Source organism: Podarcis pityusensis (assembly GCF_964106645.2).
Source record: "Podarcis pityusensis genome assembly, chromosome: 12".
Classification (NCBI taxonomy): domain Eukaryota; kingdom Metazoa; phylum Chordata; class Lepidosauria; order Squamata; family Lacertidae; genus Podarcis; species Podarcis pityusensis.
In genome coordinates this window covers 45793629-45864697 of record NC_138037.1, presented here as the reverse complement: position 1 = coordinate 45864697, position 71069 = coordinate 45793629, and the positions used below count along the sequence as shown (strand labels likewise).

The 71069-nt window shown below is 45.2% G+C and overlaps 3 protein-coding genes across 7 annotated transcripts in view; all 3 read left to right on the top strand.

Annotated features, from left to right (window-relative positions):
* The first annotated feature begins 12020 nt into the window (after nt 1–12020).
* On the top strand, nt 12021–39515 carry ENTPD3 (ectonucleoside triphosphate diphosphohydrolase 3). 4 transcript variants are annotated; one of them, XM_080974864.1, is made up of 11 exons: nt 12023–12378; nt 14680–14735; nt 19228–19355; nt 21327–21444; nt 25870–26020; nt 28502–28661; nt 32458–32688; nt 33592–33864; nt 34419–34529; nt 35838–35975; nt 39256–39515. In XM_080974864.1, the coding sequence occupies exons 2-11, from the start codon at nt 14696–14698 to the stop codon at nt 39487–39489; spliced, it is 1584 nt and encodes a 527-aa protein (XP_080830990.1). In that variant the 5' UTR covers nt 12023–12378; nt 14680–14695; the 3' UTR covers nt 39490–39515. The 4 variants fall into 4 exon arrangements, with proteins under 4 accessions (XP_080830992.1, XP_080830990.1, XP_080830993.1 ...); XM_080974867.1 differs by lacking the exon at nt 12023–12378 and adding an exon at nt 12607–12931; XM_080974866.1 differs by lacking the exon at nt 34419–34529 and having other exon boundaries at nt 12021–12378.
* Nucleotides 39516–42849: 3334 nt separating this feature from the next.
* On the top strand, nt 42850–49683 carry RPL14 (ribosomal protein L14). The gene is made up of 6 exons (XM_080975118.1): nt 42850–43002; nt 44398–44499; nt 45944–46038; nt 47317–47416; nt 48690–48743; nt 49572–49683. Exons 1-6 carry the CDS (start codon nt 43000–43002, stop codon nt 49647–49649), a joined length of 432 nt encoding a protein of 143 aa, XP_080831244.1. The 5' UTR covers nt 42850–42999; the 3' UTR covers nt 49650–49683.
* Nucleotides 49684–63303: 13620 nt separating this feature from the next.
* The window catches only part of GASK1A (golgi associated kinase 1A), a 26128-nt gene continuing 18362 nt past the window's right edge, over nt 63304–71069 (top strand). Inside the window, exon 1 of one of the 2 annotated variants that reach the window (XM_080974797.1) lies at nt 63304–63958. In XM_080974797.1, the coding sequence (XP_080830923.1) occupies nt 63956–63958 (3 nt within the window). In that variant the 5' untranslated portion in view covers nt 63304–63955. The remainder of the gene's footprint in view (nt 63959–71069) is intronic. The other variant, XM_080974796.1, reaches the window with a different exon arrangement.

Genomic DNA, 71069 nt, shown 5'->3' with positions numbered 1-71069 from the left:
AAAATGTTTAAAGTAACTTTTTCAAAAAAAAACAGAAGCCTTTCTTTTAGGATTTTTAGGTGCCAAAATCCCGAGGGAGCAGAAAGGACTATTTATGTATGCAACTATGGCTGCATGGATGCTATTAGCCCAGAGACAGAAAGAAGACGAAGTCCCTACCAGAGAGGAATGGCAGACCAAGTTGACGGACTATGCCGAAAAGGCAAAAATGACTGAAAGGTTCAGAAATCAGGAAGATCAAAACTTTAATAAGGAATGGGGGAAATTTATAATTTATCTTAGAAACCATTGTAAACAGTGAAAATTGTTAGCGGGATTGGAATAACACTTGTAGTGTAACAATGAACTTTGGACAATATGGAGATATAGAAATTTGGATTATTATAAAAGATGCAGAAGGAAAGGATTAACAATAAGACCTACACAGGAGAGGAAGGAAGTCCAGGAGATTCTTTGGAATCTCGCTTTTATATATTATGTTGCTATGTGAATGTAAATTTTAATCTGGAACATCAAATAAAAAAATTATTTTTTAAAAAATGTTGCCAGATAACTCGTGTTATCAGACTTTTGGAGCTTTTGGTTCAAGGGGAGGCGGTTATTGGGTCATTCTTGTTTTTATTTCTATTCTTTATTTTATAACATTTTATTAATTGTCCAACAATAACAATAACAAAACAAACAACAATAAAGATAAAGATAAAAACAAAAACAAAACAAAAAACCCTATTCCCTTCCTTGGTTCCATTGTATATCAATGTACTACATGTCCATTATAAAGTTTTAACCATTTGAATTACTTATTGTCCATCCATAATAAAATTACAAGTATTCTTAAAACCCTGCCAATGTATTAACCTTTTTTACATTGCTTCTGTAGATATGCAATAAAGTCCTTCCATTCTTCCTTAAATTCATTGTCGTCTCTTCCTCTTAATTTGATTGTCAATTTTGCCATCTCAGCATATTCCATTAATTTAACTTGCCAATCTTCTTTAGTTGGGACACTTTCTTCTTTCCAATGTTGTGCTAATAATGTTTGTGCAGCCGTGGTTATGTACATAAACAAGTTCTTTTGTGATCTTGGTAAATCCATTCCTGTAATACCTAACAGGAAAGCTTCTGGTTTTTTTTATAGGTTATTTTAAACATTTCATTATAAATAATTTCCCAATACTTCTTAACAATTTTGCAATCCCACCACATATGAAAAAATGTACCTTCTATTGTTTGTTTTTATTTCTATTCTAATTATGTACTTTTGCACATAGCTATATACACAAAAAAGTTGTGACCGTCCAAAAAAAGCTAAAGTTGTCAGCAGAGAACATTCTTCTGAACTACGGTATATACCCATTGTATGGAAATTAACAATGGGACAATGAAAATGGATTCTACATGCTCTTGTGGTAGCCAAGGGATTTATATTGATGAACTGGAAGAAAACAAAATATATGACCCCCTTCAATAAATGGATCAACAATAACACTTGCAACTTGTGAACGGACTGCTTACTCATTTATCCAGACTTTGGATAAATATGACAATATTTGGAATGAGTTTATACAAAATGTAGCAGGTTATTAATATTTGCATGTGTGTTAGGATAATAATACCAGATTTATAAAACAATGTATGGGCTAGGGTATTTTTCATATATTGTATATACTTATACAGTGGTGCCTCGCTTTTCGAACGTTTCCACTGATGAACATTTCGGTTTTCGAACGCCGCGGACCCGGAAATAAATGCTTTGGTTTTCAAACGCGCCTTGGAAGTCAAACATGAAACGCGGCTTCCATATTGAGCTTTCCGTATTGAGGCTTCCGTACTGAGATTTTGGTTTTCGAACATTTCGGAACTCGAACGGTCTTCCGGAACAGATTACGTTCGGAAACTGAGGTACCACTGTATATTGTTGAGGTGTTTTTTTCGTACACATTTTTGTGCCTTTTTATTTTTCTTTCCTTCTCTTTTTCTTTTCATCACTTTATTTCTTCATAATTGAACTTTCTCCCCCAATAAAATATTAATACAAATAAATAAATAAATAAGCATTTTGTGATTTTATATTGTGATACGCCCTGTGACCTGCGGGTATAGGGTGGTAAACAAATTTAAACAACAGCAACATACCTACATAAAATAACCTGATCTCCCAGCCCAAACAACTATGCCTGCTTATTACAGGCAGTGTAAAGGGTCGCCCAAGTGGTGCCCAGGAGCTCATATGTGCCCAGAGAGACCTTCCCTGGCATTTTCAGGGTCTCTTCCTACTCCACCTGGAACCAATCGAACCAGTGGTAGCCATCAGAACAGGTTGTGATGTCCACTTGTTTGTTAGTGATAGTGGGACTCACGATAGTTCCTCCTGCCTGCAGATGTAGCTGTGGACCCAATAAGGTCAGAAACATCCTATTATGTGATCATTTATATCCCTGTTGCCTTACGTTTTATATTAGAGTAAGTTATGTATAAGCAGGAGTCCCAAACTGAGCATAGAGATGAAGTCAAAAAGATGCAAAGAATAAATTAATAGAAATAATAAATGTGTGATCTTCCATTTGAGAAGCATGTGATCAGTTCCTTTGTGCCTCCGTTGCAGAAGCTTGTGATCAATTCAGGGAGAATTTCACCCGGGATGATAAAAGACAATGATAAAGGAAGGAAGGAAGGAAGGAAGGATGAAAGGAAGGATGAAAGGAAGAGAAGAGAAGAGAAGGGAGGGAGGGAGGGGGAGAGAGAGAGAAAGCGAAGGAAGGAAGGAAGAGAAGAGAGAGAGAAAGCAAAGGAAGGAAAGGGAGAGAGAGAGAGAGAGAGAGAGAGAGAGAGAGAGAGAGAGAGAGAGAAACGAAGGAAGGAAGGGGGGGGGGGAGTGAAGGGGAACCAACCATGGTGGTGGTGAGGGGGAAGAGATTATTTGGGAAAGACAGAAGGAGGGAATTTCATACATAATGACACCCTGTATGTATTCTATGACGATAATTGATAAAATCACCACAATTCAGTTTTTGGCAGGGTTAGTGAGCAGATGGGCCTCCCATTATAAAGCACCCTCTCTCTCTCTCTCTCTCTCTCTCTCTCTCTCTCTCTCTCTCTCTCTGCCTTCCCAGCTAATTATATAGATTTCTGTCAAACTGTGACATTCTTTCGTTGGCAATCCCAGGGTTTCGGCCATTATTTCCCCAAAGCCCTCTTGCTTGTGGGAGAGAGGAAAACAGGCTGCTATCGAAACCCATACAATGTCTCCGATTTGTCTAGCTGTTCATCCGGAAAAAATAACAGAGAAGTTCACATTCACTTCCTCGCCCCATCACCCCCCTCTGCTAAAATCTCCAGAGGATTAAGATAGCATGGCGATGAGTGGGACTTGAAATAAACAGAGGAACAGAAGGAGCGTGCCGGTTCACGTGTCTCAAATTTTAGTGCCCGCAGATTACAAACAATATTGACCAACTAGATTCTATACGTTGTGTCTAAGGCAGAGGTCAGCAATTTTTTTTCAGCAGGGGGCCGGTGCACTGTCCCTCAGACCTTGTGGGGGCCGGACTATATTTTTTTTTTGGGGGGGGGAGATGAACGAATTCCTATGCCCCACAAATAACCCAGAGATGCATTTTAAATAAAAGGACACATTCTACTCATGAAAAAACATGCTGATTCCTGGACCGTCCATGGGCCAGATTGAGAAGGCGATTGGGCTGGATCCCGCCCCCAGGTCTTAGTTTGCTACCCATGGTCTAAGGCACTGTGTGTGCCCAGTTGGACAGCAACTTTTTTTTTTTTTTTTGCTAGATCCTGATCCAGTAGAAATTCAGGAGGTGAAGCCATTCTGATTTTATCCCACCTCCAAGCTGGGGAGAAGGGGAACTGCTAAATTTTTGCCTGCTGTGAGGTTGTTATGGACCTTTCTAGATAGAAATAAGTGGCAGTCTTCATAGGATTGATGGCCCATAGCTCAGAAGCAGAGCACCAGGTTTCCCCATTTCACATGTTGTTTCATAATTTGCTTAGTGGCGTCTGTCAGACCCTCCAAGTGTCCCTATTTTCCAGGGACAATTCTGGATTTACAGGAGCCATTCTGGTTTTAGATTTGATCCTGGAATGTCCCGCTTTTCCTTAGGATGTCCTTGTTTTTAGAGAAATGTTGGAGCATATGGAGTTATGTGACCCTCGAGCCAAGGAGTAACTATGCAACCTTTAGAGGACATCTGGAGACAGCCCTGTGTATTGTAGGATTTTTTAAAAAAAAGTTTAATGTTTTATTATGCTTTTATACATGTTGGAAGCTGCCCTGAGTGGCTGAGGCAACCCAGTCAGGACGAGGTATAATAATAATAATAATAATAATAATAATAATAATAATGTAAAAGATAAAGGTAAAGGACCCCTGGATGGTTAAGTCCATTCAAAGGTGACTATGGGGTTGCGGCGCTCATCTCGCTTTCAGGCTGAGGGATCTGGCATTTGTCCACAGACAGCTTCCGGGTCATGTGACTGGCATGACTAAACCACTTCTGGCACAACGGGATGGAAACCAGAGTGCACGGAAATGCCATTTACCTTCCCACCACAGCGGTACCTATTTATCTACTTGCACTGGTGTGCTTTCAAACTGCTAAGTTGGCTGAAGCTGGGACAGAGCATCCCCATCGTGGGAATTCGATTTTATACGCATGGGGGAGCAGGGTTTGGGGTGGGCAACATAGTTCCCGCCTGCTTTGCTTTGCTCTCTCGCTCGTGAAAAGAAAACGCCTTCCAAAGGAGGCCTTTCCTTCTCCCTTTTGGCAGCGAAAGTGAAGCTCACGGGGCAACTGACGTCACCTGCAATTGCACCTGCAAGTTCAACATGGATCAAGTGAATCAAGATGATGGATGGCTTCTTCCTCGCGTCGACTGGAGAAGAATGGCGGGTGGAATAACTGGGGTGGCAAGTGTGCAGGAAGGAGCGGCTAATTGCAGGAAATTGCTGATTGAAGGCTTATTCATCTCAGGAATTTACTGGCAGAAAATGACTGCAGTGTTCCTTTCACATCCTGACGCCCCATGGCTTCTTTTTGCGATCACCCTATGCCTGCCTCCTCAGGGTTGACTCCAGGTTTGAGGGGGCCCCTGTCTTGGGGGCCCCATGGGTTTACCTGCAGTGGAGGCTGCCCCACGGGGAGACAGGGACAGTGCCCCACCAATCGCAGCCTGCCCTTCACCTCACCTCACCTCACCTCACCTCACCTCACCTCACCTCACCTGCCAGTCCTCTTCCTGACAAGGAACCGGTCCAGAAGGTGTAGGCCATGGGTAGGCAAAGTAAGGCCTGGGGGCCGGATCTGGCCCAATCGCCTTCTAAATCCAGCCCACGGACGGTCCAGGAATCAGCATGTTTTTACATGAGTAGAATGTGCCCTTTTAAAGCCCTAAACAGCCTTGATCCATTATATCTGAAGGAGTGCCCCACCCCCATCGTTCTACCCGGACACTGAGGTTCAGCACCGAGGGCCTTCTGGCGGTTCCCTCACTGTGAGAAGCCAAGTTACAGGGAACCAGGCAGAGGGCCTTCTTGGTAGTGGCACCCACCCTGTGGAACGCCCTCCCACCATATGTCAAAGAGAACAACAACTACCAGAGTTTTAGAAGACATCTGAAGGCAGCCCTGTTTAGGGAAGCTTTTAATGTTTGATGTATTACAGTATTTTAATATTTTTTGGGAAGCCGCCCAGAGTGGCTGGGGAAGCCCAGCCAGATGGGCGGGGTATAAATAACAACAACAACAACAACAATTTTATTTAAAATGCATCTGTGGGTTATTTGTGGGGCATAGGAATCCGTTTATTCCCTCCCCCCAAAAAATATAGTCCAGCCCCCACAAGATCTGAGGGACAGTGAACCGGCCCCCTGCTGACCCCTGGTGTAGGCCCTGTTTGACAGCTTGCCAGGCTTGGTTGCCCAGCGGTGAGGAGGATGGGATTAAGATGCCCTTGCCCCATAGGTACTCGCTTGACCAATTGGTGGAATCGGCACTTTTACAGACACCACAGGCTACCCACCATGCAGCTGTTAAAATAATAATAATTAAGAAATCAAATCATTTAGCGTGGAGTCGCCGAGACTTTGGAACGCCCTGCCTCTTGATATTAAGCAGGCGTCTTCGCTGTGTTCTTTCCAGCGTCTGCTGAAGGCATTCCCATTTAGACAAACCTACCTAGAAAGTTTTTAGAAAGAAAGTTTGTTTGTAGAAAGAGACAGTGAGGAGTGGTGGTTCGAGTGACGGACTAGTACCTGGGTGGCTCAGGAGTTCAGATCCTCAATTATCGGGTGTCTTTGGGCCAGTCTCTGCCTTTCAGCCTAACCTACCTACCTCACAGAGCTGTTATGGGGATTAAATGAGGAGGGGGCAAACCATGTATGTCACTATTATTATTATTATTATTATTATTATTATTATTATTTTATACTACCCTTCATCCAACGATCACAGGGCAGTTTTCAGAATGAGAAAGGTCAGTTTATAGTTTATGTACAGAAATGGCCGAATAACAATTAAAAAATAACAGTATCAACAACTCACAAATGAGAAAACATACTGGAATTAAGGCAAAACATCACACAGACTAGAGCTGTTAAACTGTTGCTTAAAGCATACTGGGCAGAAAGGTTCAAAAAATGAGAATAGCTTTCAGTTGCATGAGATTTAATTTGTTTTAGAATCATAGAATTGTAGAGTTGGGAGGGACCCACCAGGGTCATCTAGTCCAACCCCCGTGCAATGCAGGAATCTCAATTGAAGCATCCATGGCAGATGGCTTTAGTCCGGTGTATTCTGGTTGTAAAAAAAAATTAGTGATCGTTTTATGGTTTTATCTTTTTCATAAACAGCTTTGAGTTTCCCCACCGCAGTTAAGCGGTATATAAATTGTATGAAATGAATAAAATAAGACTAGGCTCAGTTGGCTCTGTCTGCCATTGGCTCTGGCTCCCCCTAGTGGTGGGCTCCCTGGATTCTCCCCTACCAGGCCCATACAGTGGTATCTCGGGTTACATACGCTTGAGGTTACATACACTTCAGGTTTCAGACTGCGTTAACCCAGAAATAGTGTTTCAGGTTAAGAACTTTGCTTCAGGATGAGAACAGAAATCGTGCTCCGGCGGTGCGGCAGCAGCAGGAGGCCCCATTAGCTAAAGTGGTGCTTCAGGTTAAGAACAGTTTCAGGTTAAGAATGGACCTCCAGAACGAATTAAGTACTTAACCTGAGGTACCACTGAACCAGCCGTTACTGGTAAACTGACAGTGTCAGCCATTGTCACAGCTGCAGTTCTTCTCCTTCTCACAAAACAACCCTTTTGCAGTGCCACAAATCCAACTCAGTGGTGTAACTTTGGAAAGTGTCAATCACTTCTCCTACCTGGGCAGTTATCTTTCCACAAGGGCTGACATCAATGCCGAAATCCAGCATCGCTTGAGCTCCACAAGTGCAGCTTTCTCCCAATTGAAGTGCAGAGTGTTTGAGGACCGGGACATTCACAGGGGAAACAAAATGCTTGTTTACAAAACTATTGTACTACCAACTTTACTGTATGTGTTATGTAGTAACCTTGGATCCTAGAACAATAGGCGAGTAGGATCCTAGAATCCAACAACTGATTGGCTTGCAGGAAAAGACCAATCAGGCTCCAGGAGGAAGTTAATCAGCCTATTAGGCTGGTAGGATCGTAGAATGCAACAACTGATTGTCCTGCAGGAAAAGACCAATCAGGCTCCAGGAGGGAAGCAGAATCAGCCAATCAGACAGGACTCATTGTGTAAATAATGTATATAAAAGCCTGAGGTTGGGGGGCCAATTCAATCACTGTTTTAAAAGCTGCAATAAAGAGCATGAAATCACTACAGGACTCCGAGTATATTTCAGTATGCTTGTGAAACGTGGACCACTTATAAACACCATCTCCAACTCCTCGAAAGATTCCATCAATGGTGTCTCTGAAAATTTTTACACATCACTTGGGAAGACAGGTGAACTAATGCCAGTGTACTGGAAGAAGCAAAGATAATCAGTGTCAAAGCAGTGATTCTTCAACATCAACTTTGTTGGACTGGTCATGTTCGGATGCCTGATTATCGTCTTCCAAAGCAACTACTCTATTCCCAACTTAAAAATGGAAAGCGCAATGCCGGTGGTCAACAAAAGAGGTTTAAAGACTCTCGCAAGGCAAATCTTTTTAAAAAATGTGGTATACACACCAACAATTGGGAAACACTGGCCTGCGAGCGCCCCAATTGGAGAACAGCCTCTTTACCAAAGGTGTAATGGGTTTTGAAGACGTTCGAACTCAGGACGCAAGAAACATGCTAAGAGGAAGGCACACTTGGGAAACCCTCACCGTGATCAACTCTATGTCCCCACTGCGGAAGGATGTGTGGATCCAAAATTGGCCTCCACAGTCACTTAAGGACTCACTGTTAAAACCATGTTCATGGAAGACAATCTTACTTGGCTACGAGCGATTGCCAAAGAGAAGACATAAGGAGAAACATACTTGGCAGTTTTAAATAATGTTCTGCTGAATCTTTTGGAGATGAGTGAGCATGCGATCCTAGACACATTTACCTGGGAGCAAGCCTCATTGAACCCAGCAGCCCTTATATCCCAGAACACATGCATCAAATTGTGCTCACTGTTAAGACCATGTTCATGGAAGACAATCTTACTCGGCTACGAATGATCGCCAAAAAAGAAGAAAGCTAGTGTCATCGCTGCAATAAGCACTGGGCTGCCTGAAACTGATAAAGTTAAATTTATCAGCTTGCTTCAGGGCATTCTGGGAAATTAAAAAATACCAGCTCCAAGCTGCTATGATTAAGGAGTCCAGGACAGGTGTTGGGACTGTGGTGGGGCCTTGGCACCCCCACATTTGCCCAAGGATGCTGTGTGTTAACGCTAGGCTTCTTTGTGTCCATTATTCTCTTGGCAACGGACAACAACACGATCAGCCACCAGCGATGCCAGAGAAGTAGGCGACTTCGTTCAATCTGTGTTCTTGAATCCTGATGAATCTTCCTCCCACATCCTTGCGCTGATAGTGAGCGGGAGGGGGTTCCTCTGTCGTTCCTTTCTCTCGTCCACACGGCAGCAGCTAGTAAAGTAGGAAGTGGAGAAACCACAAGCAAGCATTGCTTAGCAACCGTTCTGCCCTTCCTGGATCACTTCTGGAAAATCCAGAAATAACAGGGAAGCCTGATGATGTGCGGCATTCGTTTCACCCTTCTCATTTCCAGGGAAAGGTTTCTGATGGGAGAGGAAGAGAACAGAGAGAATCTGTTTTAGCTGGCCCTTTTGTTGCCTTTGTTAGTTTGGACAATATGGTTATACTCAATATTTTATCTATCAATCAATCATAGGAGCCAATAAAATATTTGAGGGGGCTGGCCTTTGATCCAGCTCAACTCTTATTTTGTGATATGAGAGGATGTAAAAGTTGAAGAAGAAGAGTTTGGATTTAATATCCCACTTTATCACTACCCGAAGGAGTCTCAAATCGGCTAACATTCTCCTTTCCCTTCCTCCTCCACAACAAACACTCTGTTAGGTGAGTGAGGCTGAGAGACTTCAGAGAAGTGTGACTAGCCCAAGGTCACCCAGCAGCTGCATGTGGAGGAGCGGAGACATGAACCCAGTTCCCCAGATTAGGAGTCTATCGCTCTTAAACACTACAACCGGTGATTCTCTCTTGCTAGGATTTGGCATGCAGGACATTAGTAGTTGCCCATTGCAATATTGCACTAGAATGCCGTCAAATGCCACAAATTCCTTTTGTTGTTGTTGTTTTAAGCAGGTGCAGGATTGCAGCCTAAACTGACTCTGCATCCCACATCTGCTAGGCTTTGAGGTCCATGTATTCAAAACAAGCAACCTCCTTGCACACTTGGATTCCAGAAGTGCCACATTTTCCACCCTCTAATCTTCCCTTCGTGCTTGGACTCCCTCGTACCCCTGGGTGTAGAAAATACCATGTGTGGACAGAGGCAAAGGCAGGAGGACATGTCTCACCAAGAGCCCAATCCTTGCCATATTTACCCAGTAAGGCCCACTGAGTGGAATGGGCCTTACAGAGGTGGCTCTTTTGGTAGACCATGAGACTCTTAATCTCAGGGCTGTGGGTTCAAGTCCTACGCTAAGCAAAATATTCCTGCCTTACAAGTAGTTGGACAGGATGACTTTCATGGTCTCTTCCAACTCTACAATCCCATGATCTAGGGAAATGTGAGCGTTTTGCCTGCACTGAATGCCGAGCCGAGAGGGCTCACCAGGGGGCGCTACAACGATGACTTAGAGCAGGGGTCAGCAAACTTTTTCAGCAGGGGGCCGGTCCACTGTCCCTCAGACCTTGTGGGGGGCCGGACTATATTTTGGGGGGAAATATGAACGAATTCCTATGCCCCACAAATAACCCAGAGATGCATTTTAAATAAAAGGGCATATTCTACTCATGTAAAAACACGCTGATTCCCAGACTGTCCACAGGCTGGATTGAGAAGGTGATTGGGCCAGATCCAGCCCCCAGGCCTCAGTTTGCCTACCCATGACTTAGAGTCATAGGAGCCAATTGCTGGAGGCTGAGGTCCCTTTGGGGCCCCCTGCAGCATTTGAGCGGGCTGCCCCCCAGTTGATGGGCATTGTCATTCAAATGGTTTGTGTGTGCCGTGTCTTCTTACTGATTACGCAGTAATACCCCTGATTTTATTCCAGCTGCCACCCCTGATGCCTAGGATAGCACTGCAGCCTTAACTTCTGCTAGCTCCCCATCCCTTATTCAGAGCAGGTCTGTGTGCAACGAGGTGATTTCCAGTCCTCCAAGCAAGAAGAAGAAGGAGAAGAAAAACCCGGTGACTCATTTCCTGAAAACCTCAGAGGCCAGCAGAGGAGATGGACTTCTTTTCTCAGGGGCAGACCCAGACTGGGGGACAAAGACGACCCATCATTATCATTATCATTATCGTTATCATTATCATTATCATTATCATTATCATTATCATTGTCATCATCTTATTTTTTTGTTTTGACAATAATAATAAATAAAAAATATATAAATGTGCACCCCACCGCCAAGATCATTCCATTATAACTATCCAACCTCCCGGAATTCCAACACCTCTTGCAATGTTTTGACCTCTTTCCATTTTAACAGTACAAATTCTACCAATACCTTCCATGTCTCCTCAAAACCATTCCTCCCGCATGTTCCTCGTCTTACCTCAATAGGGCACATCAATTTATCATTAATAGCTATAACCCATCCCTCCATTTGATGTTCCCCTTGTCCCTTCCACTTCCTAGCTATGATAACAAGTTGCGCTGTGGGTTAAACCACAGAGCCTAGGGCTTGCCGATCAGAAGGTTGGCGGTTTGAATCCCTGCGACGGGGTGAGCTCCCGTTGCTCGGTCCCTGCTCCTGCCAACCCAGCAGTTCGAAAGCACATCAAAGTGCAAGTAGATAAATAGGTACCACTCCCGCGGGAAGGTAAACGGCGTTTCCGTGCGCTGTTCTGGTTCACCAGAAGCGGCTTAGTCATGCTGGCCACATGACCCGGAAGCTGTACGCCGGCTCCCTTGGCCAATAAAGCGAGATGAGCGCTGCAACCCCAGAGTCGGCCATGACTGGACCTAATGGTCAGGGGTCCCTTTACCTTTACCTAAGAGAACCTGCACAAGTGACGCTGACACAAAACCCCGCACATACACTCAGTAGAAGGATAGAAGCATTGCCACCCCACCCCACCCCACTCGCCATTCCCCCTCCCCCTCTTTTCTTCCTAACCTAACTCTGTATGTTACACTAATACCTCACAACAAATGAAACTGATCTGTAGAAAACGCAGCTTGAAAAAAAAGAGACCATGCATGTATTTTTGTAAACGAAGAAATCTTTAATATTTTTTTTTTTTAAATCTCCAAAAAACAAACCAACCACTATTTGGAAGCTTGCGGAAGGGGGTTGCAAATAAGCGCTCGCCTGGCAGCGGGCGGGTGGCCTGGTGGCCGGCTGGTGCCCTTCCTCCCAGTTCTGCCTGCCCTCTTGCCATTCCCGGCGGAGAGGCGGAGCCCGCGGGAGCTTCCCGGAGCTTTCCTCCTCGGACGCCGCGGGAGGGAGGAAGAACCTGCCGGGCTGCAGCGGCGTCACCCTCCTCTGTCTCCTCCTCCATCTCCATCCATTCTGGCCCCATCAACGCCGCTGCCGTGGGGCATCGCTGCCCGGCTGACAGGGCGATGAGGCGTCCCGGTCCCCCACCCAGGCGGCTGCTGTCCTACCCCCCGCGCGGGATATAAGGAGAAGGATCCACTCGGAGGAAGCTGCTTTTCCCCATCTTGGCTGCTGCCGCAGTGGAAGGTAAAAGGCATCGGGGCGCAAGGGATCGTGCGCTCGCGCGTTTGGGTTTCCCTTCGGGTTAGAATGGCAAGGGTTCTTCCCCGCGCGTAATCGTTACGCAGCTGGAGAAAGGAGAGCGCAGCAACCCGGCTGCAAGGTTGCATCTCCCTTCCGATGGCTTGCAGGCGATTTGCAAAGAGCTGCACTCTGAGGATCGCGGGCGGGGGGGGGGGGTGTTGCTTTTTGACCTGTGGACAGAAGATCTGGCTGGGGAGATTCTGCTGGGTGGGATGTGTTGGTGTGCCTGTGTTCCTGGGTGTGCGAACACAGAGGGTCCTGGAGTTTGGAGCTCCACAGCGGGCTGCCCCAACTTGGCGCCCCCCAGATGTTTGGAACCGATGGGGCCGATGGTGGATGTTGGGGTTCAAAGCTTCCGGGGTGGGGGTGGGGGCACCAGGCTGGCTGAGGCTTGACCTAGGGAAAGCCTTCGTGTATGGATGGTTGAGTGCCGCTTGCCCAAGGACATGGAGACAGAGGCTAGCAATCGACCGGACCACGCAGCGAATGCGCCTTAGGAAGGTGGAGCGTTGGCAATATTTTAAACGTGTGTTCGGAGCTGAGATTGGTTTGGTGCTTTTCCCTGAATGCAAAGTCGCGGTCTTTGGTTTTTTCAGCTTGGACAGACCTTTCTTTAGAAAGCATGGTGCTTAGAGATGGTAATGAGCAACAACTAGATATGTTTTTAAAAATAGAGATTTCCTTTCCTTTCCTTTTTCTGTGCGTGTTGGGGGTTGGTACTGAGCCATGTACAGTGGTACCTCGGGTTAAGTACTTAATTCGTTCCGGAGGTTTGTTCTTAACCTGAAACTGTTCTTAACCTGAAGCACCACTTTAGCTAATGGGGCCTCCCGCTGCCGCTGCGCTGCCGGAGCACGATTTCTGTTCTCATCCTGAAGCAAAGTTCTTAACCCGAGGTACTATTTCTGGGTTAGCGGAGTCTGTAACCGGAAGTGTATGTAACCTGAAGCGTATGTAACCCGAGGTACCACTGTATATGGAATCTTGCAGGCCTTGCTTCCCAAAAGGTCTGATGCAGGCATAGGTAAACTCGGCCCTCCAGATGTTTTGGGACTACAGCTTTCATCATCCCTGACCGCTGGTCCTGTTAGCTAGGGATGATGGGAGTTGTAGTCCCAAAACATCTGAGGGCCGAGTTTGCCTATGCCTGGTCTAATGCCTCACGGAAGATGCCTATGTACTGTGGCTGCTGCCTGAGGCTACATTTAAGCAATTTCATGTCTATGGCTTTGGCTTTTGAGAGTGTGCACTTTCTCTTCCTCCCTCCCTCTCTCATGCACACACCCCTCCTATGTCTCTCTCTCTCTCTCTCTCTCTCTCTCACACACACACACACACACACAGAGGCAGTCCCCACATCATGCACTTTCTCTCTTTCACATCCACAGAGATATTTCCGGCAGGCAGGCACGCTGCCTGTCCCGTGCTGTTTCAGGCTCACGTCCTCTCATCTGAAAAGATTCCCATAATATGTGCAGTTGGAAAGCTTTGTCCTTCTCTATAATAAACACACACCAACTTACACACGCAGGAACACACAAACAATGTATCTCTATATTTTGTTGGAAGCCACCCAGAGTGGCTGGGGAAGCCCAGCCAGATGAGCGGGGTATAAATAATAAATTGTTATCATAATATTATTCTGCCTCATACAGGTGTGCAACTTCTGCTTGGTGTTATTTCCTTCCTTCCTTCCTTCCTTCCTTCCTTCCTTCCTTCTCTCTCTCTTTCACTCAGCCAATTCAGTGCCCTCCAGAAGTTTGGAATCAGCCCCAGACCCAGGCCAACGGTTGGGGACGATGAAGAACTATAGTTCAAAATGCCTCACCTTAGCTATCCCTTTCCTAAGCCCATTCCCATAGGGCTACTGTTTTCCTACCTGCTTCCCTGCCTCTGTTTGAGAAATTAAGAAGTCCTTTTCTGTGTGAGGGAGCTGCTGCTTTTTTTGTGTACCTGAAATCCATACACTGTAGGGCATGCACAGACCAGGCCCCTGTCATTTTCTGGCAGAGAATCCCACCTATTTTGATGTTGCCATGCTGTGATTTCGCCAACCCCTCAGATCAATAGCTGTCCCCCTTCTCCTCTGTGCCTGCAAAGCACTTTCTCACCTTCTCAGTCTCTGGGAAGAAATAACTCCTTTTGCAGTCATGGGCCTGCAATAATTCCCCCCCCCCCCAGCTCCTTACTTGTTTTTCATAAACCCAACCTCACGCTGAATATTCTGTTTCTCTTGCTGTGTAGCTTGAACAAAAAAGAGATGTTTACTGCGCTGTCCCGACAATCCTGTGAACATACAGGTCAGTACTTGTGGCCGGTTGCCGTGGCAACATGCCAAGATGGGTTGGTTGCCATGTATATAAGACTTTATAGCCATAGGTATGTTAGGAAATGATTGTTCATTTCCTAGTGTACCTATAGCTATCATGTATGTTCAGGGCAGTGCTGCAGTTAAGGTGATTTTAGACTTTGGACTTAATTAATGGTCATGTGGGTTGAGGTGGGCTTTAGACAGCACAGCGTTATGACTTTGATTTTTGCAAAATGTCATGAAAACCAGCTCCTGCCGCATTGGGAGCCCATCTATCTGCGTGGAGCCCTCGACTGCTGTTCCAAAGTCCTCTCCTGGCCGGCTGCACACACATTCTGGTGTGATGGAGAGAGTTAGCTGCTGAGCAGACTTCATGTTTTCATCTTCAGTAAGTTATTGGAAACAAATAGTCCTGTGTGGTCTGTTAACTTGAATTAGGGCGTGGGAATTGAATGTATTTATTTTATCCCTTGCTCCAGAACGATACTGTTCTAAAAGCGAAACACAAAAGCTGTTTGGGATTTCTTTCTGGGTTTTTTTAAAATGTAGCTGTTGGCTTTTCCTCTACCTTCTGTGAAATAAGACTGATGGCTGAAAACATTAGCGAGCTGGATTCTGCCGCCTCCCCTACATCCCTCCAATCTGCTAGGGATACCCTCTTAATTCTTTCACCTGTGTGAGGACAATGACAGAAAGGTCCTCCTGTTTGCAGGTTTCATCCCCTAGGGACTCGCTTTAATTTGTGCTAGAGCCGTCTTGAAATTAATTCCAAAAAGTTAAGGTAAAGGTAAAGGGACCCCTGACCATTAGGTCCAGTCGTGACCGACTCTCGGGTTGCGAGCTCATCTCGCTCTATAGGCCGAGGGAGCCGGCGTTTGTCTGCAGACAACTTCCGGGTCATGTGGCCAGCATGACTAAGCTGCTTCTGGCGAACCAGAGCAGCGCACGGAAACGCCGTTTACCTTCCCGCCGGAGTGGTACCTATTTATCTACTTGCACTTTGACATGCTTTCGAACTGCTAGGTTGGCAGGAGCTGGGACCGAGCAACGGGAGCTCACCCCGTCACGGGGATTTGAACCGCCAACCTTCTGATCGGCAAGTCCTAGGCTCTGTAGTTTAACCCACAGCACCACCTGCACCCAAAAAGTTACCAGCCCACATTTTTTTCTTTTTACTTGTTGTTTAGTTATTTGAGACAACCAACAGCCAAAAAGAACCAACTCTCTTCCAGTTTACAAATGTGTCCTTCCTAGTCCCCTAGGTGGCATAGCAAGGGGTTATGTACATGTCTACATGTATTGGGGAAGACTTTCTTGTTCGCAAGACATCCTTCTCTGGGCTCACTTTTGGTGACTAGGACTGAGGTGTTGTGTTGACGTAAGGCCTTCTCAGTTTAAGACAGCCCCTTCTTTTTTTATTGTTTTACATCTAAGGGTCCTGTTGATGTTGCTTCCAAAATATTATCTTCCACCCTGCACTCTCAGGATAGATGGAGTTATTTGCGGGTGGCGCTGTGGTCTAAACCACTGAGCCTCTTGGGCTTGCCGATTGGAAGGTCAGCGGTTCGAATCCCCGTGATGGGGTGAGCTCCCGTTGCTCAGTCCTAGCTCCTGCCAACCTAGCAGTTTGAAAGCACGCCTGTGCAAGTAGATAAGTAGGTACCGCTGCGTTGGGAAGGTAAACGGTGTTTCCGTGCGCTCTGGTTTCCGTCACGGTGTTCTGTTGCGCCAGAAGCGGTTTAGTCATGCCGGCCACGTGACCCAGAAAGCTGTCTGTGGACGAACACCGGCTCCCTTGGCCTGAAAGCGAGGTGAGCAACCCCATAGTTGCCTTTGACTGGACTTAACCGTCCAGGGGTCCTTTACCTTTTACCTAGATGAAGTTATTCATCTAAATCGAGCCAAATTCTGCTCACATCCCTACAACCATGCCTAAATATTGGACTGCATTCACTCCAGGCGTAACGTCAACGACTTCTTGAAGCCGTCAAGCCTTTGCACATCTGCCTGAGAGAAAGCCCCAATGAATTCAATGGGGCTTACTTGTGAGCACATGTATACACGATTGGGTAAAGCGGTGATGGGGAACCGGTAGCCTTTTCAGATGTTTTGGACCCCAATACCCATCATTCCTCAGCAGCGGCCATCTTGCCTGGGGCTAATGGGAATCCAAAACGTCTAGAGGACAACCAAAACCACAGTTTAGCCCACCTGGAGTTAAAGGTTGCTCTCTTTCCCTTTAGGCATTGGCAGACAATGGCCTTGTTTGGTTTAAATTGAGGCTTCAACACTGCCCTGTGTTTCACTCCTGCCTTACGAACCTCCTGACAGCCAATTACTATGCAATAAAACATTCAGCTGACACAAGGTCATGAGGTGTGTATCTGCCAGATGATTTGCTGGATGGGTCTGGTTTTCTGTAAAATACTGGTATGCAACTACTGGCAGATGCTGAATTCAATGACAAATGTTTCAAGGACAGTTCATTTGCATGACAAACTCTCCCAAGGCTGCCTTAGATTCCTGGATGCTTGCCCTCTCTTCTTCTCTGGTAGCACTGAGAACATTTTGACATTGAGAGTCCATTCCTACTTTTCTTGTTGCTATATTTAGCATTTCCTAGAGTAACCAACTAGTAGGGACGTGGGTGGCGCTGTGGGTTAAACCACGGAACCTAGGACTTGCCAATCAGAAGGTCAGCGGTTCGAATCCCTACGACGGGGTGAGCTCCCGTTGCTCGGTCCCTGCTCCTGCCAACCTAGCAGTTCGAAAGCACGTCAAAGTGCAAGTAGATAAATAGGTACCACTCCGGCGGAAAGGTAAACTGCGTTTTCGTGCGCTGCTCTGGTTCGCCAGAAGCGGCTTAGTCATGCTGGCCACATGACCCGGAAGCTGTACGCCGGCTCCCTCGGCCAATAAAGAGAGATGAGTGCCGCAACCCCAGAGTCAGTCACGACTGGACCTAATGGTCAGGGGTCCCTTTACCTTCACCTAGACTAACCAAAGCAGGGAGATCTAAAACCAGCTTAAACAATAATTGTCAGTTCTAGGGAAGAAGATGCTTAAGAAGTGCACATTTGCCTGTTTACGTGCAATAGTTTTAAGAAAAAACGCCCTTTAAAATGTACACCTTTTGAAGATAACTAGGCAACCGAAAAAAAGGCATGATTAATCCTTCCTTTGCTAGCTAAAGGAACATTGTCAGCCGTGCACCTCCTGTGCTTTAAGAGATCAATTTATGCAACAAGCCTTTAAGGTAAGGAAGTGTTGCTAATTCTGTTTCCACTGGGTTGTGATGAGATGATGAATCATCCCTAAGCAAAGAAGGGAATTGGAAATGGTAACGTCCTACATCTCAGTTATCAGTATCCTCCCCGTTCCTCCTCCCTGGTCTTTAAGCACAAAATCCTGTTGGGTTTCCTAATAAGTGTAAGTCCTGAATAAGTGTAGGAGTTAGGCAAGCCGGTCTTGGCTACGCCTGCGCAATATTTCTGGTTTTCACAATAGAGAGTAGTTAAGAATAGGCTAAGAATTATTTCTAGTATGCCTCTGAATACCAGAGGCTGGAAACAAGGCTCTTTGTATGTTCCATAATGCCTATGAATCGGCTTCTACTGTACCTGTTGAATTTCTGTCTGTTACGCAGTTGTGAAAAGCACAAGAGCTCTGTTTGGAGGTGGGGGGTAGGAGGGTCATTCTACCAAGACCAGTCAATGAAAATACATCTACAGTGGTACCTTGGTTCTCAAACGCCTCGGTTCCCAAACGCCCAAAACACGGAAGTAAGTGTTCCGGTTTTTGAAAGTTTTTCGGAAGCTGAACGTCCAATGCAGTTGTCAGCTATTGTTTCCGGAGTTCCTGCACCAATCAGAAGCTGCGCCTTGGTTTTCGAACATTTCGGAAGTCAAACGGACTTCCAGAATGGTTTAAGTTTGGCACTTTTGTTTTTGCTATTTATTTTGCGTTTTTGTTTTTGTGGCTTTTTCGGTTAATTTGTTTTTGTGACTGTGTGGGTGATAATTTTTATCATCTACAATACTGTCTTATTTATTTTATAGTAGAGTACATTGATTATTGCTTTCATTTTATGAATCAATGGTCTGGTTAGAGAGTAAAATTCATGTTAAATTGATGTTTTAGGGGTTGTTTTTAAAAGTCTGGAACGGATTAATCTGTTTTGCATTACTTTCTATGGGAAAGTGTGCCTTGGTTTTGGGAACACTTTGGTTTTGGAATGGACTTAAGTTTGAGAATCAAGGTACCACTGTACTTTTCTAGCTCATTCCAAACATCAAAGGCTTCTAATGGGTTTTCATACGTTTATCCTATATATATATTCTGGGTTCACTCAGATGAACAGAGTTCCTCATTCTGAGCAAATGTAGAACCTGGAATTCTTAGGTTACAGTGCAGTGAAAAATAATAACGTTAACCCTGACAAATTCATGATGTCAGTCCCCCCCACCCTTCTTATTTTTTAGGTTCCCGAGTACTGTACAAAATGTCAACCATAGTCACTTTTGTCTTTCTGCTTTTAAGCATAGCAATTATTGTTGCTATTACTCTGGTCCAAGTGAATCGGAAAGAGGTCCTTTTGCCAGGGCTGAAGGTACGTTGAATGAATATGCTGCAGTATCCATTGCTTAGTTTGTGTGCTGGGGCTCAGCTGCTGAACCGGTGATGTAATGATAGTCAAGAGGGCTTCTGAGCATGTGGAAAGAGTTTTCCAGCACCAGAAAGTAAGCACATCTCGACTGCAAGCGCCTGCAATTAGAAAAAGGGTGCCTTGCAGGTCTTCCTTCCTCTCTTTCTAGAAGCTAATCACTGTTAACATAGAAAAACCTCTTCAGGTAGAATCTGTATGATAATAAGTGAAATAAACTAAGATCCAGGACAAAGACATCTTGGAACATCAAACCTCAAGTTCCTTTGGACATGTATATTCAAATAAGTGCTCCTCTGCTTTCCCTCACCCAAAGTTTGTTCCACAAAAGAGACATACCGTATTTTTCGCTCTATAACACGCACCAGACCATAACACGCACGTAGTTTTTAGAGGAGGAAAACAAGAAAAAAAATATTCTAAACGAAATAGTGGATATATGATTTTTGTGGTTCGTGCTGTGGCCACAGACATGTGATCTGACAGTGATCTGAGTTTGGAGTAGCCCAATGCAAAAATCCTGAGGATCCATGTGGATCCATGCTTTGTAACCACGGAGGAGGGAAGGAAGGGGAACCATGGATCTTCTGCTCATGACTGCAGCAGATCCCCCCCGCCACCCACAGGCATTCGCTCCATAACACGCACAGACATTTCCCCTTACTTTCTAGGAGGAAAAAAGTGAGTGTTATGGTGCAAAAAATACGGTACTCAGCCCCCAGACCTGGTGTTGTCTCTTTGCCGCCCCTTTGCTTCAGGTGGGCTATCTAAATGGGAGTCGGATGTGGCTTCAGAATGGACCCAAGAGCCAGCCAATCATGGCTTTAAATGAGGAAGTGGGAGGGACGGGATGAGGGTGGGGTATAGAGTCACTCAGGACTGGTTGGGAAAGAGGCTGGGTTCTTTTTCTGTAAAGACTGAAACAAAAAAGGACTGTAAGAAACTTTTCCAAGTCTTTATACCAGGCATAGACAAAATTGGCCCTCCAGGTGTTTTGGAACTACAGTTCCCATCATCCCTGACCACTGGTCCTATTAGCTAGGGATGATGGGAGTTGTAGTCCCAAAACATCTGGAGGGCTGAGTTTGCCTATGCCTGCTTTATACTTTCCTGGGCAACCAGCCGGGAGCCGCTGACAGCACCCCGCTGCCCCAATTAAAGGAAAGGACTGCTCAACAAAAAGCTTGCGATCCCCTGTATTAAAACCCAGAGCATAACATGCCAACCAACAAGAGCTCCCTTTGCCAGCACAGCGGGATTTAAGGGCAGTAATTACATAAGAGGGTGAGATCCTTATTAAGAAGATCTCTGGACAGTTACATGCCCAAAGGCTGAAGGCTTCCCACTTGAAAGCTCCTCTTGAAGAAACATATCTTGGCTGCGTCTGTTTTCCTCGAGGCAGGATTGGGACCCGATGGGTGTAGCTGCCTGCTTGCCCTACCAGTTAGGACATGCCCACAGTATTATCCTTCCATCTCTCAACTGCGAGTGGGAAGAAACAGGTAGGAGAAGCAAGCTCAGGAGAATGGGAATGGCCAGGGAGAGGGGTTGGAGGCAGGAGAGACTGTTGCCGCCCCATGGCATCTGCCGCCTGAGGTGGCTTCATCACTCTGTCCAATGGTAGAGCCGGCCCATAGGGAAACAGCTGTTCAAAGAAAAGAAGAAGAAGAAAGAAAGAAAGAAAGAAAGAAAGAAAGAAAGAAAGAAAGAGAGAGAAAAAGGAAGAAAAAGGAAGGAAGGAAGGAAGGAAGGAAGGAAGGAAGGAAGGAAGGAATCACCCTAGCTTAATACAAAAAGTATCTCTTAGGGACTTGGGCTACTTTTCTAACGCTTGTATTTTCTTTGATTGTTTCCAACAAGAAACCATGCTCGTCTTCTAATCTATAACTTTCTCTCTCCCCCCCTCCCACCACCAAGTATGGAATAGTGCTCGATGCAGGATCATCTCGGACGACTGTCTATGTATATGAATGGCCGGCAGAGAAAGAAAACAACACGGGAGTCGTGAGCCAGACCTTCAAGTGCAATGTGAAAGGTGAGGAGGGAATGTGGATTTTGGGGTGGTACCACTTTAGCTAATGGGGTCTCCCGCTGCCGCCGCATGATTTCTGTTCTCATCCTGAAGCAAAGTTCTTAACCCAAGGTAGTATTTCTGGGTTAGCGGAGTCTGTAGCCTGAAGCGTCTGTAACCCGAGGTACCACTGTACAATGGCAGGCAAAGCAATTGAAGCAGCCTTCTTGTATTGGGGCGGGCCACTCGGTGGGGAGGTATTGGCTGGGCGAATGACTCAGGGACAGGTTTTGCCGTTCCAAATGGGCGTGGGAAGCTAGTGCGTCATGCAGCAGGGTGGAAATCGTGCACGACTTGCCATTTGCGTGCCTGTGGCATTTCAAAATGTGACAGATTAGCAAGCGGGGATGGCAGTGGCAGCGGCAGATCGAAATCATCTGCATTCTCTGCTGCCCCGGTCTAATGGAAACTGCAGTGGCAGCTTGTTCCTGTGGGTGCGAATGCTTGTGTATATGCACACCTAAGAAAATTAGGCTCATAATAATAATAATAATAATAATAATAATAATAATAATAATTTATTTATACCCCGCCCAGCTGGCTGAGTTTCCCCAGCCACTCTGGGCGGCTTCCAATCAAGTGTTAAAAACAATACAGCATTAAATATTAAAAACTTCCCTAAACAGGGCTGCCTTCAGATGTCTTTTAAAGAGAAGATAGCTACTTATTTCCTTCACATCTGAAGGGAGGGCGTTCCACCGGGTGGCCGCCACTACTGAGAAGGCCCTCTGCCTGGTTCCCCGTAGCTTTGCTTCTCGCAATGAGAGAACCGCCAGAAGGCCCTCGGCGCTGGACCTCAGTGTCCCGGCTGAACAATGGGGGTGGAGACGCTCCTTCAGGTATACAGGACTTAGGTTGTTTAGGGCTTTAAAGGTCAGCACCAACACTTTGAATTGTGCTCGGAAACGTACTGGGAGCCAATGCAGATCTCTCAGGACCGGTGTTTTGTGGTCCCAGAGGCCGCCCCCAGTCACCAGTCTAGCTGCCGCATTCTGGATTAGAACAACGATGTTAGAACAACGATGATGGTCATTGCATATAAAGGCATGTGGCTGGAAACCGCAGGAGGGGACAGTTCTCTCGTGCTTGAATCCCTTTTTCCAGGTTTTCCCCGGGTATCTGTTTGGCTTCTGCAAACAGAATCCTGGTCTAGATGGGCCATTGGCTTGATACAGCAGCCTCTCCTTACGTTCATTTTTTAATCCACTATAACTCCAAGGAGTGCCAGGGTTCTTTGTTCCCTTTCTTTGTTCGCTAATTCTCACAATGCCCCTGTGAGGTCAGTTAACCTGAGGAAGGTTGACTCTCAAGGTCGCCTTGTTCAACATGAACCACTAACTCGCTGTATCTCATGACTAACCCTTTCATTGTGGTTTCCTACAAGATAGTGCCTACCTAGGCTTTAAATTTTGCTTAAACCGTGGGATTTTCTCTGCATGGATCATGGTTTCCCTCTCCTTCTTCTCTTGTGAGGCACAGACTCTTTTAATCAAAGGTTAAAAGATAAAGGTAAAGGGACCCCTGACCGTTAGGTCCAGTCGTGGCCGACTCTGGGGTTGCAGCGCTCATCTTGCTTTATTGGCCAAGGGAGCCAGCGTACAGCTTCCGGGTCATGTGGCCAGCATGACTAAGCCGCTTCTGGCGAACCAGAGCAGCGCACGGAAACGCCGTTTACCTTCCCGCTGGAGTGGTACCTATTTATCTACTTGCACTTTGACGTGCTTTTGAACTGCTAGGTTGGCAGGATCAGGGACCGAGCGACGGGAGCTCACCCCGTCGTGGGGATTCGAACCGCCGACCTTCTGATCGGCAAGCCCTAGGCTCTGTGGTTTAACCCACAGCGCCACCCATGTCCCTTAAAGGTTGCTGTTCAGCAAAGTGAGATTTCCAATTGATGGGTACAAACTCCTGAGCAAATCCTTTCATGCATGCAATTAGGTCGTGTCATTTCAGAAACAGCATTTGAAGTTCTTTCCAAGCTTCTTGTACTACAGGGATGGAAATATATATATTTCCATCCCTGTAGTTCCATTCTATTTGAAGCCTGCAAATAGAATCCCATCTGCAAATTATGGGCTTTGTGGGATTGGTTTGGTTTTTTTAAAAAAAAACTAATTAAAGGCAGGATCATTTTGGCTCTGCTGTAATCTGAAGCAAAATTCTTCTTTTTAAAATTTATTTATTTAGTTTTTCAAATTACAGTTTTACAATTACATATCCAACATACAACATAGATCCCACAGAATCTCCTGGACTTCCCTCCTCCCCTTTGTGGGTCCTATTGTTAGTCATTTCTTCCTGCATCTTTTATAATAATCCAAATCTTTTACAGCTCCATATTCACCATTAAACTACAAGTGCTATTCCAATCCTACTAAGAATTTTAACTGTTTACAGTGGTTTTTAAGATAAATTATATATTTTCCCCATTCTTTATTAAAATTTTGGTCTTCCGGAATTCTGATTCTTCTGGTCATTTTTGCCATTTCGGCATAATCCATCAATTTAAATCTGAAGCAAAATTCTCACCCTGGTTGCTTATGTGCTTATGTGTTTTTAACTTTTAAGGGCCACCCGTCTGGATTTATCCCAGGCCAAAATGGATACAGTAGTACCTCCGATTACATACGCTTCAGGTTACATACACTTCAGGTTACAGACTCTGCTAACCCAGAAATAGTGCTTCAGGTTAAGAACTTTGCTTCAGGATGAGAACAGAGATCGTGCTCCGGCGGCGTGGCAGCAGCAGGAGGCCCCATTAGCTAAAGTGGTGCTTTAGGTTAAGAACAGTTTCAGGTTAAGATCGGACCTCTGGAACGAATTACCGTATTTTTCGTTCTATAGGGCGCACCGGCCCATAGGACGCACCTCGTTTTTTGGGGGGGGAAATGAATAAAAAAAATTATTCCCCCCCCCGCCGCGGCTGCCACCCCAAGCCTTGTGCACACCTGCAAGAAGCACGGGGCACCCTCCGGAGGGCTCCGCGTGCTTCGGGCTGCAGGCTACTGCCCCAAGCCTCGCGCGCTCGGCGGGACCTCCTGCCGGGCGCGCAAGGCTTGCAGACACTCGCCCGAAGCACGGGGCACCCTCCGGAGGGCTCCCCGTGCTTCGGGCGACAGGCTGCCCCCCCAAGCCTCGCGCGCTCGGCGGGACCTCCTGCCGGGCGCGCAAGGCTTGCGGACACTCGCCGGGGCTGCAGGCTGCTGCCTGCAAGCCTTCTGAGCCCGCGGGAACTCCCACCGGGCTTGCAAGGCTTGCGGATAGCTTCCTGAAGCCTGGAGAGCGAGAGGGGTCGGTGTGCACCGATGCCTCTCGCTCTCCAGGCTTCAGCGAAAGCCTGCATTCGCCCCATAGGACGCACACACATTTCCCCTTCATTTTTGGAGGGGAAAAAGTGCGTCCTATGGAGCGAAAAATACGGTAAGTACTTAACCCAAGGTACCACTGTACTAGGTTTCAGTTTCATCAGCCAGAGCTGTTATACTGCTGTAAACCACGCATGCGGGTGGAGGGAAAGTAGCTTTTATTTTAGGTTTTTATTTTAGGAATGTAATGTGCCACTTGTAGGGTAATAATAATAATAATAATACACCTCACTAAGTGGTTTATATAGGAATGAATTAAAGCAATTAAAATTTGAAACAGAAATGATTAGATGCTAGAATCCATTGAAAACAGCTTCTTCATTCAAGCCAGGAAGTGAACTCTCCAGACAACGGAACAGGTCGCCTTTTCTTATCTCTCAGGCTGTGATCTCCTGGGTGACGCGGGTGCCATTAGGCAGCTAAATGTGCATGCGTACTCCCTCCATTCCCCTCCTTCCTGCCTCTGTGTGGTCCGGGCCCCTGGCAACCCATTCTATGCCACTGGGAGGAACAGGGATAAGCTTTACAATCCAATTTGTAACTTACTTTACAATTTATAACTTCCCGCTATCCCTTTTATTTCTTCATCTGATTTTATGCTTCTAGGCAGGGTCTCTAAAACTAATAAACAATAATGGTGACAGGGGACATCCCTGTCTCGTTCCTTTCATTATTTTACATTTTCCTGTTATTACATTATTTACTATCAGCATTGCCTGTTGGTCAGAATAAATTGCATCAATTTCTCTAAGAAATGACTCTCCGAAGTTCATAATCTCAATAGTTTTTTTCATGAAAGTCCATTAAACGTTGTCAAAGGCCTTCTCTGCACCTAGAATTCTATGGTTCTATAGTTACTGTAATGTTCAAGTTTTCCTACACATTATTTACTTGCTAACTTTATTTATTTGCTTTCCAAATAAAGAAGCAAAAGTGCTCAGAATGACACTAGCTTAAAGATAGAGCGGTTTAGTAAAAGTCTTGGTGAGTAACAAAACTGAATCCATTAACCCCCTTCTCCTAGGTCCTGGGATATCCAGCTATGCGAGCAACCCTCAAGAAATTGCTAAGCCCATTAATGATTGCATGAATAAAGTAAAGGAGAAAATTCCATTGCACTTACATACGACCACACCTGTCTACCTGGGAGCCACAGCTGGCATGAGACTTCTGAGGTATGGTTGGAAACCACAGCAGACGCTGATGTGTTGTGTGTATCGTTTTGTCCATTGTTAAGTGGATAAAGCCGGGGGAAATTATTCATGCCAAAGTCTTCTCATCCTCGCCTTAAAACCTATCAGTCTATGGGGATTAATAGATATGAGCATGTTAAGACAACGCCCATAAACCAAAGAGGGATTTGGATTTTCCCAGGGGGTATTGCTGGTGAGTAGAATCTTCCCTCAGATTCAACTTGTTGTGACTATTGACTGCCTTGTAGAAGACAGTTGATCCCAGATCGGAGTGTTCCTGAATATTTTGTAATAACTGTGTAATCTTGGGGGGAGGGGGCAAACAAGGACTTTGTGCCATGGGCTGCCACAACCAGGGAGGAGGGAGAGAGTGGGGGCTTGGCCCATGTTGCATACCTGACAACAGCCTGCACTTGTTGTTGTGCGTGTGCCAGTGGTTGTATAAAATCCTTTGTGCGTGCACAGATTTTTCTTTTAAGTGTTGACAAATAGTATAGATAACGGCCAATGTAAGTAAGTAAATTTTTATTTATAACCCGCCCTCCCCGGCCAAGACTGGGCTCAGGGTGGCTAACATCAATACATTAAAACACAATCAAACAATTGATTAAAATACAGCTTAAAAATTAGAATCAGGATAAAATTAAATGATTGCCCACAAATTTCAACATAGGGGTGAGGAACCTCAAGTATTCATCAGGACCAGCTATCCATGTTGGTCCCACATGAGCCGATTAAAGGGCCAAAGAGGTAACTTACAGGGTCCCATAGAAAGGGGTCAAACTGGGCCCGGACCAAAGCCCAGGCGGAACAACTCCGTCTTGCAGGCCCTGCAGAAAGATGTCAAGTCCCCCAGGGCCCTGGTCTCCTGCGGTAGAGTTTTCCACCAAGCTGGGGCCAAAGCCGAAAAGTCCTTGGCCCTGATTCAGGCCAGTTTAACTTCCTTGAGGCCCGGGACCTCCAAGATATTATTATTTGTGGACCGTAAGGTCCTTCGCGGGGCATACCAGGAGAGGTAGTCCCATACGTACGAGGGTCCTAGGCTGTATAGGGCTTTAAAGGTTAAAACCAGCACCTTAAACCTGACCCTGTACTCCACCGGGAGCCAGTGCAGTTGGTAAAGCACTGGGTGAATGTGGTCCCGCGGCAAGGGCACATAGATTATACTAAAAACACACCAGTGATTAATCCGTATAAATAAGATGCACAGCATATTTTTTTCCCTGGTGTGGTTTTGCTTGGCACCCATTCCCTGAAGCATTTTGACACAATTCAGGCTATGCTGATGTTCGTTACTTAGACCAGGGTTTCCAAAAGCTGTTTTCGGACTACAACTCCCATCATCCCTAGCTAGCAAGAGATGATGGGAACTGTAGTCCCAAAACGGCTGGGGGCCCGAGTTCAGGAGACCATGACTGAGACAAGCAGAATGGTAGAATCTGCAACCTGGAGATTGAGGGGGGGACAACCTCAGAGATGGAAGCTCTGCCCCTCATGACATACAGACCTCTCGGTGGTCTCGGTGGTGGGGTTAATAATAATAATAATAATAATAATAATAATAGAAAAGAAAACAAACCATGATCTTTGGCTAGCATCACATATAAACCAGGATTCATAAACCAGAACTTAGATGCTCCCAACAAACCCCAATCTATAGCCATGGTTAGTTTTTCGGCATACTGATTGTGGGACTTCTTTTTTGGGGGGGTCAAATCAACTGATGATGTGTTGTTCAGCTAAACCAGAATTCATGGTTTGTTTTCTCTCTGCGTGAGTGGCAAGGGGACTCACAGCCCAGATATGCACATTCATGGTAAGTCATTAACTACCGCTATGGGTCAAACCACAGAGCCTAGGACTTGCCGATCAGAAGGCTGGCGGTTCGAATCCCCACAACGGGGTCAGCTCCCGTTGCTCGGTCCCTGCTCCTGCCCACCTAGCAGTTGGAAAGCACGTCAAAGTGCAAGTAGATAAATACGTACTGCTCCGGCGGGAAGGTAAATGGCGTTTCTGTGCACTGCTCTGGTTCACCAGAAGCGGCTTAGTCCTGCTGGCCACATGACCCGGAAGCTGTACGCTGGCTCCCTTGGCCTACAGAGCGAGGTGAGTGCCGCAACCCCAGAGTCGGTCACGACTGGACCTAACAGTCAGGGGTCCCTTTACCTTTACTGTAATGTGCAAACCAGAGCATTGACTATTGATGTGTGGACCAGCCGGCACAAAGTGATCACTACAAGTAGAACATTCATACCCCCTGCTATCATTTTGGACCTGGTATTTTCCCATGAAAGCAGCCCACACATTTCCCTGGACCATCCAGTGTTGAATAATTAAGTGATGTACATGCATGTATGAATCAACCCTTGACTTGCCAAGTCTAGTCACTAGTTTTGGCAGACGACGAAGGGCAAACGTCTCCTTTCGGCCACTCAGCGTTTTGTATTCTTGTGACTTGCTTAGGTTGCAAAATGAATCAGCGGCCCATGAAGTCCTTCGGAGCATTCAAAAGTACTTCGCAGCCCTGCCCTTTGAATTTAGGGGCACTCAAATCATAACCGGGCAAGAGGAAGGGGTGTACGGATGGATAACAGCCAACTATTTAATGGGCAATTTCTTGGAGGTGCGTGGAAAAATCTGCATGTTTTATTGCATACTATTCTTTGATGAGTTGCTAGTGTTTGAACGGATGTACGCTGAGATTAGCATAACCCCCAGGCAAGGGAAGATTGTGGCACGATGTATGCATATATAAATATACAACCACCTAAAACTGTGGTTGTAGTACTAAGATTATCTTTATAGCAAAGGTTCCTGCCTTGAATTAGTCTTCTGTTTTACCTAGCAAACTGGTCTCTCCTGTTAAAGGCATAAAACATCATATAAGGGGATGACATTGAGTCGTGTTCTTAAAACAACAACACCCATTTAAAGTTTAATAATAATAATAATAATAATAATAATAATAATTTTATTATTTGTACCTTGCCCACCTGACTCGGTTGCCCCAGCCACTCTGGGCAGCTTCCAACAAATATAGACAGAAATACTGTTTTGGGGAAACAGGGGATGGGCAGGTCTAGGGACTCCCTGGTCCTGAACGGGGTAACTGTGCCCCTGAAGGACCAGGTGCGCAGCCTGGGAGTCATTTTGGACTTACAGCTGGCCATTGAGGCACAGGTCAATTCTGTGTCCAGGGCAGCTGTCTATAAATTCCATCTGGCACGCTGGCTGAGACCCTACCTGCCCGCAGACTGTCAGGAAGTTTTAAACATTTGACGTTTCATTATTTTTTCTATTTTGCTGGAAGCCGCCCAGCGTGACTGGGGAAACCCAGCCAGATGAGTGGGGTATAAATAATAATAATAATAATAATAATAATAATAATAATAGCATAAGACAACATAAAACACTAAAAACTTCCCTATACAGAGCTGTCTTCAGATGTCTTCAGAAAGTTGTAAAGTTGTTTATCTGTTTGGCGTCTGATGGGAGGATGTTCCACACAGAGGGTGCCACTGCCAAGAAGGCCCTCTACCTGGTTTCCTGTAACTTTGTTTATTGCAGTAAGGGAACCACCAGAAGGCCCTCAGAGCTGGACCTCAGTGGGGGTGGAGACGTTCCTTCAGGTATACAGGGCCGAGACCGTTTAGGGCAGGGGTCAGCTAGGTTTACCTCACCTCGGCTGGTTCACTCCCATGGAAATCGCTCCGTGGGCTGGCTCGTGTCTGTGCAGGCACGAATTTCGGCATCTGTGTCTGCTCAGACATGATTTCTGGTGCTGCGGAAGCGAGTCCCCGCTCTGCGCTGTGCCAGTGCAGTGTGCGGGGACTCGCCGAGTGGGTGGCTCGGTTCGGGGGCTGCTCGTGGGCCGTTTAAATGACCCCTGCGGGCCACTTGTGGCTCATGGGCTGCAGGTTGCTGACCCCTGGTTTAGGGCTTTAAAGGTCAGCGCCAACACCTTGAATTGTGCTCGGAAACAAACTGGGGGCCAGTGTAGGTCTTTCAGGACCAGTGTTATACGGCCGCTGTGGCCACTCCCAGTCACCAGTCTCTAGCTGCCGCGTTCTGGATTAGTTGCAGTTTCTGAGTCACCTTCAAAGGTAGCTTGCCCAGGGCAAAGGAAACCCCTCTAAATTTCACAGAAGTTTTAAATTGTAGGCAATCCTCACTCCAGAATAAGCCAAGCACATTACAACAGTCGTCACCACTCTAAGACACCCTGATCACACTTGCAGATGCAACTTTGTGGTTTACATTCCATACTCGATGTCCTCCTAAGCCATGCCCTTCCCAGGTTTCCCCAGTTCTTCCAGTGGAACAATCTTCCTTTTATCCTTTGGTGCTAAAACACCAAACCGGGAACAGAGGAAACGATGGCACAGTAGCCCTGTCCCTATGTACGGCAGGCCCTTTGCTTTCACAGCTGTTTGACAAAATCCCACAGGGAACTCTTTCCCTGTGCACAGAATAAGGAGCTCTGTTGACAGGAGTGGTGATAGCAGCTGGCCGAGTTGCCACGGTACTAGTGCCCTGACAGAGGCTACTGATGATGTCCGCTGATTTGAGGGGTGGCATTATTTTTCTGGCCTGGCACTGAGTAGTGCCAGACAGCCATAGCTAGCCAACTTTCCCGCAATGCACCTGATGTAGTGTTGCTCTGGGCATTGTGGGAAATCAAAAGGACAGCTAGACCTAGCCACCCGGGGCTGCTCAGAGCGGTGCCACTGCTGCCATGGAAGCCTGGGCAACTATTTTATCTTGAACAATTGCAAACGCAGTTAATGACGAGTCCACTTGTGATATAGTAGTGGTTCAGTGCTCATAATCCAACGTTTTGTCGATAAAGAGCTTAGTCATCGAGCTTTGTAGTAAATAATACACAAGAGGAGACAGTATGCCCACGACTTAAAGCAGGGGTATACAGTGGTACCTCGGGTTAAGAACTTAATTAATTCCAGAGGTCTGTTCTTAACCTGAAGCTGTTCTTAACCTGAAGCACCACTTTAGCTAATGGGGCCTCCTGCTGCCGTTGCGCCGCTGGAGCACGATTTCTGTTCTCATCCTGAAGCAAAGTTCTTAACCCAAGGTATTATTTCTGGGTTAGCGGAGTCTGTAACCTGAAGTGTATGTAACCCGAGGTACCACTGTATTTGGCTCCATCTGCATGTTTCCATCAGGAGGAGCAGAGAAAGAGGACGATGTCAGAGGTAAAAAGGAAAAGGTAAAGGACCCCTGGACGGTTAAGTCCAGTCAAAGGTGACTATGGGGTTGCAGCGCTAATCTCACTTTCAGGCCGAGGAAGCTGGTATTTGTCCGATCGGCGCAGCGACGGTCTGCCGGGGTGATGATCGATATGGGGGTAGTCCCCCCAGAGGGGGCTGATTGTTGCTGCGGCAATCCACCGGGGGATTCTATCGGTGTGGCGGTGATCCGCCCTGGGAGGATTTTGTCACCCCCCCGGATGACACCTGGGGCACACCACCCCCACCTGTCCCCTTCCTACGCCCCTGGCAATGGGAGCTCACCCTGTTGCGTGGATTCAAACCGCTGACCTTCTGATCGGCAAGTCCAAGAGACTCGGTGGTTTAGACCACAGTGCCACTCGCGTCCCAATGTCAGAGGATTCTTTAGCGATAAAACTTCTGATTACTGGAACGACATCCAAGCACTGAACCACTGGTATATCACAAGTGGACTCTTTATTTACTGTGTTTCCAATTGCTCAAGATAAAACCTATTTTGGAAAGAGAAGAAATGAGCACTGAGCCACTGATATATCATAAGTGAACTCATCATTTACTGTGTTTGCAATTGTTTAAGATAAAACCTATTTGGGAAAGAAACTGCTTTTGCCATTTCTATGGACGTTTATTGTTTGCTTTCATCACCAGTTTCCTTGGTGATATTATCTCCTGTTGACTGCAGTAGTCATTGTACCACCACCCCGTTCATTGTTTTATGGCCAGGTAAGCCTGCCAGGGCCCACAGACTGTGGGGAACACTTTGCCCAATGCCCCCTCAAACCTGGAACTGGCCCGTCCTGTTGGTTTCAGCATTGTGCTGCTGACTGTGCACAGGCTGAACATCTTTGCCTACGCATTTGGCTCGCGATACAGGCCTGGTTGGCATATTTTCCAAAGTGCAACTGGTGGCGCCCCAACCGCCCTGATCAAATGTACGTAGGGTGAACTACACTATTCCAAACTCTTGTTGTGACAGCGTCTTGCTACTTCTGTGGCTTTATTCTTTGGAAGAACACTCTGATTTATACAGCTTCCACAGGCGATCTGGGGAGCGCTTTTCGCATTGATCTCAGCGCAGTTTTGTGACACCCTGTAAGCTCAGAAGGGAAAGTTTAGATGAGAGCAGAGCCCCATGGTGGCCCGGGATGTCAAATCTACCTTCTTCCTTTCCAGAGAAACCTTTGGAGGGCCTGGGTCCATCCCCACGGAGCAGAGACCACAGGTGCCCTCGATTTAGGAGGGGCCTCCACCCAAATATCGTTCATCCCCGATGAGACCGGTGACACGACCAACAGCACGCTGCCAGTGCAGCTGTACGGCTATGAATACAGTGTGTACACGCATAGCTTCCAGTGTTACGGGAGAGATGAAGCAGAGAAAAAACTGCTGGCATCGATACTACAGGTATGGCTGAGGGAATGCTCTTCTGCTAGGATGGTCTACTTCTTGAATGCAGAGAAGGGTACAGAGTTCAGTAGTGGAGCAAACAGTTTGTGTTAAGTTGTGGGTGAACATATCAGACGACACAGCGATTCTTCAAACAGCTCTTCTTTATTCAGAGGCCAGAACAGAACTGAACTGAAGGGCTCAGTCAGCCTGCTTATATAGAGCTCCAGTACAACGTTACTGTAGCAACTTTCTAAAACTATCCAATCACTGAACGTCACTTTCGATCCTTCATTTGCATAACTATCTACAGTATCCCCCTGCTAAAACTATCCAATCACTGAACGTCACTTTCGATCCTTCATTTGCATAACTATCTACAGTATCCCCCTGCTGGCCCAGGGTGAGAACTTCAGTACATAACAGTTTGCATGGCTTGTTTGCCATTTTCTCATAACAAAAAGCCTGGAGCAGTGGAGATTCAATCAGCAGTCTTCTTTCAAAAAGTAAAAAGCGGGACGTGCCCAAAAGTCATTTTAGGAATGGTTGAACTTTTTTAAGACAACACAAAAAAAAGAAAAAAGAAAAAAAGGCGATTGACAATCTAAGTTATGTCAATCCGAGTTACTAGCCACAGGGGAAGATGGAGAGACAAGTAAACAGAGGAAGTCAAAAGCTGATGTAACAAAAACCCAGTGGTTTTTATTAAGCCAAAGCAACTTCAGAAAGGTGGAATTCAGAGAAGCATTGGGGGAGGTTTTTCTACTGCAAAGCTGCCTCCCTTTATGGATGCATGTTGGTCAGGGAAAAATGCAAAACATACAGCCTATTTTAGTGACGTTCCCTGTAACAATGACTCCTGTCGAAATTATCCCTCCTGTTTAAAACCTCCTTGTTTGTTTGTTGTTTGTCAACTGCCAGAATTCAGGTGATAAATCCAGGATCAATAATCCATGCTATCCTCGGAATTATAAAACTGTTGTAACCACGAAATACTTGTACGGCAGCCTCTGCACGGCATTTCTAAGGCCAGAGAACGACAACCCAGACCAGCTTGTAAATGTCACTGGAAGTGGAGATCCAGCTCTCTGCAGGGAAGCCGTATCCAAGTTATTTGATTTCGCAAGTTGCAGGGGGAAGGAAGACTGTTCGTTTAATGGCGTCTATCAGCCAAAGGTTAAAGGGAACTTTGTGGTACGTTTAATTTGCCTGGTGCTTATTGTGCTGTTCGTCTGTGTATGTGTGCAAGTATGTGTAGTTGTGTAGTCAGCATTTCTTTACAACTGGAAACTATTCAAGAAATTACAGGATATCGCTTATCTGAATTCCCCCAAATAATCATGTTATGTATGATTAAGAGATAAGTTGAAAAAGAGATAAGTTGAAAAGTTGATTGCTATTATTGGATGAACAGGGGAGGGAACTTAGATAATAATGATTCCCCAGATAAGAGCGAAATAAGGAGTTTTCAAGAAAATAAATGTTCATTGGAAAAGGGGTCTTATTAAGAAATTTCTGGAATAACATGCAGGATAATAGCCCGATTTGTTGTTTCCCATGTTCTGCTCTAAAGGAAATTTGGTGAACTATTGTTTAGAATCATGTTTCTAGACATACACGTTTGTGTGTTTACAGTTTTTATCTCATTTCGTTTCTGTCCTGCTTTTGTTTTTGTAAAATAGTAAATAAATAATAATAAAAAATAAAACCACAGTTGAGGTCTAACTCTTACCTGCCTTAATCCATAGGCCTTTTCTGGATTTTACTACACAGTCAATGCTCTGAATTTAACTGGAGAATTTTCACTGGCTGATTTTAATTCAAGCATGTGGACATTATGTTCACAGAATTGGAATCAGGTCTGTATCAATCTTCTGAACTCGTAGAAGGGAACTGTTGACAAAAGTTTGCTATACCTGTGCAAAACTAAACACTCTCATTCATCGAAATGCTTAAGGGGAAAAAATGACAGGACAAAATTTATTTAGGCTGCATTCCAAAGCACACTTTCCTGTGAATAATTTCCTCTATTTAACATGAGACTTCCAAGTAAATATGTCTTGCTTTTCATAAAATTTAGATTCAGACTCTGAAACTTGACAACAGAAGCATGTTCCTAATGCTGGGAATTATCTAGCCAAATTATCTAGATGCAAGTGTTTAACTGTTGCTGGATCATGCTTTTTATTTTTATTGTTAGAATGGTAAAACAAAAATCTAATATTCCTGCGTTGGAGGGGGTTGGACTAGTGTCCCTTCCAATTCTAGGATTCTATTATTCTCATACTCAGTTCTATACAAATAACGAAAACCAAAATACTGTTCTCTAGCAGATGTCTTAACAGGTATCCTCTAGAAATATACCGTATTTTTCGCTCTATAGGATGCACCCGACCATAGGACCCGACCATTGTTTTAGAGGGGGAGAACAAGAAGGAAAAAAAATCTCCTCCTCTCTGCTCAGCGCCCCTTCAGCGAAGCGGCAGGAGAAACGGAGCCCCTTCCACTTCTCCTCCCGCTTAGCTGAAGGGGCGCTGCGCAGCTCTCCCTCTCTGCTGAAGCCGGGAGAGTCTTGCACTCCCGGCTTCAGCAAAAGGAACCCGAAGCCTTCAGAGCACAGCACGAGTTCCCGCTGCACTCTGAAGGCTTCAGGTGGCTATCCCTGAAGCCTGGAGAGTGAGAGGGGTCGGTGCGCACCGACCGCTCTCGCTCTCCAGGCTTCAGCGAAAGCAATGCGTAGCCTCCAGAGTGTGGTGGGAGCGCTCCCTCTGCGCTTCGGAGGCTTTGCATTGCTATCGCTGAAGCCAAGGAGCCTGCATTCACTCCATAGGATGCACACACATTTCCCCTTAATTTTTGGAAGGGAAAAAGTGCGTCCTATAGAGCGAAAAATACGGTAATATATATCACTTCAAAACAAGTTGGCACGATTGGTTCCAGGCAGATCTCCACATTCATATGGTTTCCTTGCCGTGTTTCTTTCCCTTGACAAACTCATATTCAGAGCTAATTACCGTACACCAAGAGTCTTACCTTGGATTTTCAGAGTACCATTTCTTTACCTGCCCTAATGACCTTGATTACAACGGAAGGCCAGAGTAAAAATTTTCCCAATGAAATAAATATTAACGTTGATTTGGTTTTGAGTAACTGTTTTTGTTTTTCAGCTTCCGTACATGATACCTAAATTTGATGAAATCTACGCAAAATCTTACTGCTTTTCAGCTAACTACATCTATTACCTGCTTATACACGGGTATAAGTTCAGTGCAGAGACTTGGCCACAGATTCGCTTTCAGAAGGAAGTAAGTTTAACTCCCATCCCTCATCCCCCCTCAAAAGATAGTGGAAGTCTTGAAAGATTAAGACTTTGGAAGTCTTAGGGTGGGAGTCTGGGGCTGGAAGTCTTGAAAGATTAAAACAAAGTCAGGGACTCAGAGCTGTTGTCAATAGATGTTTCTTAACCATTGCAAAAATTAAAAATAAATTTGGAACACAGTTGACTTTACTGTGAACACAATTGCTCCAGCCACTACTTCTTTGGCGATCACTCGTAACCGAGTAAGATTGTCTTCCATGAGCACGGTCTTAACAGTGAGTCCATAAGTGACTGTGGAGGTCAATTCTGGATCCATACATCCTTCCACAGTGGGGACATAGGTTTCCGGGCAGGAGTTGATCACGGTGAGGGTTTGCCAAGTGTGCCTTCCTCTTAGCACATTTCTCCCTTGCATCCTGAATTTGAGCGTCTTCAAAGTCCACGACAATTTTGGTAAAGTCCCAGTTGTCGACGTCTATACTACATTTTTAAAGATTTGCCTTGAGGGAGTCTTTGAACCTCTTTCATTGTCCACTGGTATTTCGCTTTCCATTCTTAAGTTGGGAATAGAGTAGTTGCTTTGGAAGACGATAATCAGGCATCCGCACAACATGACCAGTCCAACGAAGTTGATGTTGAAGAATCATTGGTGATCTTTGCTCCTTCCAGGATGCTGGCATTAGTTTGCCTGTCTTCCCAAGTAATGTGTAAAACCTTTCCAGCCACTAGAGACATAGGAAGCTGGCTTACAGAGTCCGAACATCTGTCTGCTTAGTTTAGGATTGCTTAGACTGACTCTCCGGGATATGAGTCAGGGGTCTCTCCCAGACCGATTCAGAGATGCTGGGGACCCTCTGCTCTACCACTGAGCTATGAGGCTCCTCCAGGACTTTGTCCAATGGCAGATTGAGGTTTTTTGAAGTGGTGGCTAAGGTTGTTTTTTTCAGGTAGAGGGATGCCTTGACCCTTGGCCAACCCTCCATGGGTTGCACGTTGAAAGGTGTGGTGTGACATCAGAGCAGGGGACCCTTGGGGGTGGTCAGTAAATATATACCTGTGTGTATATTTGTGTGTGTGTGTGTGTGTGTTAATGGACAAATGGGGGACACCAAAACTTTTGGCATCCCCCCAGGGATCAGTACTTTTTTCTGGAGGTACTTCAGGGTACACAGTGCTGGCACCTTTTCTTTTTCAAATGTTAAAAGTGTGGTGCTTCCCATTAAGGACTTCCTGGTGAGTGCTGGCTCCTTTTTTTTCCTATTAAAAAAGAAAAAAGAGGAAGAAAGCACTGGTAGGGATCATGTGTGAGTAGTCAGCAAATTAAATTTTAATTTTAAAAATTGTCTTTGTTTTTTAAATTGGGCGGAGGGAACAGTGGAGGCGGCTGCACAAAGCCCATGAACCTGTTGCAAAGGAAACCCATGATTTCGCAATACATTTGAAGTGGGCCAATCTGGACTAAAACGTCTATTCTGCTTTCTTTTGGAAAGCATCAAATACCTATGCTCCTGCTAGCCAAGTAATCCCTGCCTCCCTGCACAGAAGATACTGCTCATCCCGTTAAGTTGTGGGTGAACATATCAGACGACACAGCGATTCTTCAGACAGCTCTTGTTTATTCACAGGCCAGGACAGAACTGAACTGAACTGAAGGGTTCAGTCAGCCTGCTTATATAGAGCTCCAGTACAACGTAACTGTAACAATTTTCTAAAACTATCCAGTCACTGAACATCACTTTTGATCCCTTATTTGCATAACTATCTGCAGTATCCCCCTGCTGGCCCAGGGTGAGAACTTCAGTACATAACACATCCCTCCTGCAGAAATACCGCTACGTGTGAAGATCCGACGAAAGAAGCAACACAGTACATAGGAGAAATTCAGCAAAAAATAATTTTACTCTGCATTTTGCAACAGATTACAGAAGCAAAATATTATGACCAGAAATTATTACAACATATTTTGGCATTGTTAAAAAAAGTGGCAAGGGGGGCTCATGATGCTATATTCTGGCAATCCTAGGAGCATCGTTGCTGTGTAAATATTCGTATTATTTTTGGCAGAGGAGAGCATGTTTTGGAAATCCTTGCTTGACATTATTTTGTTTGTTTTAAACATTATTAACCAGAGTATTTTTTTAGTTGCCATATTGACCTTTCAGACAGTCTAAGCTTCAGCTTTGAGCTAGTGCAGAGTCCCAGCGAGTAGGCTGAGCATGTAACATTATACAGCAATAAAATTCAGGTGCATGAACCCTCTCTGTCACATATAAAATCTTCAGTTTGGATCAGAACCTCTTCACATGTTCATTATTGGATGAAAAGGCGATAGACCCACTTGTACCATCTGTCCACTCCTTTATTTCTTAGCAAGAGCACTGAGAACAGTATCTGTGTTCAAATGCAGATGGAGTTAACATGAAAAGATGCAATGAATGGGAAGAGGTGGGATAATAATAATAATAATAATTTTTTTTATTTATATCCCGCCCTCCCCAGCTGAAGCCGGGCTCAGGGCGGCTAACAACAACAAAATAATACAACATTCTAAAATCATTTCATTATAAATTTAATTCAAATCAAATTGATGGCAACCATTAGACTAGAGTTCTGTGAAGATTGCCAAAGGAGGGAGTCAGGCTGTGCCCTGGCCAAAGGCCTGGTGGAACAGCTCTGTCTTGCAGGCCCTGCAGAAAGATGTCAAGTCCCGCAAGGCCCTAGTCTCTTGTGACAGAGCGTTCTACCAGATTGGAGCCACAGCCGAAAAAGCCCTGGCTCTGTATACAGTGGTACCTCGGGTTACATACGCTTCAGGTTATATACGCTTCAGGTTACAGACTCCGTTAACCCAGAAATATTGCTTCAGGTTAAGAACTTTGCTTCAGGATGAGAACAGAAATCGTGCTCCAGCGGCAGGAGGCCCCATTAGCTAAAGTGGTGCTTCAGGTTAAGAACAGTTTCAGGTTAAGTACGGACCTCCGGAACGAATTAAGTACTTAACCCGAAGTACCACTGTATCTGCTGAAGATTTGCTTCCACATACAGATATTTGTGAACTGGCCTTTTACTACATGCACCCAACATGCTAGTTTTGCTATTCACAAATGTATGAAAATATGCTATTAATTTCTTATAGCAACTTTTTTGGTCATATTAAAAAACAACAACCCACAGTACATAGGAAAAGCAGATCTTCTATCTTCTAGAATGGCCCTGAGGTTTATTATCTGAAGAGTCTAATTTGCTGTTCTTTTCCTGTGTTTCAGGTCGATAACAGCAGCATAGCTTGGTCGCTAGGCTACATGCTCAGTCTCACCAACATGATTCCGGCAGAGAGCAATATGATCTTGTCCCCCATGAGCCCCTCCCTGTTTGCTGGGCTGCTTCTCTTTTTCACAGCCGTGGCGTTACTGTGCCTCATCTTCCTTGTGTATTCGTGTGTGGTGTCGCGCATGCGAAAGAACGCCTGTCATGTCGACCACGTGTTTCCTGTAGAATAAATACGCTCGTAACAGAGAGAACAGAACGGTCTCTTATTTGAAAAAGCAGTGTTTTACGACATAAGGGAAACGGCGGGTGCTTTCGAATTGAGCCGTTTTGGTGCAGCAACAAGATGCAATGAAGTACAGGCAGAAAAAAGCCCTGGTGCATCTGTTGGAGAAATTTAAAAAGAAGTTCCTAGACTGGAGGCATTTCCTCCCAGAAACCCCAAACAAAAGGTACAGGCCTCAAGTGAAAAGAAAGGGCCTTATTGAAATAAAAATATGCATAGCCTCAAAAATAAGGAGGAGGTTGCCAAGAACCAGATCCAAAGCCATATTTTTTATACACTTCCAGATTACACATGTCATTGCATTTCACCAATGAAAGGATCACAGCAATCTTAATAGTTGCAATCCAATGACATCATCCTAAACCAATCAAATCACCGGGTTTTTCAGATCAGCCCTTATCATAATAGCACATGATTGCATATAACCATTTTAAGTGTCTTTATTTATTAAGATTTTGGCCGATTTTCCTGTTCATTAGATGCCTTCCAATATCCCCTTTCATCTGTCCACAAAACAATTCAATATTAATCACAATTGCCCTGCCCAGCCAAATCTCTTTTCAGGCATACAACGGCCACCAAAGATTCTGACAGTTTATTATTTTCGGTGCTCTGGAATGGTACATTCACTATGTATGGTACCTAAAAGCAACTACCCGTAGCTCTATACTGCAAAAGGCAGGTCTAGACCCTTTGGGTTCAGCTAGGCTATAGACTCCAGAGAAAATGGAATCGGAGCAATACAAGGAGTGCTAATATAATATACCGGTCATTCAAGAACTGTGGGTGATAGACAAATTATGTTCTCATATTTGTAATAATAATAATAATAATAATATACCCTGCCCACTCTGGGTGGCTCCAAACAGAATATTAATAATAATAAAAAGCAATAAAACATCAAACACTAAAAACTTCCCTAAACAAGGCTGCCTTCAGATGTCTTCTAAAAGTCACACAGTTGTTTATTTCCTTGATGGGAGGGTGTTCCACAGGGCGGGTGCCACTACCAAGAAGGCTGGTTCCCTATAACCTCAATTCTTGCAGGGAGGGAACCACCAGAAGGCCCTCGCCGCTGGACCTCAGTGTCTGGGCTGAACGATGGGGGTGGAGATGCTCCTTCAGGTATACCGGGCCAAGGCCATTTAGGGCTTTAAAGGTCAGCACCAACACTTTGAATTGTGCTCGGAAACATACTGGGAGCCAATGTAGGTCTTTCAGGACCAGTGTTATATGGTCCCGGCGGCCACTGCCAGTCACCAGTCTAGCTGCCGCATTCTGGATTAGTTGTAGTTTCTAGGTCACCTTCAAAGGTAGCCCCACCTAGAGCACATTGCAGTAGTTCAAGCAGGAGATAACCAGAGCATGCAACTCTCTGGCGAGACAGTCCATGAGCAGGTAGGGTTTCAGCCTGCATACCAGATGCAGCTGATAGACCTGTGGCTCCATGGACAGCTGTGAGTCCAAAATTGCTGGCAGTCTGCGTACTTGGTCCTTCAGGGGCACAGTTACCCCACTCAGAACCTGCTCGCCCGGTCCCCCCAAAACAGTAAAAAAAAAAGGTAAAGGACCCCTGGACAGTTAAGTGCAGTCAAAGGCAACTATGGGGTTGCAGCACTCATCTCGCTTCAGGCCAAGGGAGCTGGCGTTTGTCCACAGACAGCTTTCCGGGTCATGTGGCCAGTATGACTATACTGCTTCTGGCACAACGGAACACCATGACGTAAGCCAGAGCGCGCGGAAATGCCGTTTACCTTCCCGCCGCAGCTGTACCTATTTATCTACTTGCGCTGGCGTGCTTTCGAACTGCTAGGTTGGCAGGAGCAGGGACTGAGCAACGGGAGCTCACCCCATAGTGCGGATTTGAACTACGAACTTCTGATCAGCAAGAGGCTTGGTGGTTTAGACCACAGCGCCTCCTGCTCCTCTTCCAAAACATTACTTCTGTCTTGTCAGGATTCAGCCTCAATCTGTTAGCCGCCATCCATCCATTATAATAAGCTTCATATGCAACACCTAAAATAAACCCCTAAGTCCCATTCTGTGCTCTTACTTCAGCAATTGGAGAGCGTTCTCCACTGCACCTGAAGAAAGCAGACTACCTTAGGGAGTGCACAGGGCTTTGTCTTGGATGTCGCATGCAGGGCAACACTGAGGGATAAACAGCACGGGAGCCTGTTGCCTCACATTGCCTAATGATAGGGCTGGAGTGCCAGTATATTTGCATGCAGTGCCCACTAACTGTGCACAGAAATAGGGTGCCCTGAACTCTTAGCAGTGTGATCCACTGAGGCTCAGGCTACGATCCTATACTCCACTTACCAGGAAGCAAGCTGCACTGAACTTGCTGGGAGTAACTTTCAAATAGAGATGATGATGATTATCATCATCATCATCATCATCTATTAAATTTCTATACCATCCGAGGACCATGGGACGGTTTGCAATATAAAAACACAAAAATACATGATATAATAAAAAACAAAAACAATACCCCCTCGCACATTTTGTTTTTTTTATATATATAATTTTTATTAAATTTCCTGTTTTACAATTTAAAATTTTTACAATTTTTACAATTTAAAGTACGTACTCATTTATACATCCTTAAGGTATCAATGACTTCCCTTCTCTTTCCACATTTTATTTGTTACAACTTCATGTATATTGAAAGCGTGGGGAAACTGTGTGCACAGGTTATATACAGCTTGCAAGTACGTACAGCACCTTTTATTTTACGATTCAAAAAGTGAATGTGTCAGATGACGAAATGCTCAGTCATTTTAGGGTTCCCATATTTCCAAAAGTGAAAATCCGGACCCAAAAGCAGTTGAGCTTTCTTTTCTTGTCTTTTTGCTACCCAGGTTTTTCGCGATTTTCGAAAAATTCCCAAAGTGGTTGAGCAAAATTAAAAAAAAAAAAAAAGAAAGAAGAATTTTAAATCTATTTTTTTAGGAAAATAGCACCAAACCCACTTCCGACATGGGCTGTCCTGCGTTCGGGTTTTTCCGGACACCTGGGTTTCACTCTGCCTTGCAACGCACCACCACACAGCAGAGCATTGCAGTCTCCACGCTTCCCAAGACTGTCCAACTATTTGGAATACTCGCTTCCTTTCTAAATCCAGTTTACACACAGAATGCTCAGCGCGCATGCGCGCACGCTTCGCGAGCAAGCCGTATTCCCCATTCCCAACCTGCGCTGGGACTTCAGCTACGCTCGCGACGCATGCGCACCCTCCGAGCGCTCGGATTCGCCCGCCTCCCTCCGCGTCCGCTGCCGCGCATGCGCCTTACCGGCGGCGCTTCTATCCGGCGAAGGAGCGCGGAGTGGAATCGACGCATGAAGTCCCGCCCGGGGCGCCTGCGCAGTACAGAGCGGCGGAAACGGATACGCGAAGCGACCGGAAGCAGCTCTTTCTTTCTCCCCGCGGCCTTCGGCTCGTGAGGCGGCCATCATGGTGAGCGCGGGCTCCTCCGCGTGGCTTTATCTCGAGGGCGACTGGGGTGGGGGCCGGAATGGCCGGCGAGGGGGGCCGCGCGGCCTGCCCTTCGCGCGGGGCGGGGAAGGCGCCCGGGAGGGAGCGGCGTGAGGCGAGGGGAGGGCCGGGAAGGGCCTTCGCTTGAGGGAGGGGGGAGACCATAAGGCTTCGGAGGGGGGGCGAGAGAAGAGGAAATATAGTGGTACCTCAGGTTACATACGCTTCAGGTTACACACTCCGCTAACCCATAAATATTTTCTCGGGTTAAGAACTTTACCTCAGGATGAGAACCAAAATTGCGAGGCGGCAGCAAGAGGCCCCATTAGCTAAAGTGGCACCTCAGGTTAAGAACAGTTTCAGGTTAAGAACGGACCTCCGGAACGAATTAAGTTCTTAACCCGAGGTACCACTGTAGACCAAAGGGGGGGCGAGGGGGCAGGAATGGGGACGCGGGGTGGCGGCGGAGAAAAGTGCGGTCTCGGGAGCCCGGCCGCTAACCGCCTCGTGCCACCCAGCCTTCGGCCCCGCGGAGCAGCAGTTGCCGCCTGAAATCTGTTCGGCAAATCTTGAGTTTTACTGTTTCCTGGGCTTCGTTTTCTTTTATTTTTTCTGTTCCGTAATAGTGCTCTGTTCAGAGTCAGGGCCGGATTTAGGTTGAATGAGGCCCTGCTGAAGGTAATGGGGCCCTTTCTATGTCCAACTGCCCTTTGTCAACAAGAAATTGCCGCTGTTTTTTGTGTTGAATATATGCTATACGGTAATTTATGGACCTAATAGGTATCTTAACCCTATATATAGAAATGAGCAAACCAGTGATATTTTAGGGAGCAGGCTAGCAGGTGGGGCCCATTACTTACATCATAGGAGCCCACACAACACAAAACGTTGCTGTATGTAGGTTTTATTTTATTTGTTTTTTAATCTTACATTTTGGAAATGTACATCCAGGTTTTTTTCCTTTAAATTTTTTGGGGGCCTCCAAGAGAGTGGGGCCCTAAGCTACAGCTTGTTTAGCTTATACAGTGGATGCTCAGTTTGCAAACGTGATCCGTGTGGGAGGCACGTTCGCAACCTGCAGTGTCCGCAACCCACAGCGCCACATCTGCGCATAAGCGGGTTGCGATTTGGCCCTTCTGTGCATGCGCAAAGCGTGATTTAGCGCTTCTGTGCATGCGTGAGAGCTGAAACCCGGAAGTAGCCTGTTCCAGTACTTCTGGGTTTCGGCACGTCCGTAACCCGAAAATGCAGAACCTGAAGTGTCTGTAACCCGAGGTATGACTGTACGTAAATCCAGCACTGTTCACAGTTCAAATTGTTCCTAAATGCCCAGCAGTACATCATTGTAAGTTTTAAATAATGTTCTGTCTCTTTAAGGTGTTCAAACGCTACGTTGAGATTGGCCGAGTTGCCTATATTTCTTTTGGACCACATGCGGGCAAGCTGGTAGCGATTGTGGATGTTATTGATCAGAACAGGGTAAGTTTGAACGCTTCCTTGTGTGCCTCTTGATGACTGAGAAGGAACAGGCAGTGCCATTATTTTTTAAATAAACATTCCTTTTTATTTGAAATACTTGCAGGCCACCTCTGCCATGATGGTTTACATGATAAATATTTTCAAATAGAATAGCAATAACATATATACAAAGTCCTTTCAAGTACTTGAAAGCAGTAATAAAATATCCAGCCTAAAATATATAATTAGTTACTAAATCATCCATTTAACATAGCACTACAGGAAAAACCCAATTATGTATAGGTCGCATGAAACAAGTCTTTAGAACCTTTTCTAAAAGTCTGGAGGATGGTGATTTTTCAGAGGTGGACAGACAATAAATTTTAAATGTTGAAGTCAACAGTCAAAAGTCCCTCTTCTTTCTGCCTGACAATTTCACTAATTTAAATGGCAGGTAAATGAGGAGGAGGGACGCGGGTGGCGCTGTGGGTAAAACCTCAGCGCCTAGGACTTGCCAATCGTCAGGTCGGTGGTTCGAATCCCCGCGGCGGGGTGCGCTACCGTTGCTCGGTCCCAGCGCCTGCCAACCTAGCAGTTCGATAGCACCCCTAAGTGCAAGTAGATAAATAGGGACCGCTTACTAGCGGGAAGGTAAATGGCGTTTCTGTGTGCTGCGCTGGCTTGCCAGATGCAGCTTGTCACGCTGGCCACGTGACCCGGAAGTGTCTGCGGACAGCGCTGGCCCCCGGCCTCTTAAGTGAGATGGGCGCACAACCCTAGAGTCAGACACAACTGGCCCGTACGGGCAGGGGTACCTTTACCTTTACTTTAAATGAGGAGGGCCCTTTGTTGTTTTTAATGTACAAGCGTATGGGTGCTGGTGGTCCTTAGTTTGCCTGTAAAAAACACACCATGTAAGTCTTTTTGAAGATCTCAAGCTTCTAGTTCCTATGACTGGTCTATGTGTGCTCTGTGACACTGAGCAATTACCTAAGATTTAGGTGGGGTTGTGCTAGAGGTAGACTTGCAGACATTTAACTTTTTTCACAAATTCTTCTTGTGTAGTCTGCTGTATCCCAGTTGCCTTGTCCAACGTGTGCAGCACAATCCCATGCATGATTACTCAGAAGTCACTCCCACTATGTTCAGTTGGGCTTATTCCCAGGGAAATTGTGTGTAAGATTGCATTCTAAATGGCTACTTTAGCCATTAAAAGGTTGCCATAGATGCTTTTCTTTCTGCCACTTGTGTGCAGGTGAGCTACTAAGGTAGCAAGGGAACTTCTGGCTTTCAAGAAACTGCTGCTTTATAATTGTTTCAACCGGTGCTGTTTGCCTTTTTCTGTTCAATTTTCTGCACTTCAGTTTAGAATCTAAATTCAGGTTTCCTTTTAGACTGGCAAAACAACATTGTATTTTTCTCCCTGAATCCAAGGGTCCTGTTGAAAGCCTTCTCTTTTCTCTAGGCACTGGTAGATGGTCCTTGCAGCGGTGTCCGAAGGCAAGCTATGCCCTTCAAGTGCATGCAGCTGACTGACTTTGTTCTCAAGTTTCCTCACAGGTCTGTTATTTTCTTGTAATCTAGCATCACTTCCTCTTTAAACTTGAAAAATTGTGGAAATAGCTTGCATTGTTACTGCTATAGCAAAGTGCATCATACTTCTCTTAACAGTTTATCATGTTCAGCATTGCCTGAAATCTTTGCTGAATATGTGTGGTTTCGTAGGACTTTCCTCCATTTTATTGAAATCATTTTTATTTGATTTTACATATACAAGGTTATAAAAATCCAAATATAAATCCATATACAGTTGTACCTTGGAAGTCAAACGAAATCCATTCCGGAAGTCTGTTCGACTTCCAAAATGTTTGAAAACCAAAGCACAGCTTCTCATTGGCTGCAGGAAGCTCCTGCAGCCAATTGGAAGCTGCGGAAGTGCCGTCAGATGTTCAGCTTCCAAAAATAGTTCGCAAACTGTCACTGTTTCCAGCATTCGGGAGTCAAAACGTTAGAACTATTTACAACTGCATATTCTTCCATATTCTATCTTTTAAATCACTCCATATTGTCCATAGTATTTGTTAGCTACAAGTGAAATCAAAATCCTGCCAGTGTTTCCAACTGCTTACAGTGGTCTCTTAGATAACTTATATTCTTTCCCATTCTTTTGTAAAGTTTTTATCCTCTTGGTTCCTGAGTTTTCCAGTCAGCCTTGCCATTTCAGCATAGTCCATCAGTTTGCTTTGCCATTCCTCTCTGATAGGGACCTTGTCTTCTTTCCATCTGGAAAAATGAGATGGAGAGATGGAAAGGACTTCACTCCATTTTAGAGGAAGACTTCACTTGGTATCAGCTTGAAGGGTATCCTGCTATAGTTGGGCTGAAGGTCCTAGTTTGCTAGCTTGTTAAAAATGGGTACCAGCCCTTACTTCACAAACCTTCCCCCCGCCCTCCCCAAAAATTGACTGGCATGATAGGGTCATGTCTGCTGAAACTATGACATAATCATTGTTATTAAGAGCTGCCTATATAAAGAACCTGCTGTTTGTGACCACTGTGTCCTTACAAAGCAAAAAGTCCCACGCAGAGAATTTTTCAAGCCATGTTATGATCTGAACTGTTACTTTTCCTAAATGGCTCTTATGAGACTACATTTTGAAGGGGCAGATGTACGGTTGCTACAAAGCTTTTACTCCTTACTATTAAGTGAAGAGTCTATCGGGGAAATGCATTGTAGAATGTTTTTCAGTGCATTGATTCTGGCTACTGAGATTCATCTGAAAATGAGAGCTTGTGTTTTGTTTCAGTAACAAATTTTGGTGTTTTTTCTTAAATTAGTGCTCGTCAAAAGTATGTGAGAGCTGCTTGGGAGAAGGAAAACATTAACGAGAAGTGGAAAACTACCAGATGGGCACAAAAAATTGAAGCCAGGAAGAAGGTATGTTTTTGAAATACTGTAGCATGAAGTCTGCAACATTGGGCTGAGATACTGATGCTAATTTAGCTAAATAAGCTGTTGCTTGGGCAACTGAATGATTACTACCAGCAAAAGTACCAGCAGGTCAACATGGTTGCATCTAAATCTATTCAGTTAAAAGGCCACCTATCTATGTGCCTGGCTCCTGGTATGTTAGGTTAATTTAGGACAGGACCTTTAGGTTTTGCAATGGATGACACTTTGGGTGCCAGCACTGAAAAACCCTTCCTCTTCTTTGTAGTATGCTCTTACTAGGTAGGTTTGCCTGGTACAGTGGTACCTTGGTAGTCGAATGGCTAGGTTCCCTTGCAAATTGGCTTCCAAACACCACAAACCTGGAAGCGAGTGTTCCAGTTTGCGAACATTTATCAAAAGCCACGCCTTCGTTTTTGAACTGTTTCAGGAGTCAAACGGACTCTCGGAACAGATTAAGTTTGAAAACCAAGGTACCACTGTACCTACTTTCATAGACTTTCAGAATCGGGGTGACTCTTTCTCCCCCACTCTTAAAACCTTAATTGTTTTTTGCAGGGTTATTGGTTTTCTGAAGGGCCAGTAAAAATAGCCGTAATTAACAATAAACAAATCTGTTCTGCATGCTCTCTGAAGTACCGTTCAGAACAGGTAACTGGCCTACCTTGTAGTCCTTGGTGGAAGAATTCTCTCTCACACCTAACAGTGTTAGAAACTCAGATATCTAAGCTGGGCGCCAAACAGCTCCTTAAACCAGGCATACAGCCACCAATACGGAATGCATAGCTGCCATTTTGGGGCCAGACGGCTCAAAAGTTGTGTTTTTCAACACGGCTTTTTGGTTCCTGAAATTCATTATCATCGTGCAGATAAAATACAACAGAATTCTACAAGATGTGTTGCTATTGTGTGAAAGCCGTCAAGATCCAAGGATTCCCAGGCATGCACCTCCAGGTGGTGGCGACGTCAAGCACCATCCTGGCAATTTTCAAACTCTGCCTCTCACGGGAGTTGTGAGGATAAAAAGGAGAAATGAGCAGAACTAAGTACACTACCCTGACCTTGCTGGGGGAAGGACAGGATATAAATGCAATTGACAAGATAAATAAGAATGCTCAGAAGCTAAATTGGCAGGCATGAGATACGTATTTCGCTGGGTTGAAAACAAGTTTGGAAGTTTGAACAAAACTCAGCATTTTTTAGCAAGATGGTTATGTTTCTAACAATTATTTTTTGTCTGCCCTGGAAAATCTTTCCACAGAAAGCCAAGATGTCAGATTTTGATCGTTACAAGGTCATGAAGGCCAAGAAAATGGTAGGTAAAGGCAAAACTGCTGGTAATCTAGTTTTATATTCCTTTTCCTTTGTAATTTGAATAACCATGCCTCCTTTAACTAGTTGAATAGAACTGTCTTGCATATCAGTGTGAGCACCTTGTAGTTTCATGTTCTGGGTTTGATTAGATGGGCTGCAATTTATCATACGCAAGGCTGCATTTAAAGACTCCCTCGGAAACTGCAGTGGGTCCAAATACAGTGCTAGCCGTGTGTGGATGGAACACAACTTGCCACCCTCGCTGGCTCTAGGGTTATCTCCGCTGCCTTGGGAGTTTTTACACTGGAAAACAGGGAAGCGGTGTTTTATCTAGATGGCTGCCTTTTCCTTCACTTCCCACTTCCCTCTCTACCTTTCCCCCTCCATGCTGTGCACTCCGAGGAAGGCGTCAATCATCAGAGTGAGGCAGCCCTATCATGTTTGCTGTGATGTTGGCAAAGCCTGTTTAAAGGTTCACTGCAATGGTGCTCCATTCCTTACAAGAGGCAACCTCAACGTGGGGGTCGAGGACTGTTTACCACCTCTCCAGATCTGCTGACTGAAGCAGTTGCCTCATCCTGCCTCATAGGGCTGAGCCTGACCAGATAGAAGTTTTGTCACTCAATGTGCGCTTCTGCAGTCTCTTGCAAGCATAATTTTTGTGAAATGGAAAAGGAAACCGTTGACGGCTGCTCAAGCAAAATAACCTCAACCTGCATTGTAATACTTACATCTTTCAGTTGCCCACTTACGAGTAACTAATAAAGTCAATTAGATAGGTTGAAAATGTGAGTCCTGCTTACGACTGTATAATTTTGTTTCCTTACAGAGAAACAGAATCATCAAGCACGAAGTGAAGAAGCTGCAGAAGGCTGCTGCTGCTCCTCCTCCTCCCAAAAAAGAATAAATAGTCAGCAAATAAAATTTCATTTTTATGTGCACCTCGTATGGCCATAAGACTTGTTTCTTCAGCTGCTTTGACCAGATTTGTGATAAAACCTGAATACTACGATTCCATTCCTCTTAAGTTCAGGCAAATTGATACCTTGTGCGGGTGTCAATTAGGCAATAGCCAGTTAAGAATTACCATGTCTTTTGGTTAACTGTTCAAGTTTGCACTTGACATAAATAAGCACGCTCCTCTTTCTAGAGTTCTGGAACATACCTTGGTGACACTTGACTATGTGCCTGTTGGTGTTAATGTAACTGAACACTGACTGTGAACAGAGCTGTATAGAACACACTTTGTATGCACAAGGTCCCAGGTTCAGTCCCTCATAACTCTAGGTAGGGCTGCCAGTCTATATACAATATTTATTTAAAGCGTTTATACCCCATATTTCCTCCACAGAGCTGAAACTACATGCATTAGAAGCTTCCTTATACCAGCCTAGGCGTGTCTTTCTTTGAATTGCACCTCTTGGCAGCCATTATTGGTTATGTTGAGCCTTGACTCCTGAATCATGTCAAAGGGGCTTTACCACTTTTTAGTGCCATATTTTGGCTCAAACTGTATACGTTCGTGTTGATGTCTTTATTTTGATGCACGTTTGTGAGAATACCTTCAATCAGATAAAACAGTGAGATGCCATCTACTGGGCTAATCTGCCCAATTTCTCTTATTTCCATATATTTGCATGTGTTCAGTGTGCACTCGCAGTAAATGGATACATCCTCTTTGAGGCTCTCAGCCAGGGTGTGACATGATACCCAGGTTGGGGATTTGGGTCTGTGTTGGCCGATGGAGAGGGAAGAGATGGAGGCACAGTGAAGTGTGGCTTTATTCCAGCTGGATTTCTCTCTTTCAAAAAGTTTTTCCAGAGAAGGCATCAAGTACTCTGTAAGACGCTTGATGACCCAAGTTACTTCTCCATCCTATCCACTGTTAATGTGTCATTGTGATGCAGATGTAGCTTGGCTACTAGAGCGCAGCATACTGTTTTGTTTTTATTTTCTTATAAATTTATTTATTTGGTTTGTCAAATTAAAGTTTTGCAATCACATATCCAACATACATCATAAAAACAAGATTCCAAAGAATCTGGACTTCTCCCCTTTCTGGATCCTATTATTAGTCTTTTCCTCCTGCATCTTTTATAGTCAGATCTTTTACATCTCCATTATATCCAAACTTCACCATTAAACTACAAGTGTTATTCCAATCCTGCTAACGATTTTAACTGTTTACAATGATTTTTAAGGCAAATTATAAATTTTCTCCATTCCTTATTAAAATTTTGGTCTTCCTGATTTCTGATTCTTCCGGTCATTTTTGCCATTTCGGCACAATCCCATCAACTTAATCTGCCATTCTTCTCTGGTCGGGACTTAATCTTCCTTCCATCCAAAGATGAGATGCAGCATACTGTTTTAAAGGGCGCAAGTTGAAGTGTTTTTAAGATTTTGAGAAATTATAGTGTATTTTCTGACCGGCAGCAATGAACTACTGAGGCAGCATTTCAGGAAATCGGCTTAACTGCTTCATGTGTGAAACGAAGTGGGTCGTCATGAACTTGCTTTGTGGCTCATTTGGTCTGCTGAAAGCGACAGCTTTCTAGCATCACAAAACTTGGTGTAGAAAAATGAACTGTTCTCAAGAATGAGCTTGGTTGATTTCGTAATGAGTTTGCCTTGTCAGGATACTCTGCTATGGGCTGTTAGGTGGTGTTCACATCCGAAGCAAATCCATGAAGGATTTTTGTTCAATGATTTTTCAAAAGCTGGCTATCATGCAGAAGTGATGTGGGAATAAAACAACATTTTCCATATTAATCACCAAAGCCTTTGCCAAGAATTCTTGTTCATTCCTGACATCCTTTTGTATAGTGTACCTTGCCTTTTCATATACCTAATTGTAACCCACAATGGTAGCAAACACAACTCAGGCAAACAATTTTCTGAAAACATTTTTCATGCTGTTATGCTACCTCAAAAGCATTGTCATGCTGAAGTGTTGCCAAGTCTTTTGATTACTTCCAGGCAATGGAAAATTTGCAGGTTTTTAACATCCTGCCGTCTAAACTTAAGTGATGATGTGTGAATTTGTAAGCTCTAATGCATACCTTTTTCTGTGTTGCTGAAATACATAATACTAAGAGATACTGCAGTGTTGATAAAAGGTGAATCTTGCAGTTTTGAGATCCTGAAATTTGTTCTGTGTATGTATGGATATGTGTTATGCTAAACATCAGAACCGTGCATTTAGCGTAATTCTTCCAAGAAGTGCAGAGAGATAGGATGGCCTTGAGGCTTTGCTCTGGAATCTAATAGGCCACCATGCTGTCACCAAACATGGAATTTTGCTAGCCATCTCGCTGATCAAGTGGTAGAGTTACATGATCAAAGAATTATGCCTCACTTACTCCATCCTTGCAGCTTTGCCCAGCTGGACTACCGGGTGCGTTTGCGGGATTTTAGCATGAACAGAACAGAAATACCTGTTTGCCACCTGTCAAATGCTCTCCCTGCCTTAAATTCTCCTAATTATTATTATTATTATTTATTATTTGTACCCCGCCCATCTGGCTGGGCTTCAGCAGCCACTCTGGGCGGCTTCCAACAAAGATTAAAAGGTAAAGGTACCCCTGCCCATACGGGCCAGTTGTGTCCGACTCTAGGGTTGTGCACCCATCTCACTTAAGAGGCCGGGGGCCAGCGCTGTCCGGAGACACTTCCGGGTCACGTGGCCAGCGTGATGAAGCTGCTCTGGCGAGCCCCCACCAGCGCAGCACACGGAAACACCGTTTACCTTCCCACTAGAAAGCGGTACCTATTTATCTACTTGCACTTAGGGGTGCTTTTGAACTGCTAGGTGGGCAGGAGCTGGGACCGAACGACGGGAGCTCACCCCGCCGCGGGGATTTGAAAGATTAAAAATACATTAAAATGTCATACATTAAAAACTTCCCTGAACAGGGCTGCCTTCAGATGTCTTGTAAATGTCAGGTAGTTGTTTATCTCTTTGACATCTGATGGGAGGGTGTTCCACAGGGCGGGCGCCACTACCGAAAAGGCCCTCTGCCTGGTTCCCTGTAGCTTTGCATGTCGCAGTGAGGGAACCGCTAGAAGGCCCTCTGCACTGGACCTCAGTGTCCAGGCAGAACAATGGAGGTGGAGACGCTCCTTCAGGTATACTGGACCGAGGCCTTTTAGGGATTTAAAGGTCAGCACCAACACTTTAAATTGTGCTTGGAAATGTACTGGGAGCCAATGTAGGTCTTTCAGAACCAGTGTTATATGGTCTCAGCGGCCGCCCCCGGTCACCAGTCTAGCTGCTGCATTCTGGATTAGTTGTAGTTTCCGGGTCACCTTCAAAGGTAGCCCCAGGTAGAGCGCACTGCAGTAGTCCAAGCGGGAGATAACTAGAGCATGCACCACTCTGGTGAGACAGTCCACGGGCAGGTAGGGTCTCAGCCTGCGTACCAGATGGAGCTGGTAGACAGCTGCCCTGGACACAGAATTGAGCATTGATGTGCCTTCTGTGTTGAGCAAAGGAGAGACACAAAGAGCACTCTGAGAAAATGTGGCCGTGGTCAACGAAGGAGCCTTTTCTAGTTGGGGGGGCAAACATGATCACCCCATCTTGTGATCTTCTGCTGTTTGATGTGGCAGCCATCTGCCATGCCCCCTGGGACTGGCACTCGTGGCACTGTCTCAAAATTCCAAATGTGTTCACTGCTTCAATGTAAATCTCTCCCCCCCACCCCTTGCTTGGCTTGCCCTGTGGAAAGATAACTGCCCAAGTAGGAGAAGTGACCCACATTTTCCAATGTTACATCACTGAGTTGTCTTTGTGGCGCTGCAGAGGGTTTGTTTTGTGCTTGGTGGTGCAGCGAAATAAGGCACAACACACTAAACTAAATTTCCAACTCTGGAAGGAGCATTTTTCAACTAAGTAAGTTTCAACAAGGGACGCGGGTGATGCTGTGAGTTAAACCACAGAGCCTAGGGCTTGCCGATCAGAAGGTTGGCGATTCGAATCCCCGCGATGGGGTGAGCTCCCGTTGCTCGGTCCCTGCTCCTACAAACCTAGCAGTTCGAAAGCACGTCAAAGTGCAAGTAGATAAATAGGTACCGGCCCAGCGGGAAGGTAAACGGCGTTTCCATGCACTGCTCTGGTTCGCCAGAAGCGGCTTAGTCATGCTGGCCACATGACCCGGAAGCTGTATGCCGGCTCCCTCGGCCAATTAAGCGAGATGAGCGCCGCAACCCCAGAGTCGGCCACGACTGGACCTAATGGTCGGGGGTCCCTTTACCTTTACCTAAGTTTCAACAAAAGTTTTCCAAAGTCCAGGGCTTCCTGGTGCTGACTCACAAAGGTGTGCTGGCACCATTCTTTCCACTGCCTGGCTGCACATTGCCACGACTAAGCTGTGTGATTTGTAAAATGTGTACACTGCAACATTGTCTCAAATATCCCCCTCTTCATTTCACGTCTCATTTGGGAGCTTGCATCCTCATCATGGCAAGGGAGAGACTAACCTCGCTCTGTTGATGCACCGGAGAAAGAACAGCTTGCTTTCCTCTTCCCTCCCCTTTCCTTTTTCCTTTTGTGTTGCGCCTGTTAGATTTTTGAAGCTCGGGGACGAGACAGACACACATCCTTTAGAAACCTTGAGAAGCTTGATAGGGGTTGTTAGAAGAAGAAACAACCTTCCCGTAGCACCTGCAAATGGTTGTTTGCACAAACACATTACACAACAACTGTAGGCAACTATGTGGTCTGTCGCAAGGTGGTGCTGTTTCTCCCTTTTGAAAAGTTCTCTTGGGGAAAGCATGATCATGCATTTCCCTTAAAACTGACAGGCGAACATTGCAAATCTGTACCTGTGGAAAATAGTCATTTATCTCAACTTGCCAGTATTTATCCCAATCAAATTATCTCTAGCTTTATTGATGGACAGAACGGGGATTGAGAGTCTGGTGCAGAAAATAAAATGGATGTTGATATTAGAAGCACCGGTTGTTTTTCAATCTGTTTGCAAATGAATATTAAAATAAGAAAATTTAACCGCAGACATTTGTTGTGCAATATACCAAAATTGTTAACTCTCAGACATCCTGCAGCAGAGATATAGTGCTTGCTATAAGAAATTCAGCTTACAAATGTCCTATTAATTGTCATCATTTTTATTAGGGGCTGTGCATTCTGAGTAATTAAGAAGAATACGAAAGCTGTTTTGGCTACAGAGATCAGCAAGCAACGGTCACAGTGTGGGACAGTTGTTAAAATCTGGGTTTCCCTCTTGGTGTATATACGCGGTTACCAAACTGGAGACGGACCCTTTTGCGGGGGAGGTTTGAAAACATATTTTTAAAATGCCACAGCGCTAATGCAAATACAGCCCATTATTTCCATATTGTGTGTTCTGTGGCTGAAAGAGAATGGCTCGTGGCAGCCTTACAATGTAGCTCAGCATTAAATAATGGTAAGAGATTTTACGGGGAGGGGGACCCAAAATAAAATCAAAAGAAAACTGAAGGAGCCAAGTTACAGATTGCTTGCAATATCACCAGATATACAGCATGTTTTAATTAGATAGAAAGAATGGATTTCTGGACCAAAGCTAACAATTTGAAAAAGTACTCTTACAAAATAAAGATAAACTTCTGTCTAAAATGTATAATTTTTTTTACTAGAATGGGAAACAAAAGACGAGCTTGCAGAATATATTGATGTTGATTATGTATTTTGTGGTTTTATATTTTGATTTTGTTCTGTGAACCGCCCTTAGACCTCCAGGTATAGGTCAGTATATAAATTCAAATAATAATAATAAAAAAGAAGTTTGTTTCCATATAGAAACAGGATGTCACTTCCAAAGAGAGCTTTGGCAATAGGCGAGAAACCTTTTATGAAAAAATTAACAAACACCCATATTCTAGAGATTACAGAAACATCTGTGCTAAGGTTATATGTCCTCCCCACAAACTGGAGTATTTTTGCATTTCCCAAATACACATTATATTCCCTGGTTATGATTATGACTCAGATAAGCATACGGCGACAGGAAATAATCAACCATCATGCCTTCCAGAAGTATTTACTCATTCCGATGGCTTAACCCAACTGTGCATACTGAAAAGCTTCCAACTGCTTTTCTAACCACAAAGCAGCCTTTGCAGAACTCCAGCTGAGATGATTTAAATAAGCGGGGCTTTTCTGAGCGGCCAATAAACGTGCGATTTCAAATGTCTCTCTGAGCAACACTGTAGAGTTCTGCTAAGACAAATAACCTTGCAAAAAGCTCCTCCAATTCGGATAGAAACAGTGACTCACACTTGGAGGTGGGCTTAGCCCAGGGATCTGAAATCCTCGGGCAAAGTGCCGTTTTCTCATTGGGGAGAAGAAGAATCTGTACCAAATGAAAACTTCAATGTGTGTGCCAGAGATTCGACGGATCAGCAGCACAGCTCAGCAGAACCTCTGGCAAGCCAGATGTTGTTGGTCTTAAACTCATATCCAATCCAGCCAATATGGGAGTTGCAGAGCAGCCACATCTGGCGGGGCAGAGGTTGCTGATCCCTGTATTAAATCTTTGTAATTTCAGCCCCTATCTTACCTTTGCCACTTTTGTTCACTATCAAAATGGTTTGTTCATCTGGCTGGGCCTTATTTACATTGGTCCATTAACTTCCTTGTCTGCTATAGATTTTGCTTCTCTCTCTATATGATTTATTATTATTATTATTATTATTAAATTTTCTGTTTTATATTTCAAAAATAAACATTTTACAAATTTTAAAATATCCAGTGACTTCTTCTCTTTCCATGGTTCATTTTACATATCATAAATCCCTGCATATTTTGCAAAAACTATAACATTCAGTATTCCATTATTGTACCCATCCAAACTTGGTTTACGCTGTCGAATTTATCTTAATGCTGCCAGCGTTTAGCTGTACACAATTATTTCCCCTATATTCAATAAACGTTTTCCAAAAATATGTTCTTGTTGTCTTATTCTGTGTGTTAAGTCTGCGAGTTGTGCATATTGTGTCAACTTAAGTTGCCTTTCTTCTTTAATTGGGACCTTGCTCATTTTCCATTTTTGGGTAGATTTTGTTTCTCGGCTTGTTTCATGCCTATTCATTTGTTTTTCGTCATTGTCCGTATTTATGCCATGTTATGATTGCCTTTTGTGAAACTGTATGTGAAAAGTCCCATATAAATTTTACAAATAAACCAGGAAAGGAAGGGAGAGACCTGAATCGCTGCCCTGCTTGCCCACTTCCAGCAAGCTCCACTGAAAAAATAAAATCGCTCCCTCTGAAAGCCAAACACCATATTTTCCCCAAGCCAGGGTGCGCGAGAAAAGCATGCAATGATGTTTGAACATGACTGCTGGAGAATTCAGACAGGTGAGTTGACATTTCTCCTGCTTCTAGATCTCTCAGAACTGCAAGCAACGGTATAGTAAAAGACTTGCATTTAGAATACAGTGGTACCTCGGGTTAAGTACTTAATTCGTTCCGGAGGTCCATACTTAACCTGAAACTGTTCTTAACCTGAAGCACCACTTTAGCTAATGGGGCCTCCTGCTGCTGCCACGCCGCCGGAGCACAATTTCTGTTCTCATCCTGAAGCAAAGTTCTTAACCTGAAGCACTATTTCTGGGTTAGCAGAGTCTGTAACCTGAAGCGTATGTAACCCGAGGTACCACTGTAATAAAAAACCCGGAAATGCAACAACACAAAAATGGAGATGTAGATCAAACCAAACAATCTCCATCTAATTCAGCCCCCTGCCTTCAAAAGTTACCATCTAAGTGCTTCCCCTTGCTTGTAAGTGCACAAACTAGGCTTGATGGGCAGGTGGAGATTTCTACTCCTTCCACTTATCCCTGAGACATACTGCCTCAGGATCTGAAGGTTCTATTCCCATTTTTCCTTATCTCTCACCAATAGAGTTTTTTATTTAAAAAATGTTTTTTATTAAGTTTTCAATTTTACATTTCAAAATAAACATTTTACAAACGTTACAATATCCGATGACTTCCCTTCTTCTCCTTCCATGGTTCATTTTACGTATTATACATTCCTGCGTATTTTACTATAGCCATTCCCCCATACTACAGCAGTTCCCTCACTACGAGAAGCCAAGTTACAGGGAACCAGGCAGAGAGCCTTCTCGGTAGTGGCACCCCCCCTGTGGAACGCCCTCCCATCAGATGTCAAAGAAAAAAATAACTACCAAACTTTTAGAAGACATCTGAAGGCAGCCCTGTTCAGGGAAGCTTTTAATGTTTAATAGGTTATTGTATTTTAGTGTTTTGTTGGAAGCCGCCCAGAGTGGCTGGGGAAACCCAGCCAGATGTGCGGGGTATAAATAATAAATTGTTATTGTTATTGTTATTCAAGCACATGACTCTGGTACTGATTGCCTGCGATTATTCTGTCATCGGCAGAGAAAAGCAAAGCACGTTAGGCCGAGAGCAGCTCATGGACCAGCCTTGTCCCCAATGTGTCCTCCTCACCTTCTCCATCCTCCCCCTGCACTAGAGAACAGAGTCATGACTAGAGAGCCAGTGTGGTGTAGTGGTTAAGAGTGGTGGACTTGTAATCTGGTGAACCGTGTTCACTTCCCCGCTCCTCCACATGCAGCTGCTGGGTGACCTTGGGCCAGTCACACTTCTCTGAAGTCTCTCAGCCCCACTCACCTCACAGAGTGTTTGTTGTGGGGGAGGAAGGGAAAGGAGAATGTTAGCCACTTTGAGACTCCTTCGGGTAGTGATAAAGCGGGATATTAAATCCAAACTCTTCTTCTTCTTCTTCATCCTCTGGCCTGCCCAAAATTCGGTAAGAAGCCATTGGTCACCCACCGCTATCTTCCTACACAAATATAGACTGTGGCCACACACTTATGGAAGGCATTCTTATACCATATACAATGGATATGCCCTGTGAATAGATGACTGAAGTGTAGACCGGTGCTTTGTTCCTTTGCATAACATCCTAGAATTTTCCGGTTGAGATGGGACCCCAAGGGACATCTAGTCCAACCCTCTGCTGACGCAGTTACAGCTTTGTGCGATTGTGCTTCCTTTGGTGGAAGCGTGGCTTTGCTCTTCGTTCCTTCTCTTTCCCATCGTGATCATTTGGCAGATTGCTTTGCAAGGGTACCGTCTCCCTGGATACAAATACATTTCCTGTCCCCCTTTTCCTGGTTAATTCATACACTAGTGGCCAAAATTGTGGAAACCCTTTGGGAAAAAAGAGTATTTCTGAGGTTGGATGGCTCATGACACCACTTTTTTGGGGAGTAATACCATAAAATATCAATGGAAAGATAATTTAATGCAACAAAGTTTGCTCAATTATCTGCAGTGCTTTTTTTCTAAAAAAATGTTTAGGAGTACTCTCATTTTGACTCAAGGAAACCACCATTTTATAGTTCAGATAAATAGTTCAGGGAAAAATAAATACAGCAAATGGACAAAAGTACAAAGATTCACAAAATGTTTAGAGGTATGCATACCCCCAGACGAAATGCTGATTATCTGTATTCTATCAAACGTTATAGCCATATAACCAGAAAAAGGAAGAACAACTTGCTTAGGCTGATATGCAGTAACTTTCCTTCACTTGAATGTAGCCAATGTGCATGAGAGCCGATGAAGTGCCATATGCCATCAAACCTTGGAAATACACCTTTTCCAAAAGGTTTCCACAATTTTGGCCAGTAGTGTATATTTTGTCCTGGTGGAGGGCAGAAATTCAGGAGGGCATGAACCCACATCAATTTCTCCCTGATTCCTTACAAACAAATAAATAACCAGCGTGCCCTCAACTTGCTGCCCCACTGATTACAACTGACCCTCATTGATTAAATGATTAGGGCTTCACTTCGTTAAACTGGCTAAAGCTCGCAGTCTGTGGCAAGGAGAATAATGGAATGGGCACAGAAACGAAACGGGCAGCTCTGTTTTCTGCCTTTCTTTGGCACACCTGAAAAGGCGGTCGCGGCCTGAGACCTCGGGGAGATGAGGCGGGCGAAGCCAGCATGTTTTCTGGGACAAGACCGGTCCGCCGTATTGTATCGAGGATGGGAGCAAGGAACATAGCTGTCAACCTTCCCTTTTTTGCGGGAAATTCCCTTATTCCAGCACCGTTTCCTGCTGCTATCCCGGATTGTTAGATATCCCATAGACTGTCCCCAGGACAGGTGAGGCTGTTGATCCCTTATTTTTGAGGCTGCTGATCCCTTATTTTCAAATCTGAAAGTTGACAGCTAAGGCAAGGAATGGGAGAAAAGAACAAGAGTGCTTTCAGCTTGACTCGCCCGGCTGCACCTGTTTGCCTGAGCATCGACGGGCTGATGGTATTCATGGTGGGCAGGGCAGGAAGGAGCTGTTTAGTGTAAGAACAGCCCAACATTTCCTCCTTTAAAAAATTCATTTTCACTTTTAACAATTATCATCATGCATAAATCATAATCATGATGATAATTGTTAAAACTGAAAATGATTTTTTTTATTTTTCATAAGAATTATCATCATGCATAAATCATAATCTCCTGCCAACCTAGCTGTTCGAAAGCACAAAGTGCAAGTAGATAAATAGGTACCACTCCAGTGGGAAGGTAAACGGTGTTTCTGTGCGCTGCTCTGGTTTGCCAGAAGCGGCTTAGTCATGCTGGCCACATGACCCGGAAGCTGTACCCCGGCTCCCTCGGCCAATAAAGCAAGATGAGTGCCGCAACCCCAGAGTCGGCCACGACTGGACCTAATGGTCAGGGGTCCCTTTACCTTTTACCTATAATCATAATCATTTTACAAATAGGATTCTCAGTATCCCCAAACTTCCCTCCACCCCTCCATGGTTTCCATAGTTATTCTTTTCAAACTGCATCATATCATATTCTCCATATTTTCTTAAAACTCAATTCTCACCATAGTTCTCACTTTAGTGCAAGTGTTTTTAAAATCCTGCCAATGTTTTCAGTTGTTTACAGTGTTCTTTCAAGTAACTGATAAAGTTTTCCCATTCTTTATTAAATTTATTGTCCTCTTGATCTCTGAATTTCCCGGTCGTTTTCACCAATTCAACATAGTCCATCATCTTTACCAGCCATTCTTCTTTTGTAGGTACCATAGTTTGTCCTCCTTCCATCTTTGGGCAAATAGCATTTGCGCAGCTGTAGTAGCATACATGAAGGACCAGGTGCGCAGCCTGGGAGTCATTTTGGACTCACAGCTGTCCATGGAGGCGCAGGTCAATTCTGTGTCCAGGGCAGCTGTTTACCAGCTCCATCTGGTATGCAGGCTAACACCTTATCTGCCCACGGACTGTCACACCAGAGTGGTGCATGCTCTGGTTATCTCCCACTTGGACTACTGCAATGCGCTCTATGTGACCTGGAAACTACAACTAATCCAGAATGCGGCAGCTAGACTGGTGTCTGGGAGCAGCCGCCAAGACCACATAACACTGGTTTTGAAAGACCTACATTGGCTCCCAGTACGTTTCTGAGCACAATTCAAAGTGATGGTGCTGACCTTTAAAGCCCTAAACGGCTTCGGTCCAGTATACCTGAAGGAGCGTCTCCACCCCCATCGTTCTGCCTGGACACTGAGGTTCAGCACCGAGGGCATTCTGGCGGTTCCCTCATTGCGAGAAGCCAAGTTACAGGGAACCAGGCAGAGGGCCTTTTCGGTAGTGGCGCCCGCCCTGTGGAACACCCTCCCACCAGATGTCAAAGAGAAAAACAACCACCAGACTTTTAGAAGACATCTCAAGGCAGCCCTCTTTAGGGAAGATTCTAATGTTTAAAGTATTTTAATACTTTATTGGAAGCTGCCCAGAGTGGCTGGGGAAACCCAGAAAGATGGGCGGGGTATAAATAAATTATTCTTATTCTTATTCTTATTCTTATTCTTATTCTTATTCTTATTCTTATTATCAGTCTCTTCTGATCCTTGGGTATTTCTGGACCTAAAATTCCTAGTAAGAAAGCTTCAGGTTTTTTCACAAAAGTAATTTAAAACATTTTTTTCAACTAATAATCATTTCCCAATATACCTTTGTTTTCTAGCACGTCCACCACATGTGACAAAATGTGCCTTCTTTCTCTTCACACTTCCAACATGTATCTGTAGCAGTTCTATACATTTTTGCTAATCTAGTAGGAGTTAGGTACCAGCGATACATCATTTTCATATAATTTTCTTTCAACATACAACATGCTGTAAATTTTAGATCTTCCCTTCATAGTTTTTCCCATGATGCCAATTGTATATTATGTCCAATATCCCTTGCCCATTGTATCATTACTGATTTCAAACCACCCAGTTTGCATATATGCATGCCTAATTTCTACCTGGGGGGTTGGCATGTTCGCAGCAACAGTTTCCAGGGAACAACAACGTTGAAAAATCTGTTGCTGGAAAAGATTTAGGGCAGCGGTTCTCAACCTGTGGGTCCCCAGATATTGTTGGACTACAACTCCCATCATCCCTGAGCTCTGGCCTTGCTAGCTAGGGGTGATGGGAGTTGTAGTTCAACAACATCTGGGGACCCACAGGTTGAGAAAGGCTGATTTAGGGCATGAGAGCTATCCTCCAGAATCAACATTACTTTGTATTTGGGTATACTTTGAGGGATGGGTTCGACTGTGGGTCGATTTTGTTGTTGATTTATCAACGAAACCTACCCATAGCCATAAATAAAGGGAAAACACTGTTACTACAAAATAATGTTACGTGCCACCCCAATTTCTGTGTTGTGCGAGAGCACAGGGGTCCAAGGCAGGATTGGAAATGAGGCATGGCATAGACTGTGGTGTCTTTATGATATATGGTTTATTTACACATATACACCACCTGAGCTGGAGGGGCTTCCAGCATTACACTCCAAGAGGGTCCTGCTTCTCCCACGGCCACAGTCCTGGGTTCAAATTGTCAACCCACACGGTGCTCTGACCCCACTTTCCCAAGCTTGCTGGCCCTTGCAAATTGACCCCTTCCCTCCCAGCTCAGATGAGAAAAATTGTGATCCTACTCACATCTCACCTAACTAACACAGAACTTAGTTGAATTTGAACCCTTTCCCAGATCCCAGAATTTAGGGGAGCCTTGAACCCCCACCCCTCCCAAGCTTATAGCAATAATAAAGATAACAGGATAATTATGACAGTGGTGAAAATGAACAGAAGCTCGCTACTGGCAGCTGTAAGAAATCGTGGGCTTGTGGGTGTACAAATATTATATGCTTGCATAGCAACCAGAAATGCTGGGAGGCGCAACAGGAATAATGAACTGGCTATATATTGGACACAGCAAATGGAAAACAAAAGCAAGCAAACCATACTGCCCATAAGATAACTGCACAATGAGATAAGTGTTGATCTCCTTGCTTCTTAGCACCCACCCAGGTCAATGCCACCAACACTGGGAACCGCTGCTTTGACCACTGCGCAATACTGCCTCCCTCCTGGACCCACTTCTTCGAGTTCTCTGCATTTTGTCCAACCTAGTATTCATTGGTGAACCGTTTGCCCACAAACGACGCAGTGTGCTTCTCTTCTCTGCACAAGAGGAGCGCCTGGCCAGCTTCCCCCCCAGGATTAAGGCTCGCGGCTCAGGCTTTTAGTGTTTCAAGAGAAATCCGAGAAGGCTTTTATTGTGAAAAGAGCTTCTGCAATGCGAGCAGGCCTCCCCTCCCTCCTCTGATCCCCCTCCCACAAGTCTGCCAGTCCTGGCACACTTTGAACACTCAGCAACTAAGTTGGCTGGCTGCTCAGCGAGCAATTCGTCCTATGGCTCAGAATCATCTTTTCCCCATTTGCACAGGGTCCCTCTGAACACTTCTACGAGCCACAGCAGCACCTGGAAAGTTTAGCCAGAGATTCACAGGCTGTATTTTTTGAAAATCCAACTCCCTCCTCTTTTTTTTTTTTTTTTTTGGATGAAAGATGAGTAAGAAGAGGCTCAGCCTGCAAACCAAACTCCCAACAAAGTGTGGCGGCTGGGAATGCACCTTGAAGATGTAACATCTGGATGCAGTTAGCCCAAGAGAGAGCAAGAAATGGAGAGAGACCAGAGATCTTGACGGCTGATGTTCTGGGCTCTTGGGAAGTCCGACATATGAGGTCCTCCAGCTGAGCGATGAGATATTAATGGGCAACCGATTAAAAGAGGCAACCGAGCCCGGGGTCTTCTGCCGGAGGTGAAGACAGGAGGTGGGAGGAAAAGGAAGAAAACTGTCCGTCTGAGCATGGTAAGAGTTTTGTTTCTAGTGGTGCAGTCCTAGGAAGTTCAGTGTTGCTTACTCCCAAATACAGTGGTACCTCGGTTTAAGTACAGTCCTGTTTACGAACGATTCGATTTATGAACTCCGCAAAACTGGAAGTAATGTCCCAGTTTGCAAACTTTACCTCGGTTTAAGAACAGAATCTGAACGGTGGAAGGGCACCGGTGGCGGGAGGCCTCATTAGGGAAAGCGCACCTCAGTTCAATAACGGTTTTGGTTTAAGAACGGACTTCTGGAAAGGATTAAGTTCGTAAACTGAGGTACCACTATATGGGATTCAGGGCCAGCTCAAGCAATTTTGCTGCCTGAGGCAAAGGAGGCACCTGCCACCCCAGGCCACAGAGAGAATCCCACCATCCTGGCAGAGGAATCTTACTGACAATGGGACGGTATACCTGAGGCCAACAGGGGAATTGGGAGGAATGGAGGGATGTCGCCATTCACTCAGTGTCTGCCGCCTGAGACACCCCCCCACTCTGTCCAATGGCAGGGCCGGCCCCGCTAGAGCTGTAGTTTCAGTCTACAAAATCCTTGAGGAGGACAAATGGATTTGCAAAGGTCTTGTTCCCACGTTACAGTTCTCCACTCTTTGGGGATTTCCCCCTGTCCGAAACACAGACTTCCCCAATGCGCCTTCCCCTGCTTCGGTTCCAGTGATGTGGAGCCGGCCGCGTGTCTGGTGGCATTAACTCCCACCCTGGGGAAACTGTAAGAAAACAAGTTGTGCCTCATCTAAGGCTGACCGATACAAGACGGATGAGTTTTAGGATTTGTCACAGGTGCCATCCTGGCCCCGCGGCCAGCAACTGAGTGGCAAGTCAGCTGAGGGAAAGCAAATAGGGAGCCTCTTATATTTTCGGTTGCACAGCAGGCGTTATGTAGGAATGTGGTCTTATTATCCTGGACAGCAATGAAAACTGTTGCTCAGCTCGGTTTGGACCTTACTTTGGGGGAAAGGTGGACTAAACCAGGATGGCCTGTTGAGAAAAGATGTCAGGCTATGGTTATGAACCACCCTGAGATCTACAGGTATAGAAATTTAATAAATGATAGTAATAATAATACTGCGTGGAATGCGAAAGGTTGGAAATTCCATCTCTGACTTCTCCAGGGAAGGCAGAGAAAGACCTCTGTCTGAAACCTCGAGAGCTTGAATCAGAAGAATCTTCCTTTGCACCAGCCATAGCAATAAAATAAAATAAATGTACTGAAGAGGTAAAAACCTAACGATAGAAAATACATTTGGGGGGTTTACATAATCAAATAATAAATGTTATACTAATCATCCCTGCTAAAAACCTTGCGGTTTTTGCTGTCAGCTGATCATCTTGATCTGCTAGACGAAAGGACACAGTAGCAATGGTTGAGTGACCCGGCATGGACAATAATAGAGGGGTAATAACCTCACTAGGGACGCGGGTGGTGCTGTGGGTTAAACCACAGAGCCTAGGACTTGCCGATCAGAAGGTTGGCAGTTCGAATCCCCGCGACGGGGTGAGCTCCCGTTGCTCGGTCCCTGCTCCTGCCAACCTAGCAGTTTGAAAGCACGCCAAAGTGCAAGTAGATAAATAGGTACCGCTCTGGCGGGAAGGTAAACGGCGTTTCCATGCGCTTGGTCATGCTGGCCACATGACCCGGAAGCTGTCTGTGGACAAACACTGGCTCCCTCGGCCAATAAAGCAAGATGAGCGCCGCAACCCCAGAGTCGGTCACGACTGGACCTAATGGTCAGGGGTCCTTTTACCTTTACCTTTAATAACCTCACTCCTCAAATCTTTATAAAGAGTGCAAGCCAGAAGCACATGAGCCACTGACTCAATACTGCCATCTCCACAGGGACATAACCATTGACCTAGAGAGCTATTGCCCATCGGTGTAGAGGCAGCACTGAGATAAATGGGCCAGTAGACACATAGAAATTAATTCTCCTTCCTATTATTATTATTATTATTATTATTATTATTATTACCACTGATTTATTCATTGCCTTCTAAGCCACCATTTCAAGACAATTTCGTTGGCATCCATCTGTCTCGAGAGACAATGGAGTGCGCCTCTGGGGGTGAAGTAAAATCACTGCGTAAGCAGCACTGAAGTGACCTTTCTGGGGTGCAATCCTGGACAGTTTGTATGGAGATCCTAGGCTGTCTAGACAAGAAGACGCCCCTCCCTCTCAGCCTTGCTGATGTGGTCCAAAGGAAAGCAGAGCAACCCGTTTGACACCAGCTTGGCTGCAGGAGTTGCTGGAAGGAGGTGTGCGAGTCGCCATCGAACCGTCTTAGGGACTCCAATTCAGATTCCTGAGCCTTTTCTCCCACGACAGCAGAGGTTTTGGCTGAGAGCTTTCCTCCTCCTAGGCGATAATTAAAAGCAGTTAAGAACACCACAATAGCAAATATGTCTAAAGCAAAACTAAAACCCTAAGAAGTAGACAGCCTCAGGAAAGACCCATTTATCCAGCTGTGAAAGGAACCTGTCTTTAATTGTTTCTGAAAAGTTCAGATAAGTGGTTTCCTGTCGTATCTCGACAGGAATGCTATTTCGCGGAACGGTATTATGAACAGATATGGCGGAGAAATACGCATCTTCCCCCAGAGCTGGGCACATTTTGCATCCATTATGGCTGGCATAAATAACATTTTCATACTTGATAGCACCACAGTATGTACTCCCTGAGCAGACTTGATGTAACCGTTTCCAGAGAGGTGTCTTCTGTGAGTCTCCTGCAGAAATAACAACAGAATCTTAAAGGTGAATGAATGAATGGATTAGGGTGTAAGCTTTGTGAATGGATACACGCTTCATCCGATGCATGACATGAAATCTTAATTTGCAAGGTATGGCAGGAGCTGAATGGCAATGAGATGCAAGTGTTACAGCCAGTGATAACTAGAACTTAGAAACCGTTTTGTAATAAACAGAGCAGATAAAATGGCACTGGTGAGCTGATTTGTGCAACATAACAAACCTCCATTAAGCATCTTTGAGGGCTTTTGATGCAATGGCAACCACTTATCCCATGAATGTGCACAGTAGTTCATAAAGGTAAAGGGACCCCTGACCATTAGGTCCAGTCGTGACCGACTCTGGGGTTGCGGCGCTCATCTCGCTTTATTGGCCAAGGGAGCTGGCGTACAGCTTCCAGGTCATGTGGCCAGCATGACTAAGCCGCTTCTGGCGAACCAGAGCAGCACACGGAAATGCCGTTTACCTTCCCACCAGAGCGGTATCTATTTATCTACTTGCACTTTGACGTGCTTTCGAACAGCTAGGTTGGCAGGAGCAGGGACCGAGCAACGGGAACTCACCCCGTCGCAGGGATTTGAACCGCCGACCTTCTGATTGGCAAGTCCTAGGCTCTGTGGTTTAACCCACAGTGCCACCCGCGTCCCACAGTTGTTCATACCATGAGCCAAAAATGAGCCTGCACAGAGAAATGATCAGTGGGGTGGTTTGTGCTGTTTCTTCACTGTTTCGTCCAAGTTTCAGTTTGAGGAGAAGTGTATTGTTCAGGCCCTGTGGCATTTATGCACCTGTTGCAAGTTTGTGATATAGTCCTCGCTTTGCCCCATCCTAAAGTTCCCGACAACAACCTTGCTCTCCCACTTTAAAAAATGTCTTTGCAAACAGTGCATGTGATTCCAAGCGCCCTGTGAATACTTATACGTTTATCTACATTTCCACTTTTACGAGCTCAGGCAGCATTCATGGTATGCCCACTCTTGTTTTTCCCTCCCAACAACCCTGTGAGGTAGGCTAGTCTGAGAAACGGACTGTCCCAAGGCTGGTGGTCAGTGTGCTTCAGGAGTGAGCTGGGTTTTGAACCCACCCAAGATTTCCTCTCTGCCAACACAGGAAACGACCCTGTGCCTTTCCCAAGATTCTGTTGTTGTTGTTTAGTCGTTTAGTTGTGTCCGACTCTTCGTGACCCCATGGACCAGAGCACACCAGGCACTCCTGTCTTCCACTGCCTCCCGCAGTTTGGTCAGACTCATGCTGGTAGCTTCGAGAACACTATCCAACCATCTCGTCCTCTGTTGTCCCCTTCTCCTTGTGCCCTCCATCTTTCCCAACATCAGGGTCTTTTCCAGGGAGTCTTCTCTTCTCATGAGGTGGCCAAAGTATTGGAGCCTCAGCTTCAGGATCTGTCCTTCCAGTGAGCACTCAGGGCTGATTTCCTTCAGAATGGAGAGGTTTGATCTTCTTGCAGTCCATGGGACTCTCAAGAGTCTCCTCCAGCACCATAATTCAAAAGCATCAATTCTTCAGTGATCAGCCTTCTTTATGGTCCAGCTCTCACTTCCATACATCACTACTGGGAAAACCATAGCTTTAACTATACGGACCTTTGTCGGCAAGGTGATGTCTCTGCTTTTTAAGATGCTGTCTAGGTTTGTCCCAAGATTCTGCCCATGCGCAAATATTTCCATCCTTCGTGCCTGCAGGCATTTGAGGATGAGTTGATTTCCAGAGCGGAGTGCTGCAATGAAAGCATCAGTTAACCATCCTCCTCCCTTCCACAAAAGTTCATGAAGTTGATTTGTTTTTAAAGGAACGATGGAAGTCTCCTTCGGAGAGTTTCTGTGACTATTTCCTCGAGCCAACTGACATTCTCAGCATTACCATGTGAGCTAGTTCCAGTATAACTTCTAGGAATCCTTGTCCAGGAAGTCAGTCAGAGAGCCAATTCTTTCCCTCCACACCTACTGGCCAGGATCTCAACTTTCAAATCTTCAGCACAACACGGGGTGCCACTCACAGCAAGGATCCCTGCCAATTCCCAAGGCTAGATGTTAGCGAGACAGCGAGAAGGGAATTGTTTTAGCAGTAAAGGCTCTTGGAGGACAAGAATGCTGAGCCTGCCCCCCCCCCCCTTTTCTCTGAGAGAGCTGTAGTAGTTTCAAAAATATGTGCAAGGTTGCACATTTGAGCACTGATGCAGACATGCCGTCTGCACATTAAAGAGAGCCTTGCACTCTTGGATGGAGCCAGCCCAGAGTTGTCAGTTGTGCAACGGATGGTTCTTTCTCCTCTGTTTTTTATTAATAATTTTTATTTGATTTAACGAGCGTAGAGTTATAACAATAACAAATAAATATCCACATTTAGAGATTTCTCTGAATCTCTAGACTCCCCCCCATCCCCTCCATGGGTCTTATTGTCAACGTTTTCAACTGCATATTATTTCAAAATCCATATTTTGTATGTATTCATATTGTCCGTAGTATTTGTTACATTACAAATGTCATTAAAATCCTGCTGATGTTTTCATCTGCTTACAGTGGCCTCCTAAATATATTATAAAATTTCCCCATTCTTTCTTAAAGTTTTTGTCTTCTTGGTTCCTGAGCAGTTTTGCCATTTCGGCGTACTCAAACAGCTTGGTTTGCCATTCTTCTCTAGTCGGGGCTTTGTCTTCTTTCCATCTCTGGGCTAGTAGCATCCATGCAGCTATTGTCACATACATAAAAAAGTCTTTTCTGCTCCTTTGAGATGTCCGTACCTACAATTACTAATTAAAAAGCTTCTGGGTTTTTTTTTTAACAAAAGTTATTTTAAACACACACACCCCCAAATTCATTATATATCATTTCCCAGAATGCTTTTATAACTTTACATGACCACCACATATGAAAAAAGGTACCTTCTTCTTCTTTACATTTCCAGCAGGTAGTTGTACTTGTCTTATACATTTTTGCTAACTTCGTTGTTGTTGTTGTTTAGTCGTTTAGTCGTGTCCGACTCTTCGTGACCCCATGGACCAGAGCACGCCAGGCACTCCTGTCTACCACGGCCTCCCGCAGTGTGGTCAGACTCATGCTGGTAGCTTCAAGAACACTATCCAACCATCTCGTCCTCTGTCGTCCCCTTCTCCTTGTGCCCTCCATCTTTTCCAACATCAGGGTCTTTTCCAGGGAGTCTTCTCTTCTCATGAGGTGGCCAAAGTATTGGAGCCTCAGCTTCAGGATCTGTCCTTCCAGTGAGCACTCAGGGCTGGTTTCCTTCAGAATGGATAGGTTTGATCTTCTTGCAGTCCATGGGACTCTCAAGAGTCTCCTCCAGCACCATAATTCAAAAGCATCAATTCTTCGGCAATCAGCCTTCTTCGCGGTCCAGCTCTTACTTCCATCCATCACTACTGGGAAAACCATAGCTTTAACTATACGGACCTTTGTCTCTGCTTTTTAAGATGTGGTCTAGGTTTGTCAATGCTTTTCTCCCAAGAAGCAGGTGTCTTTTAATTTTGCTAACTTACTAGGAGTCAAATACGAATGGTACATCATTTTTATATAGTTTTCTTTCAGCATGCAACATGACGACTTTCTCCATTGCTTAAGGAAGCGACTAACCTAAGTCTTTTCTGGCAAACCTGCACCACACCCATTTAGGCAGCTGGATGTGCTATTTTGGTGCATCCGATCTTTGTGCTCAAAGTGCTTCATTCATCCATTGTGCATTTGGGTGGGCCACATGGCTGGCAAGAACCACTGCTGAGTGGGGTAGGACTTACCTTGCTCATTCTCGTGGCATTGTGGGTGTTACCCAGAAAGTGGGGTGCCTCTTCTATCTCTGTGATATGCCCCTACCTATGAGCCTTTTGTTTCCCATAGGATGGTGCTTGTCTTCACTCCTTGTCATTCGTCAGCAGCAGAAAAAACTTGGCTGCTCAAAATATTCTGTTATGATTATGATTGCCCACAGTCTCAAATGATAGGGCTGGTCCCGCTCATACTTTGTGCCTGCGGCCGAAAAACCCTTGCTGATGTCATGTGGAAACGACGGCGGCAGAAATCCCTAGTCTCCCTGCGCACTTGGGCCTTTCTCTCATGTTTCCGCAGCGGCAGCGACTCCCAATTCAGGTCACTTCAGCAAACTGGCAAACCCACAACCCACTTTTTAACCTCTTGGGTGTCTGAAAAAGTGGCTTGTTGACTCGTGGGAGCAAGCCAAGCCAGGCCAGGAACTGGGCCAGGGAAGACCACAGAGGAAACCTGTGTTTGCGCGGACTTTGGGATTGTGGCCAATGTACACAGCTGCATTGGAGAGGTGACTCTCCTTTGCATGAGTGGCGATTTTG

What these genes read in the sequence shown, in the direction of transcription:
- ENTPD3 (XM_080974867.1), top strand. Translation starts at nt 12,855, where the DNA reads ATGGTTGAGTGCCGCTTGCCCAAGGACATGGAGACAGAGGCTAGCAAT. An exon ending in GCTGGCATGAGACTTCTGAG is followed by an intron (nt 26,021 to 28,501) that starts GTATGGTTGGAA and finishes TGACTTGCTTAG; the next exon opens with GTTGCAAAATGAATCAGCGG. An exon ending in AGGTTAAAGGGAACTTTGTG is followed by an intron (nt 33,865 to 34,418) that starts GTACGTTTAATT and finishes CTTAATCCATAG; the next exon opens with GCCTTTTCTGGATTTTACTA.
- RPL14 (XM_080975118.1), top strand. An exon ending in ATGTTATTGATCAGAACAGG is followed by an intron (nt 44,500 to 45,943) that starts GTAAGTTTGAAC and finishes TCTTTTCTCTAG; the next exon opens with GCACTGGTAGATGGTCCTTG. An exon ending in GTTCTCAAGTTTCCTCACAG is followed by an intron (nt 46,039 to 47,316) that starts GTCTGTTATTTT and finishes TTCTTAAATTAG; the next exon opens with TGCTCGTCAAAAGTATGTGA.